At 41.3% G+C, this 70,897-nt stretch overlaps 5 protein-coding genes across 6 annotated transcripts in view; 1 reads left to right on the top strand and 4 right to left on the bottom strand.

The window, feature by feature from the left end:
- Positions 1-8,034: 8,034 nt before the first annotated feature.
- Positions 8,035-12,559, bottom strand: odad1 (outer dynein arm docking complex subunit 1). Its single transcript, XM_070837242.1, has 14 exons — positions 12,493-12,559; positions 12,277-12,376; positions 11,995-12,184; positions 11,757-11,882; positions 11,474-11,587; positions 11,244-11,311; positions 10,984-11,171; positions 9,898-10,032; positions 9,594-9,676; positions 9,243-9,411; positions 8,605-8,768; positions 8,409-8,512; positions 8,208-8,298; positions 8,035-8,094 (listed from the first exon to the last, which is right to left on the bottom strand). Exons 1-14 carry the CDS (start codon positions 12,557-12,559, stop codon positions 8,035-8,037), a joined length of 1,659 nt encoding a protein of 552 aa, XP_070693343.1.
- A 1,623-nt stretch (positions 12,560-14,182) lies between these two features.
- On the bottom strand, positions 14,183-18,463 carry tas1r3 (taste receptor, type 1, member 3). Its single transcript, XM_070847350.1, has 8 exons — positions 18,261-18,463; positions 17,831-18,131; positions 17,047-17,403; positions 16,541-16,957; positions 16,251-16,457; positions 16,005-16,125; positions 15,186-15,556; positions 14,183-15,101 (listed from the first exon to the last, which is right to left on the bottom strand). The coding sequence occupies exons 1-8, from the start codon at positions 18,461-18,463 to the stop codon at positions 14,511-14,513; spliced, it is 2,568 nt and encodes an 855-aa protein (XP_070703451.1). The 3' UTR covers positions 14,183-14,510.
- A 28,074-nt stretch (positions 18,464-46,537) lies between these two features.
- On the top strand, positions 46,538-52,878 carry errfi1a (ERBB receptor feedback inhibitor 1a). 2 transcript variants are annotated; one of them, XM_070850950.1, is made up of 4 exons: positions 46,538-46,693; positions 49,187-49,392; positions 49,553-49,641; positions 49,910-52,878. In XM_070850950.1, the coding sequence occupies exons 2-4, from the start codon at positions 49,241-49,243 to the stop codon at positions 50,983-50,985; spliced, it is 1,317 nt and encodes a 438-aa protein (XP_070707051.1). In that variant the 5' UTR covers positions 46,538-46,693; positions 49,187-49,240; the 3' UTR covers positions 50,986-52,878. The 2 variants fall into 2 exon arrangements, with proteins under 2 accessions (XP_070707051.1, XP_070707059.1); XM_070850958.1 differs by lacking the exon at positions 46,538-46,693 and having other exon boundaries at positions 49,382-49,473.
- A 3,347-nt stretch (positions 52,879-56,225) lies between these two features.
- On the bottom strand, positions 56,226-58,517 carry LOC139216399 (uncharacterized). Its single transcript, XM_070847499.1, has 8 exons — positions 58,233-58,517; positions 57,910-58,034; positions 57,706-57,770; positions 57,406-57,608; positions 57,111-57,276; positions 56,832-56,996; positions 56,629-56,699; positions 56,226-56,307 (listed from the first exon to the last, which is right to left on the bottom strand). Exons 1-8 carry the CDS (start codon positions 58,480-58,482, stop codon positions 56,279-56,281), a joined length of 1,074 nt encoding a protein of 357 aa, XP_070703600.1. The 5' UTR covers positions 58,483-58,517; the 3' UTR covers positions 56,226-56,278.
- Positions 58,518-70,314: 11,797 nt separating this feature from the next.
- mrps16 (mitochondrial ribosomal protein S16) overlaps positions 70,315-70,897 on the bottom strand; it is a 2,790-nt gene continuing 2,207 nt past the window's right edge. Inside the window, exon 4 of the mRNA XM_070846959.1 lies at positions 70,315-70,720. Coding sequence (XP_070703060.1) covers positions 70,584-70,720 — 137 coding nt within the window. The 3' untranslated portion in view covers positions 70,315-70,583. The remainder of the gene's footprint in view (positions 70,721-70,897) is intronic.

The following is a 70,897-nucleotide window of genomic DNA, read 5'->3' on the forward strand; positions in this document are numbered from 1 at the left end:
TGAGATAGCTGGTTACTTCTAGATTTATTTTCTCGCTCATCTATGGATGTTTTTCTCTTAAACTAGGCCTGTTGTTCTACCAGGAAATATTACCCGTTGTAACTATGCCAAGAATTCATTGAAATATTGACGATAAGCTTCTAATACATCATGTGAAAGAGAAAAAAAGTCCTCATGAACAGCGAGTAAAAGATAATAACACGGAATTAGTCTTAGATCGTGTGACTGAGAATTAATACACAAGGCAGCAATGAAAGACGTCATGTCACTGCATTTGAAGACAAACGCTCATCTTGGAATTGGAATTGTTATCCTCTTATTTGAGACATCCACAGTGAAATGGCCTCAGTGCGCGCAGAAACTCCAGCAGATCCATGGGAGGACCCGGGCAGCAGACTCAAAACCAGCAGAAGGCATTACTCACTCTTTTGCTAGGGCTGGAAAATGGGAGCAATCAGAGAGAGAGGGAGTGTTTGTGAGATCATTTCCTGTCTTTTTTTTTTCCTTATTTGCCTACTTCAACATGTTTCCATGTGCCACCAATCTGTTACAAAGAAAAAAAAAATCTACCATGGCCAGCCTGTTCATTCTGCAGGTACAGAAATGAACCAAACTGTTGCAGTCAAGGAAAAATTGAAAAAAGCCGCAGTTTATGTAGTGATTTTTATAAATCTCTTATTTGCCAACAAATGGAGTGTTTGCCACACTTTCCACAAGTAAGAACTGGAAAATAAATTATGCGAGCCAAAGTTATGGGACCGCAGAAAGCAATACTGTATAAAAGAAAAGCCTCTTTGTGTTCACAGTGACACATGCTTCAAAGTAAATGAAATATTTTGCTTCAGCTCCCATAGCCTGGGGAGACATTTCTTTGAATGTTTAACTGTTGTCCGCCGCGCTAACAGGTCAGAGGATATTAGATGGGAAGTACAGCACCTTAATTTCACCTTAATTTCTTGAGGGCAAAGGACTGACCTGGCTTGTGGAATGTCAGCGCTCGGGGGAGTGGAGCAAAGCGGGGCCCATCAAAGAGCAGAGGTCAGGATTAGTCGGGGGAAGGGTCTCGATAATTGGAGGAATCAGTGGGGGCAAACTGAGCTCTTTTGTTTTGAACTGCAGTGTCCTGCATGGTCTGGCTGGCTTTCTTTAGTTTTCAGGCAAGTCCTGCAGAGCAGAGGGACAATATAAAGCTGACTTCTCACTGGGACTCTTCTGTTGAATGCACAGAAAGAAAAGAGGCGTGCTTATATTATTGATCTATAATTAACACAATTAAGTACAGTCGTTATTGACAAAAATGAAAACACATACTCTGGAAGTGCTGCCACAGACTTCTCCAAGATCATATTGTATTTTCCAATAAAAACTACAGGGATGTTCCTAAAGTCACAGTACATGTATAATAACTATGATGAAAACAAATTAAGTTTACATTCCAGGGGTCATTGAAGTTTCCACTTAAATATAAATAAATTGCAATGCATCGTTGTGGCATACATTGTTAACATATCAAGAGCAATACAGATGTAAATAAAAATCTAATTTATCAATGTAATGTTATTTATTGATCAGTTGCTTCTAAACTTTTAGGTCCCTGCAGCAGAAAATATAGGATTCAGCCACAGACTGTATACAGTATACATTTACACGGTCTAAAGATTCAACAGGTAAACAAAAGGAAAAAAAATGAGTGTAATAGTTTGCAATAAGAACAGTTGCAATACACCAAATGTGTGTGAATGGAACATTCAGCACAGTATGAGTAAGTAACTATTCAACAAAACAGTAAAAGAAAAAACGGAAGTCACGTTGGGAATCTGAAAATCAGTGCATATGCAGCATGAAACAATAATACGGAAAACTGTATCTCAGTTTAAAGAAACTATCAGAAGGTAAAGCAAAGCTCCCCAGAGGCTGGTGCCAAAACATGCTGAAATCCTGTGGCTCTGGATATTGTTTGTCTGTTGTGGTTGACATGTCGCTTCAGTGTTGTGTGCAGTTGTCTGTAGGTGCTTTGAGAATTTAGAAAGTGCCAGAGCGAGTGTTTCCCAATACTGGGAGTCGTTTGCTCTCTGTGCACTCTGGATTTCAAGCAGTTTTTGCCGCTATCTCAAGCTAGTTCAAAATGGGTGTTGGATTTATTCAAGGATGTGCATCACCTCCTACCCCGTTTGTGATAATCTTGGGCGGGATATCAAATAGCAGCCAAGGTCTGGAGAACGTTGTTCTGTTAACACTGAGCTTTCACCTCTGCTGTTTGTGGCTCCATTTCTGATGCAATGAAGCCAACTGATGGGGTGTAAAATACCTATGAGGAGGAGCTCTGTCTCCTAAACTGAGGTTAAGAATCTACTCCATAAAAAGGTGTCTTATCATATACAGATAAGTGGAAATCATATAACCAGTTCAGATAATCCAGACTCTGATTATTAATTAATGTGGGCAAAGTGGATGTGTGTGATGGGTGATCGTAAAATGCATCAGCTGCAGTAATGCAGCTATTGTACTGGACCATGCTGCTTAAGAGTGAGCTGAACCAATTTGACCATCACCTATAAATACAAATATCTAGATAATATTTGTAAATATCAATATCGACCAAAGATTATGATCTGAATACAAGTAGCTGAAATCTTGGAAAACTGCAGTCTCCTCACTGGAAGGGGTGCCTGTAGGGGTGCCTGTAGGGGCCTCCCTGTGAAACACTGGAAAAAGAACCAATAGCGACCCAGGACTTGCCACAGGGACTACAACTCCCAGCTGCCTTTAGAGCACCTGGTGGAGGTGCTGGGGGAACCTACTGGGAAAAGGTCACCTGGGATATTCTACTGAGTGTGTTGCTACGGCGACCCTGGCTCTGAAACGCTGCTGGAAAATGATGACAATAAATACAAGGATGGATGAATGATGATACATGTGTCATGTACTGTATGTACTATCTATCTATCTATCTATCTATCTATCTATCTATCTATCTATCTATCTATCTATCTATCTATCTATCTATCTATATACATATTCCTATATATATATTTATATATATAGCTTTTATTCATTCCAATGGCCTTGTTGTTTTAAGTCCATATAAATACACCAGAAACTTTAGGAACTTTTTTTTTCACGCCTGAAAAAGACTGTCCTATATGTTGGCATATTTTATCATACTGTTGTATGGTGTTGTTAGGGTGTGTAATGGAACAAGCAGAGTGATACATACATGAAAACATAGGAGTCTGATCAGATAGATAAAAGTGGAAAATATTTGCACAATATGTTATGTTATGTTTTGTTATGTTATTATAATAAGAAATAAAACATATTCTTATTAGAATAATTATTACAATAACTATTGTTAGAAATAAAACAGAACAGAACAGAAACCGTAACAAATCAAAAGTAACTAATCAAAAGTTATAAACAGTGAGTTAAAAATGTCCTTTGGGTTTCATGAGAGTAGTGAAAGTTTCCCCCTCTGCACAGCTGAAGTTCACCGTCGGCTGTACTACCTTATTTATTTCACCTCTTAGCTCCACCCCTGCAACTGCCTTGCCAGAAAAAAGTGGAAATTTCCAGTAATTCCTACTGCTTTGCAAGAAATGCTCCTCCTCCTTCTAGTTTCCCGCCTTTTACTCTACCTGCTCTTTCCTACTGCAGACTGGCCTGAAGACCTCATGGCCCTCTGCTGTTGAGCCTGGGGGTTTCCTAGCAGTTTTTACTTTGCACAATGAGAAAATGTTTTATTTCTCACATACCACATCTTACATAACATCTCTTTTATGTGTTTTGGCATCATCATTAGTCTGGAAATGTATGTATTTTGCCACAGAAAATGATCATTGTATTGGAAATGTTAAAGATTAAAGGGTTTCATGTCTATTTTATTTGAATGAGAGCCAGATTAGTTATACTGAAGTTTTTTTAAATCTGTCGTTTGCACTGATCTTTCTGAGAGAGCCGTTTCTTTGTTACTATTTTGAAAGTACATAGTATCTTGTTACCTTCTGAATAAGCATTAAGGGTTAAGCTATGTGTAACTATTACATTAGCTCTTGAATGATGAACAAGGGTTGGTTTGGGATCACAGAACAGATGGTAGATTTGCATTTCTATTTCTCTGGCTGATCTGATATTCTGGCGTCTGGTTTGTTTCGGAGATATCACATGCTCCAAAGCTTGCCTACAACTGACACATCTAAGAATCAAGAAATGTGACAGGAGCTTTTGAGATTACAAAGAAGGCCTAGGTGCGGCTCAGATATGGAAAACAAGACGTTATCTGCTAACGCATTTACAGCTGGAGAAGCACAGGCTATCTCTACGCTATATCTGTGGTTTCATAACTTCCTCTTAATTCAAGACCACAATATAACCGTGTACACATGAGCAGCCCTGATGCTTGATAGAGAATTATTTTAGATAAACTACAAATAAAGCTACAAGACAGCTGAAGTGGAGAAGTTTGAGTGTGTTGATGGCATGAGGCACACTGACCTTAGACCCATTGTGAAGCACCAACAAAGAGCCATCTGCACAGCAACCAAAGCTGAGATGAGGGACTCACACACAGGGGAACCGAGGAGGGGGAGGGACACAGGGACCCGGAGGGTGTAAAAAAAAGAAAACAAATCAGTGATAAAGAAACATTTAATAGGACGTGATCAGCTGGATCATGTCTGAAACATCAAAGCAGTCTGTGCTAATATTTCAGAGTTTCGTGCACAAAGAAAACAAGAGGCTGCACAACATATGAACCCAGTGAGCACGTGGATCCCTCCACTGCTGGTGAAGGGGAAGACAAGGGCTGCTGGCCTAATCACTCAAGAGCACATTTCCTGCCTCCTGCATTACGAAGTCAACTGAAGCTGTTCGAGGCTAATATTTAACCCAAACCTTGATCTCAAACACGATGGGTTTCTCATTCATTCTGCCAGCAGAAACAGACAGCCTTTGTCTCTGCATTGATCTGAATTCTAATAATATCTTTAGTTAGATGGTTAATCATTTGGATGTGAGTGGGTTTTTGTAATGCAACTCAAATTTTGTTTTCCCTTTCACGTGGAATATAGTGCATTTCAAAATGGTGAAAACAAAGACAAAATGGTGTCGGGGACATCTGTAAAAATCACAAATGTTTCACAGGTGAGACATGAGAGTCAGGATTGCTTAGCAACAGCAGTAAAAAAAATTCTTGCAGCTTGTGTGGCAACAGAGAAACTGATGCTGCTGCCACCCAGTGGTGGACTGTTAGTACATGCTGAGGATGAACCGCCACTATAAATGATCAAAGGCTCACTTCTCTAAAGCATGCATGTGCAGTAAGATGAAACGGCCGCAATTACCTGCAAGGTGTCAGCCCCATAACTCAGGAGGGGCTGCACAGAAAAAAAGCGATACCCTCTTTCCTTCCTCATTACTGTTTCGAAAATCTGTTCAATAATTTGATTGGCTGGGAGATGCACCAGCTCTCATGGCAGGCGGTTGCTTAGCAACACTCATGGGAGGGATGTGGGAGGGAGGGAGGGTGTGAGTGTTGGGGGGGGGTGGGGCGACCACGAAGGGGATGGAGCGGTCTGGGTGCAGGCAGACTGACTGGGGAAATACCTGGCAAAAGTCCCAAATAAACAAACAAGAGAGAGAGAGAGAGGATGACAGAGCGGGAGACAGAGGACAGAGGTATTTTCCAGATAACAGTCTTGTGTTGAGATAAAAGGAACATGGCATTTTCTAAGTGCTAACACACTTTGTTCCCAAAGCAGAACAAGACTGGGGACAGGAAGTGGAGAGATTTAGTGAGAACTTTGCCTTCGCTGAGGTGAAAGTTGACACAAACTTTACGGTGCATGATAAACTTACTTCTTTCTTGGGACAGAATGGACTTCAGTATTAGCTTTTGGAACTGAGAGAGGCACTTAACAGGACATGAGCCGTTGCAGTTGATTAGGTTGTTTGATGAGAAACAGCTGAATAGGCACAGACAAGCATGTAGGTCCCAGATGAGAGTGTGGAGAATTGTTACTTGTGCTTACATGTTTTTGCTTGCATGGCTGGATGTGTAGGTGTTTCCAAGAAAGTGTTTGGATTATTACTTTTTAATGCAGTTAAGCAGATAGATCTAATTATAACAATGCCAGTAGCCTGTGGTATATACAAAATTAATGATTAGATATTATGAGGTGCAAAGCAAAGCACAAGGTGCACTAGAAAATGGGGAAACCATTGAGCTAAAGGAATGGAAAAGGTGGAAAATGTGCTTATGTGGAGAGGAGGGGTAAATAAGGAGGGAGGGCTGCTGCTGTTGCTGCTGCTGGTCGGTGTAGCCTGCAGAAGGAGGTGGGTCCTGGAAATGGCTGATACAGACGGCCTCTACAGGCAATGAGGACTCTTTGTCAGGAGTAGGAAATGAGGTTTCTGTTGTGATTAAAAGGAAGGTTTCTATGGCAATGCGGAGAGCCGTGTGCACAGAGAATTTGCTGGGAGTGGAGGGGGCTAAGTGAGAGTAGAATTTCAAAGAAAGCTGCCTCCTCCATCTCATCTCCCACCATCGCCACCCCTCTGCTTTTCCACAGCGCCCTTTTATCTCTGATAATCTGTTTTCATAGCCACACAGTTGAGACTGCAAGGGGGATTATCTTGAGCGAGTCGAGTCACTGGTCGATCACTCATAAATGTTTACAGAGTAGCAGTTTCACTTCCCGGAGTCGCTGCTGTCAAACCTCACTCGAGAAAAAAAAACCTTTAACAGATAAGCTAATTAAAACCTCACAACTCAAGCTAGATAATTAACACCATGACCTAAATCTGTCTCTTTCTTGTTTAGACAGGTACACTTCACTCGAATCGCCCCCTTTCCCTTCACAGTCCATGATAGAAAAAAAGTATAATGGCGTCAGTGTGACCCTAAAAAGCCTAAATATAGTAACACGCTTTGTGAATTGTTTCACTGAGCTGTTAGTAAAAATATGTGTCTTAAAATAAGTTCCCCGTCCTGATGTTCTCTTTTGTACAGAGGAAGTTGCTCTCTGCAGCAGCGAATGGCATCTTTGCCCTGCACAGGCTCGCTCCAGGATGTTTGGATAAGGTGACATTTGAAACTCCAGAGGATCAAAGAGAAGTTTTTTATCCTTGCACATTACAAGCTACACTGACTGAAAAAAGACACAGACGCCCCTGATATGACTGCTGCACAATGAAATAAAATGGTAATCTGCCTGGTATGCCGACACTACAAATAAGTAACTGACTGAGCATAAACATGGACTGATGTTAATGAGTGTCGCGTACATGAACAGAGAACTAATTTAATGGAAAGGTCATAGATGACAGTTTATTCAAATAACACTGATTTTATGACAGAAATCTGAAAAACAAATCAGTGTGGTTCACCAAAATACATCATACATACAAAAGTCATTATTATTCCAGCGACTAAAATGTTCAAAATTAATGTGTACAGTGAGTGCGAAAAGCTCCTCACCTCCTTTTTGGAAACAGAATCAAGGTCTCAGCATGCCAATTACAATTACAAAAGGTTCTGCTGCCCCCAACCTTTTCTTTTGAGCATAGCAGCAAGTATCATGTAATGAAACGCTGCCAGTGAGGGAGGGCTGTACTGAGACCAGACTCTATAGCCAAAGCCAGATGGCAAATCACACATCAAAAGGACAGCTGGTTACCAGAGTCTGAAAAGGCATCTTTATAGCCCAAAACCTAATTAGTTCCAACTAAACAAATCACACTAATAATAATATACGGGCCATGCCAATGATTCTTCCTAAAAAGTGACATACACATAACATAATTAAGCTTTAAATGTTTACGTGTGCAAGCTGCAACATTTCAAAATCAAGCTGGTTCCATCAGCGGTCATGGCCTCCATTGATCTACTTTACGTTAAACAATGAAAGGAGGCCCTTCAGCTGCAGATGATGCTGTGCATGAGAGTCCCATTTGTAATATGCGCTCATTTACTGCACTGATCAGGTCGATGCGTCAGATCAGTTCGTCTTCCAGGGTGCGCCGCTGGCCATCAAACTGCTAGGTGATCTTTGTGGCTTTGGTTGCTGCCTGCTGGACTGAACTCTCTTTCTGCAGAACCTATAAATCATATCCAGAAAAATCAAACAAACAAAGAAATGTGAAAAACCGATCACGACGTAGCCCATAAATAATCACTTATGTGTAGGATTTGCACTTTGTGCTGCACCAACCCCTTTTATTATTCTTTTGCGAAGTTCGTCCTGTGAAAGTGGCTGTTCTTCCTCATCAGTGACAGAAAACTCTTCTGCATTATACGCCACACTGAGGAGTCCAACCAACATAGACACACTCATCAAAATGACACTCCAAGTGTTTAAATGTAGGCATAGATTCACCGATTATAAAAAAAAAATCACGTTTAAAAGGCCGACCTGTTGATTGCAGGTTGGATGCTGACATTCTGCTGAAGCAGCTCTGTATTTTGGCCCAAAAGAAATTTGGCCAGGTCTTTTGGATTGTAGTCCTTTTCCAGATCCTGTCAGAGACACATAACAGTACAGGGCAGGCGTTAAAGAAAGTACTGTGTGTAAGAAAAGCTATGTACAGAACCACATATTGTTAGGTTACTTTAGAATTGAGGAAAGCTTGTATGGTGAGCAGCTCGTTGGTCTTCTGCTCCACCAGACCCAGATAGGACATGATGTTGTTCTCAGTGATCCCTGTAGAGGAGCCCAGTGCATCCTCTATCACTGAGCGGTCACACTCCATTTTAGAGAAGATGCTGTTCACTCCTGTGAGAAATGAGAGTCATGAGTACCAAGAACTGTCTGTGTTTTCTTGTGTGAGATAAATGTCCAGGCAAGGCTGGTGTATACATTGAAGTAAAGCCTGTATTTTACATGGTGTAGTTTCCTGGTTATTTCATGGGACATTTTCTGTAAAAATTAATAATTTAATAATATTAAGAAAAGTTTCCTGAAATAAGTGCTCAAATTAAACCACATGAATATTAATTGATAATTAATTTACCGTTTGACATTGCTCTCCATATGTTTTAAACTGTGTGGTTGCCTGTAATCAAATTGACCAACTAATTGACCGACTAAAAGACTCCAAGTTACACCATCAATTTACTGGAATTAGCCAGTTGGAGTTATGCTAATTGAACACTGTCTTTATTTCCCCTGTAATTACAGCCAATTACATCTTTTTGGGAACCTCCCTAGGAAATGATTACAGACTTGTAAAATAAATGCTTGCCCAACCTGTTTTAATCTTGTCCAGGATTTTGCTAATGACCCTGGCTTGGTTGTCATAATCCTCGACTTGGGCCTCGATTTCCTTTTGTTGCTCAGCAATGTCTCTCATCAAGGAGTGATGATCTTGCTCCTGTTGCAAACCTGCTACTCGAAAATGCTCAATCTCTGTTTGTATCTGCAGATTCACAAGTTTCAGCATAAACAGACAAACACACAGAGCATTGATATGAACTGCTGTCTGAAATTATCTCTATCTACTGTCGCTCTGAGTACAAGTTAATTTTGTGAAATTAAAAATGGAATACATGAATGAGAAGCGAGCACACGAGCACAGTCACACAGAGGAAACACACTCACCTGGCTGATTTGATCCCTCAGTGCCTCGGCCTCATTGTTTTGCTCATTTACAAAGTTGAAGAGTGCAAAGTTGCGGTCTTCAACTACGCAGTGAAATAGTAACACAACAGTGATACATTTAAATCTTTTCAACTGATTCTGGTTATTATCAAAGTTGGAATTATACATTTATTTAGCATTAGCCTTCCTCCAAAGGTACAGACATCTAAACTACATTAAAATGAATTGTGCCACTGTCTATAAATCAAATACCAGAAAAATTCCAGATACAGAAGAACAGTCAATCTGTGTTGGTGAGACTCACCCTGGATGAACCTGGTGACCAGCATGTCCAGGTTGTCCTCTCCTGTCACAGTCTTGATCCTCTCAAACACCTCCACTAGAGCGTCCACCGGCTCTTCCCCTGAATCCACCCTCCGCTGCTCCTTCAGCTCTGACACTGGGACAGACAGGCACCAGTACCATCATATCAGCATCGTCAGTGCTGTATAACAACCACTGTCAGAAATACCGTCATCATTATCACTGATGACAGCTGCTATCAGTGATGCTAACACTGTTTTTTCTTTACTTACATATTCCTCCTTAGTCTGATTGATTATATTTTAAACAAACTTAATACCAAAGCTCTACACATCACAGTCTTCTACTGTAGTAATTTACACAGATTTACACAGAACAATGTGAAAAGGATCCTTTTATTTCCATTACAGTGTTCAAGGACTCGCTGGCAGGACTGACTGCACTCTTGTTGTTTTCTAAGACAATAGGAACGTTAAAACCATTGTCTTTCTTCTTTTTTTGTTTCTTTTTTTTTTCTCTGTAAAATCCCAAATGATAATTACCTTCTATGGTTAATTGTAATGTTCAAATGCCTGTTTTTGCAATTAGCAGGCAGTTATGTTACTGTAATGATGTTATCTTCTCATTCTTTCTGACTGAAAATGAATACATACCAAACAAAGGTATAAATCAAACTATTCGTCCCAGTTTTCATGAATAAAAACTATGTTCCTCTAAATGTTTATACTTAAATGAGATCTGTACTTTTGTTATTGTAAAATGCTCAGTTCAGAGGCAGAACATAGAAAACAGCATAACCTTCTAAAACCATTGTGAATATATAACAGGAGGCTTTTCCATTGTCTAAAAAGCTTTTACAAGGACCTTATATTTGTGCTACATGTAGACCAGATGGGATTCTTTGTGCATATAGGATATAATATAGGAGACTGGGACTGAAGCTGATAATTGCTGGGATTCCCCACTGAATACATCACTGCCAGCGTTATTTCCGTCACTGACAGTGTCACTAACACTTACTCCATTATCATGATTATTAATATGTCAGAACAACAATATTAGCTACAACACAATGGCTTTGTCTTACGCTGTCTGTGTCCCATCTCATGGCCGTCATCCTGCCCGCTCCTCTCGCTGCACTTGGTGGTCATAAACTCTTTCAGGCTACACTCATGTGCAATAACCCTTTCCAGTTCCTTCATCTCAGCGTTATACTGGGCAAGATCCTTCACAGCTTTCTCCCTCATCATGGTCATCTTGGACTGAGCTTCTACCCTGAGGTAGAAAGGGGTTTTTACATGAAACAACAACAAGTTTAATTCATTACACAACTGTCTCAAACCTGACCTGGCATCATAAGCAGCAGTGGACAGGATTACAATTTCCCCGATCTTCTTGTGGACATCCAGCAGTTCCTATAACACACAAGAATCAGTGCAGATATGTGTGTTTTTCTTAGCAACTGAGAGACAGTGTTGAAACTTGAATAACGTTCTAAATAGCAACAAAGCCATAAATAAAAAGCTGAGACTTGTTTGGGGCCTGGCCTCTGAATCATCTATGGTGTGACCTCTGACCTTGCTGAGTCTGATGTGTAGTTGCTGAAAACGGACACGCTCAATGTGAAGAGTCTGTAACTCCTCTCTCAGGTGGCAGTTTTTAGTCAGCTGCTCATTGAAGCGGGTCAAGGCCTGGACAGGACACAGATCACACAGTAAAAAGTATGATATAATAGTGAGAGGATATGCATGGTGAAAATGTGCTCTAAAAACAGCAACTTAAATTATGTAAGATAATTTGCAGAGATCTCTCTGTTTTCTGTTTCTCTGGTATTTTGTAGTAACAAGTTTCACAACTCACTCTGTCCAGTTTGTATTCCAAAGTGCGTATGGCCTTCTGGGTCCGCCATACCTCAGACCTTTGTGTATCACTGGTGCTGACCTCCCCTTTTCTTAGTTCTGACAGCTTTAACTCCATGTTAGTGATCTGCCGACGTCACAGAGACATAACATACACTGTAGTTTGAGACCAAAAATATGACTAAACATGAAAAAAAACTGGAATTAGCTTCATATAGAAGCAAAAGGACTTAATTCACCTCTTTCTCTAGCTCTTTTTGACACTGCTTCTCTTTCTTCAGTTCCTGCTCGAGCGTGTCTCTATGCTCCAGCATAGCACGAAGACTCTGGGTGTCCTCACTGTCCTGCTGTTGGCGGGACAAGCTCTTACAGGCACCAAGGTTTCGATGCAGTTCCTCCTGCTCACTCAGCAGCTTCTCTATCTCCTGCCTTCATCCACATCACATAAAAAGCCAATCAGATGATTAAAAAAAACACATGCACACTGCTGACAATGTGATGTAGGTGTATTGTTTCCTCACTGCTGCTTGCGGATCTGCTCCCGAGCCTGAATGTTGTAGGCTTGTCGATCTCCTTCCATGATCCTGAACTGTCTCTGCAGTTTGGCTATCTCTGATTCTGCTTAAAAACACATCATAGGCACGTTATAGCTGTTTCAACCATGCAACTGGCAGAATAATGGTCCTGAGAGAGCATCAACATCTAATAGTCAATAATAATAACATAACCAACATTACCTGTACCATCAAGATCCATCTCACTGCTGTCTGAACGGGCACTTGTGGCTAATCTTCCTCGAGGCATGGTGACACTGGGCTTTAATAGATACAAATAAAAATGTAGGAGCCATTTATGTTTATTGTCGGCATGTTTTGTTTAAATTTTGTTTAAATATGTGCTGCCTTATCATTTTGGACACTGGGTGGCGGCGCACAGGGTAGTATGTGTAGGGGCAAGGCTGACAGGAAGAGGAGAGCACAGGGAGAAGGAGAGCACACAGACAGACAGACAGAAACAAAGCAACATGGCGTGACTACAGAATTTGAAAACCTGGTATGTTCGTCACTCTGTTCAACTTCTTTAATAAACTAAACCACAACTAAATTTAAAATAATCACTGGAAAATCTATTTTGGGTCTGCGAAAGATCACTCTTGTGTAGTAATGGCAACGGGAAAAGGTCTTCCACTGATGCCGTTGACAGATAATATATAGATTGTAGTAGTGTAAATGTCTGAGTCTTCAAACCACTAAGTCTATTCAAACCTAGATATTTAGTCTATGAGTATATGTGACTAAATTAGTTTAACTTATTTATGCTACATAGTTATATTTATCTTAATTATCTAAGATAAATGACTTTTTGTCTTAATCATGATTTATTAATTATTTATCTTATTTATTGAAGACAAAAAGTCAGCTGTCAAACCCAGCTTAGTCAGCAAGCTGAACATGAGATGAGCCCCAAAGGTTTTACATTGAACAACACACCTTCACTTAACTTTTAGTGTGCTCTGCTTCAGGCTGCTGTATTTACAATATATGTGGGCCATCAAACCTAGATATTAGATTATCTTGATTTAAGTTCATCTAGCAGAAAACTTAAGTCATCATATAAAGGCATCATATTATAGGACAGATCATCACAATTACCCACAGCGCACATAGACACCTAGCCTGGCTAAACCAAACAAAGTAGCCACGGTTCAAGCTAGCTGTAACGGAAGAATAGAAATATTTAGCTTGGTTATAGTTTGGTGACATGTGAAAGGTTTCGAAAAAGTGTCTGCTGTCCAGGACAAATACTACTTTACCTCTCCAGCTCCAGGTTTAAACGGTGAAGTCCCAGTCAGGAGCGGCCTCAGTTGTTAGCAACCGTTGCTATGTGACGAGGCCATTTGTCCCTGAGTGTAGCCTATCAGACAGCAGCAGCATTTATGGTCAGGCAGAGCCAAGGGCTACACCCACGGCTGTGTCTGAATCTGCCAGTAATAAGATATATACATGATAATAATAACATTAAACATTCGTTAGCTCTGTGGCTAAGGGCTGGAGGTCGACAGCTAACTTGGCCGAACGAGATCAACAGCAGGCAAACAAGGTAACTGAGAAAATGAATAAGAGAGAGCACAGTGAACAGCTTACTGTATGGTTACCACACAGTATATGTAGTTAAAATCAGCTCTACCTTTAAGTTAAGACACTAGTATTAATAATCCTACTGTAAATGTTATACCACAGGGGTTCATCTGCCCACATAAAGAGTGATATCACTCTTCAACCTTAAGTGCATTATTAATTTTGAATGCAGAACATTGCTATTGGCACTATTATTATTGTTATTCACCACTGATGGGTTTTTCATGTACAAGCACTGCCTTGTTGAAAAAAAAAAACACCTTATATTCTGTTTTTATTGTCCCTTTATTGTTATCTATGTTGTGTAAATGCTGAATCCATCACAAAATCATCTACAAGAATCACTTATCGTGGTCTCTTTATTATAATGTACAAAATGCTCAAGTTGTAAAATGTACTGTGTCTATACTTTGCACATGAGCAATGCATGTGTCTTATGTATTTCATGATATCAGATTTATATTACACCATAAGTCAACTTTTAATATTCAATACAATAATACACAGTAGCCTACACCGAGGTCCTAAGCTAGTTAATTATATGAAATTCACAAAGCAGGAAATCAAATTTTACAGATTCTTTCTTTGAGATTTTATTCATAAAACTGCACTTGGGTTTATTGCCCCGACTGTGTCTGAGGCTGCGGTTCCTCCTTTGCTGTTGGTGGGATGTCCTCTTGGAATGTACTGAAGTAGTCTGCTGTATTGAGCTCAGGTTTTTTCAATAGTAAGAAGCATTTTGGGAAGTAGTAGGCTACCACAAGTCCCAAGTTGCTTGCCAGGGAGAAAGAAACATGGGCAATAGACCTGAGCTTCTGATCCAAGCCTATGTAGATTGGAATAAAGGTCACCCAAGTCACACAGTAGATCAGGGAAGAAAAGGTGATATCCCTGGCAAGGTTATACTGATGAAGAGGCTTTGCTGCCATGAAGGTGCACATGAACGATATGAGGGCCATTGCACCGTTGAAACACTGCATTAAGGCAAGTCCAGTCAAAGGCAGCACTGGACATGACAGAAATTTCCTCACAAAGTCTATTGTCATTTTTGCCATATATTCAGACAGCGAAGGCCCCTGCTGAAGAAACCAGCCACAGATGCCAGCCTGAACAGCACAGCAGACCAGCACAAACAGCATGGTCCCAGGACCCCTTAGTATGTGCAGGTGAGAGGCGGCTGTCTCTGGGAACTCTGACACGAAGAATATCTGTTTGAAAAGAGGAATTTGAGGGTTTCTGATTATAATGTGCGCTCTATAATACAGTAATGTATTGTACCTGTCTTTCCTCACCTGTAGTGAGATGGACGCGAAAATGGACAGAGCCAGTGTTTGGAAAATGGAGGTGAGGGGCAGCTGAAGACGACACACCACGTCCCCTGGCTGTCCGAGGAAGAGCAGCAGACTGAGGCAAGCTCCCATCAGGCTTAGCAGGGCCACAAAGCCCAGGGCTCCCCCTGAGGCCTTTACCAAGGGGGTTCCCCGGTGTTTCAGGAAAACAACACCCGCTGACCCCTGACATATCAGCAGCAGCACCCCAGCCAGCATCAACTCCAGAGCCTCAGGCGTGTCCCAGGACAAAACGTCAAAGGTTGGGGCTGTGCAATTAGTGCTGCAGATCACAGACCATTTACCCTTAGGGCACTTGGTGCACTGGATGTCCCCTATGAGACAGAAAACGTAATAGGAAACTTGGTTTGACCAACAAGCACACCGTCTAGAAATCCAACCATGACTGTAAATAATGCATGGTTTTATCGTCACCATTAAAGGAATAGGTTGACAGGCTGGGAAATCCACTTCTTTGCTGTTTTGCAGAGAGTTAGGCAAGAAGATGAAAACCACTGTCGTTTCTGTGCATTAAACAGGAGCTATAGCTAGCAGCTGTTTTGCTTAGCTAAGCACAAAAGTCTGGAGTTAGAGGAAAACAGATGCCATACAAAAACCGACAATGTCAAACTGGGCTTTTAGTGAGGGGCTATGTGCAGGGGTATTTCTTGGCCATTTAAGGCTCCTATAGTCTCTGCTGGTTGTCTCTTGGGAAGAAAGTGAATAAGCATATTTCCCTTAATGTTGCACTGCTCCTTGCATTTGATGGGACAACTGAATTACCCTTTTCTGCCTGGTAAGTGCCTGGCTGACAGTCGATACAATCAAAACAGCAGGAGTGGAAGCCTTTCACTCTGTGGACCTGGCCTGTCCTGCAGTCTGCCGAACAGGTCGACTGAGGAACCTGCAAAAAAAGTTCACAGCCAAGACTGTCATGGTAAAAAAAAATGCAACATTTCAGGAACCCAGATTGAATTATGATTAGTTAGTGAGTTTAATCTAATTTATAATAAAAGTTGTTGAAATTACCATTGAGTTTGTAGTGTGCCATTTGAAGAGGGGCTTGTTGATGCGCAGTTTTTCATCAGAAAAGTTTCCAACAACCATAAACTCCAAACCCGAGGCTTTCCACACCCACTCAATCACAGTGTATCCTACATTTGGGTTGCCATTATTGTCAAATTTGAACTCCGTGCCATTTATGTCCACAGATGTGTTCTTTAAAAACCCCAACAGCTGCAAAAGAGGATTTTATTTTATTAATTTCACTATCATCAGTCATCTGCAATCACCTATGTAACAGACACGAAAGAAATCACCTTCCAGGGGTAGATTTTGGTTTCAGAGTTATGCACACAGACAGTTGAATTGCATTCCAGCATGTCATGCAGTGCCTGTGCCACACTGTAGATGGCAGCATACACACTGAATGCTGTGCGCTTCACTGCGGGTTCTTCCACCAGGCTAATATTAGCAGGTGACAAGTTCCAACATTGTGGGCAGGGGTCGTTAGGATTGACAGACGTTGGGGCAGGAGGGGACATATTCACCCTCTCCTCACTCAGTTTGTTGAGGAGCTCCTGTGTGTAGGCAGGGAGCAGATCCAGGGTCTGTGTCTCGTCAGTGAATGCAATGATTGTACCGACTTTTTGGATATTAGGGAGAGAAGTGAGTTGATAATGGATGGCCCAGCTCGTGCTGGCAATCCACACGAGTGTTACATTTCTCCTGATAACCTGGAATAGATTGGATTGGATGATTGATAATTAATTGAATATAACTTGTTAGTGCTGTCCCATATTTGACAATTCTCTGCTTCACTAACCTCTTTAAAAAAGACCTCAGCTGGCCCTGGGAGAGAAAAGACCACTACCACTCCGACATTGGTTGCTTTGATATTGTCGATGATGGTTCCGACCGCTGGTTTGGGATCAGTGTACACTGGGATCAGCCCCTGATAGGCCACACAGATAGCCTCCTTCTCTGCCAATTTGGAGAATTCCTGCACACCATGTTGTCCATACTCCTCCTCACTGCCCACCACCGCCACCCAGTTCCATGCAAACTCCTGCAGCAGAAGCACCATCACCTCCACTTGCCATTTGTCACTGGGCACCGTACGGAAGAATGACGGGTAGAGACGCTTGTCACTGAATTTTTCACTGGTGGCACCAAAGCTAATCTGAAGTGAGAAAAGTCATATTACACCAGTTTTGAGTTTTACCACAATGATGTTATCCAGCCCTGCCCAAATGTTTCATTACAAGACTTCATGCACATTTACTGAGGTTACAGGACAGATCACTTGTTTTCGATGAAATAATAGTGTAAAAAACAAAAAAGCCAAAACAATTATCAGTATATTATTCATACAGCGGTGAATAAATTAATATTCTCTCTTTAATACAGCTTCCTTGAGTTGTCATCTTTTACCAACAATTTAAGTCTCACTTGCCTTAAGAGAGTAAACAACTTGTGGGACACTGCAGAGGCAAATGTTTAGCTTTAATCTTATGATTCCTTTCAACATTAGGAATATTATTAGAGGCAAGGCATTGGAAGAAAATGTATGTATGTGGACATATGACTGGACATATTAATAAGCGAACCTGTGGCATCAGAAAGAATCCCAGGAGTTTTCCTATGACTGACACCATTTCAGAGCTATAAGGACCAATCACGGCTGATATGCTGGTCTCAAAGTTGGTGTAATTACACTCCACAGACAGAGCTTTCTTAGATTTTGCAGTGAGGAAAGAGATGGTAGGCCTCATAACGACTGCAGGATTTCTGCATGTGTCATAGATCTCATAGCCCAACTTGATGCCAGGGAGCAGAGCTTGATTTGCGTTGACCTCATCCACTGCGTACTTCATGGCTAGAACAAGGCCCAGTCCATAATCATTTAAACTGTGGGCCCACAGGCAGAAAAAACAAAGTAGAAGCCTTTTTAGTCAGGTTAAGCTTACATATTGGTGCAGAATTTCAGATAATAGTGTCATTATTTCCCCCAAATCACATTTTTCATTAACCAATTACCTTTCACACCTGATGCTGTTGGGCTCCATCCTCTGGCTGATGTTGCTGGAGAGCTGGTTAATGGGAAAGAGACCTCCAAGCATAATGTCCCCAGACAAATTGAAGAGATTAGTAGAGATGTCTTGGAACCATTCGGGTGAACTCACACTGCAGCTCTGTCCAATCGCCCAGCACAAAACCAGCAGCATGACAGGTGCAGCCATGATGCAGATGAGGCAGCTAGAGAAATGAGAACAGTGAGCATATGTGTCAGTGCAGCAGGAAATATTGTTGTATGCAAACTCACCTGTAAGGTGCGATTCGTCCCTCCCCTCGTCCGCCCCTGACCATATGAAGTGACCGCAAATAGTATGAAACGGCCCATGTAATATAGGCCCACATTTACATTTGTGGTATTAATGGACATCAGCACCGCTTAACTTTTAGAATGAAGTTTTTTTACTATTATTATCAGAAAAAATCAATAGCCATAATATAATTTGCACTGATGTTGTGATTTTGTCTGAACTGGTACAACCTTAATTATGAAGGAACTGTGAATGGTGTCACCTTATTTAAGAGCATTGCATGTCAGAGGGAAAGATTCACTTCACTTTATGTGTGTGTGTGTGTGTGTGTGTGTGTGTGTGTTCATCAGGTGGGGTTCATCTTTCCGGAGCATTTTCCTGGCATTTGCTTGTGGTTTGCTCTTTGATTCTCTTTGGTGGTGTAACTATCTGTCAGGAGATGAGCACAAACAGTAAGCACAGTACACTCCCCTTCTGCCTTCTCACTCTCAGTTGTTATTGCAGCAAAACCTCATATTTATCACTTTGCAAATGTCCGTTTTTGTGGGTGGTTTATCATGTTGTCTTAGGGAAAATTTCTACTACATTATTCTTGTCACGGCAAACAGTTCAGTGTTATGAAAACCAGTAATAGGTATCAACATAGATACTACTGAAATGTCATAATATTGTGTGATGTTAAGATCTGTTTATTAAAAGTTTCAGTTTTCATGTTGTCATGTGTAGCATTCACCTCAGTGTTGGTTTTACATGCACATTTGCATGCTAAACCAACACTGGATGTTTGTTATCCATTCAAGCAAATTGACATATTTCCGCCCAAGATATTTGCATAAACCTTTACATATGCTCTTTCAAATGGTCTTTTTGGTGAAATATTTAACAAGCCTTAATAGTTTTGTTGACAACTGCTGGTAGAAGTCCAGGCAACTTGTTTTCAAAGCTCTCAGTCACTGATCTTTAAAAACTACTTGGCTTCTTTGTTTTAATATTTCATCACGGACGGGTTATCAATCTAACTGGGGTGCTTTAAGAGTCTTTCCATCTGAAGTGCAAGTCTTGATGATGAGAGAAAATTAAAGCATCCACACAAAGCCAACGTGCACTCAACAACTCAACAACTGTTCTCCAACATTAGTTGGTATTCTACCCTGTTACCCTCTGGTGAAATATGAAAAAATTACAAGAAGCTTGAGTTAAAAAAATATTAAAATAAAATGTTCTTTCTCATGAATGGTTCCTTAGATTATAATTGAGTTCCTCTGAATTAATACACTGTTTAATTAGCAGCTTGCTTCACTCAAACTTTATCATTTCTTGCCTGGAGGCAAGTCTTGAGGCATGCGCACTAAACTTGTCTAAAATGTTTTCACTGTAAGCCAATATTACTTTAGTGATCTGTATGTTAAGCAAATATAGAAATTGCCCTTTCAATTGTCTTGTTAATTTAACGCTTCTCAGAGTCTGCGAGTGCACCCGAATACCTTTTATGTATTTTGTCAGGAAAGCCGAACTAATATTTTATAAACACCAAAAATTCTCTGTGTGGGAGATTATTTCAACAACAGTATGAGACTATTTAGATTAAAACATAGTTTTTTTTTCAGTTGTAATCTGGAGGCAGCTTCACCAAAGTAAGACTAGAGAAGGGAAATACTAAGTAAATCACTTCTAGTGCATGTCACTAGAAGGCTGGAGGATACAGGTTAGAAATGTTACAGAGCCATTCAGGGGAACCACTTAATTGCAACACAGACCAAGCGATGGCGGAAATTCATAGTAGAAGTGAAAGGGAAACTGATTCATAGTGATATTCTGTAAGGAAGAGCTGGGTTTTGTCTTTGATGTATTTCATAAAAAGGCCCAAACAGACTGAATGGAGGGAGTGGTTTCTTATTTGCCCCACAAAAGTATTCTTCTGAATCACATGTGAGCACGAGATTTTCATTTGATTAATAGGTCAAGAATTAGTTGCTAAACCGGGCAGAGAAAGCCACAGTGCAAAGGAATTACCAATGTTTACTTGATTTTACAACCACTTAGACTCTTAGTTGTCATTCATTAATCATTTGAGTCCATTTGAAGCATGCTTTGTGTTGTAACCATGCACTGACAAAAAATAGTTGCAATACAATTTTTAATAGTCTTTCGTGCTACACAATTAATTGGTTTTTTTCACTATAAACTGTTCAGTGGTTTGGTTCTTATGATCTTTATTTTTTCCTTACAAAACAAAGTTTTTGCGTCCACTGCTGCAGGGTCTTGTAATTATACTTGTATGTAGCTTTTCTGTACTTACCATTATTTTCATGTTATCTTTTGTGGTGAACAAGCCTGATGTGAGGACATATCAGTTACAGGAAGGGTTTGTTCAAGGACATAAAGGAGGTATTCTGTTGCCTATCTTGTTAGTCATCTTGACGTAAGAAGGCCGATGATGAGTGCTGTTTTTTGGTACATCTTGTCTGCTCGTTGTACCTACAGTTCATTCTTCTACCGCAAGCCTGTATTCAAGCTTTTATCCTACCTATGAATGGTCAGAATCACTGTATTTGCGCAAACATTTAAGAGTTCTTACATGTCTGTGACTGGATCTCGTGTGGGCTCAGTGTTTTTGCCCTGTTCTCGTGTGCAGACGGCGGATAAAGATTAACATCTTGTTTATGTTTGAGCAGCTTTCTTTTCAAGCATAGACTCACCTTTTGCCTTGTTGTGTACTGTGGCTACGGAAAACTTTCATTGATGAAAGCTTGGCCTACGTCACACAAAAACACATTTTCTGTTTTCTTTCTCGGTGTCAAATAACCGCGGCCTGACACACACTTAATACACATGGTGAATCAGTGTCATTGCTGTATTGGATCACTTGATGGTCACAAAATAATTGTTCAGATTTTGTGATATTATGACAAAGGAGGTCGATGAAAATTTGAAATTTTCACAGATTTCGCTGTCAATAGCTGTCACCTTCTAACGAAAAGTAATCCTTATGAAATCTGTTACCAGTGTTTATTGGAGACAGTAGAACCAAAAGTGGCTACAGTAGATACTATTGTCTTTCAGATTTTCCATATTGTAATTTTACTAATATTATTTCTGTTCTTCTGTTCTACAGACAAAGCTATCTGTCTATTACATGTCTGTCATCATATACTGTGCTTCTCTCCGGTGTGGTGGAAGGGCGATTCTTCCTCTGTTGCTCTACCCTCTAAAGATAGTGGGTGTTGTATGTTGAGGAGACTGAAAGGCCCTTTGGGGCAAATTTGTGATTTGTAATTTTGGGCTGTAAAAATGGTCTGATTCATGATGGACAGTTAAAAAGGGGTCAGTAATGATGTGGCAGAATCTCAGATATCATCGTTACCCCACACACCACCCGCCTATGTAGCCTTGAGCGTCTCTCTAACTCAACATCCCCCTTTCTTTTTTTTTTTTCAAACTTGTAGTCGAAGCTGATATCACTTGACCTGAAATCTTGTTAAAGGCTTGGTTTAAAATACATCAGAAAACAGAGTGTTGTGGCAAACTGGTTTTGTCTGACCAATAGTCCATGATAATAATAATAATACACTACAATGTAAGGCCAGGGGGAAGCAGCAAAGCCACATTTAGAATTTGTGGCATTTTATGGTGGAAAAAAGCATTAAACAATTATCAATAATTTATTAATTTTTTGTTGACCAACTAAGTGATTAATGAAGTAATAATCTTGCAGCTATAATCAATCAATCAATCAATATACTTTATTAATCCCCAAGGGGAAATATTAACAAAATTAATTTGATATCAATAGAGGTAAGTTTTATGTTATGTTTTTCCATAATTTTAGTGAACTAACCCTTTAAAAAGTGGTCCACACTCATGCGTTTAGTACCCAGAGTCTGTCAGTACAGTACAGTACAGTTTATGTTCATTTTGTTAAGTCCACCACTTCTTGAGTGTGGACATTTACATGGCTCAGCCACTAGATGTCAGATGTGTGTATTATATTGTCTTTACCAAATCAGCTCTCACAGTCTGCCTTGCCTGAAGGGCTGTTTGAAACATAACACTTAAGTTGAACATACACAAGGGGAACATATGTGTTATGAGGAGCTGGAGGCCTGAGGTGAAAAAACTCAGAACGAGACGTGTTGTGTTGCTGGTGATGGAGCGGAGGTGGAGCTTGCTGCAGCTGTGTGGGCAGCAGGTACATTGTGTAGCAAAGGGCTGTTTGAACAACTGATAACAGAGGGGAGTCAACCTGCGCAAATGCTGAAATGATTTTCAGTCCCAATGTTTTAGTTCAGTCCGAATCGGAAGAAACATGTTTTGTCCTGTAAGCCTGAAACAATTTTCCCATGTTTGTCTGTAGATTTCCATGAGGTTAGCCTTATGACCTGCAAAGGAGGGAACATTGTTGCACAACACCTCTTGGTTTGAAAAAAAATAGACGGTCTTTGCATCAAGGGAACGCCATACATGTGTTTGGAAGTGAAGAAACAGGCACTCTTGCACGCTAGAGCACTTTTTGCCTTCGTAACACTTTGTGTTGATGTACTGTGGCTGGCAAACATAATGTGCCACTAGTGCTCCTTCTGTCAGTCAGTAAACGGCCGTGACTGTTGCAAAACACAATGTGAGCTACATTCCCTCCCAGAGAGAGAGACCCAGGAATACCACCCTCTCTCTCCCTTGCTCCCCCCCCCCCCCCCCCCCCCCCCCCCACACACACACACACACACACACACATACACACACACACACACACACACACACACACACACACACACACACACTCTCTAATCTCCATCGCTGGCCTGAGAAACACTGGGCCCGTTGTTGACATGCTGGCCTCATACCCCACAGGGGCTGACAAATTATTAGCCAGCCTCTCTGTGCAGAGTGAGGACAGCCAGCCAGTGAGTCCGTGCAGCCAGGCATCAGAATACTAAACTGTGCTGCTGGACATGAGACCATCTGTCTTGATCAGCTCTGTGGCAATGATGCTGGAGGAAATGTGGGAACGATGAGATCCTGTTTTGGGACGGCGAGGGCAGCTGGTTGGGGCTGAACCAGCTGTGGTGGTGTAACATCACCTAGTTTACAAAATCATGCAGAAAAGCTTGTGCATGCTCCCAAAGTCTGAACACGTGTATTATGGAGGTGTTTTTACTTCACCTTGAAGGGTTAAATGAAGGATTCATCCTCCCCCCCTTCCAGCAGTAAAACTTGTTCTTCTTCGTGTCTTCAGCCTGTGTGTGTGTGTGTGTGGCTCACAAGTGTGTTGCAACTTGTATTTGTACATACATTCACATGTGCAGGAATGTATAAACAATGGAATACATTATTGTGCATTGTTTTATTGTGCTTTGTGTCAGCTGACTGTGCAGACCTTTTCTTTGTTTCACATACCTGCCTTAAATTTATGTCCATGGCTACAACAACAGTTTACTGTACACAGTAGTAAGAAAACTATGATAAAATTCAACAACAACTAAAATAATTACAAATTCACCATATTCTGTTCAAGGACTGGAACAATAATGTTTGCACTCTAGATTGACTAACCTGCAGGTCAAAGGAAAAAACTTGTTGGTGTTCGCCTCGGAAAGCCATGTACAGTTCAAATCAAGGGCAAGACTGTTTGGCTTCATCTGTGCCAGTCTGCTCTGCTACTTACACAGTAGTGACTGACTGACTCACATCAGCCCATGGGCTCGAAGCAGTTAGAATTTTTATGAGCTTGCTGAATAATCTGAGAAAAGTGTTTCTATCCTTGTGCTGGAGCCTGAACTGTGTTATGAAATGAAAAGGGATTGGCAAACCTGACTGACTTACACAGTTGTCGTGCAAAAAGTAGAGTTCCTATTTTAAGTGTTAGAAATATTACATGATTTATGCTAAAGGTTGGAGGGGGCAGGAGTGAGCGAAAGAATGAACAAGGACCTTGAATTCCTGACATCACTGTAACGATTGATTTGATTATCTTTCGGCCTGTGCAAATGCCCAGTGTTTGGAGGTCCATGGTGTCACAGCTGTGTAAACTCACTGTGGTGACATTATGGACAAATGCCCCAGAGAAAAGCACAGTACGTGGCATACAACCCATGCCAGACCTGCACAAAGCTACTGTTGAACATATGCACTTACTGCACCCTGCAAATATAAAGTAGGATTTATTTTGTCTTCTGATAAGGAACATCATTGTGATCACAGTATACAAACATATTCAGAGATGATGCATGTTCATGTTTTCAGATCAGTGATTAGAAAAAGAAACAAACAAATTAATAGAGCTTGGGAGATGTTACTACTTTCAGTTTTTTTCCTTTAACTTGCCCAGAGAACACCGTGTTGCATCAGCCAGGATGTGTGCAACTGATCAATGCCATTGATCTTCCACTCCGTGGACCTATGGATTTCAAAAGGCACAGGTGTTGACTGTGTGTGTTTATGTGTGCACGGCTGCCTATGTGGCGGTGTCGTGTTACATCCCAGAGCTAAGTGATAGGTCTCATGTGTCATCCTCCGGTCTGTGACTCATCAGACGAGTTATCTGTGATCTCTGAGTTAATCTGCTCTGTTGCTGCAGTTTTTATCTGCTGGAACTGGTAATGTGAGCCAAGAAAAAATGAAACTGAATCTGTACAGTAATTAAAATTCGAAAAGACGATGTGCAATACGGTTGGAGTGCCGCTAAAAATGTTCAAACACACTAAAGCGGCTTTAATTGATAACTGTCCAGCCTGCAGCTTTGCTGTTTTGGTTCACTCTCATCGCTCTCATAGTGATGTTTTTGAAGCTTTAAAACTACCGTCTCAATACTAAACAGCAATCAGGCGGAGTTAGCAACTGGCAGGTGAACATAGTGGAACACTTTGCAGCTAAAGAGCCAGATATAGTCTTCAGGAGTTGGTAGAGACCAAAAACAGAGCAACAACAGAGTGCATGTTGGACTGTAATTCCTTAATTCGACACATTGCTTTAAATGAATGATAATATTTCTTATTTACTGCTGGATGTTTACATAGGTACTTACTAACAAATTTATCATATCAACTTAAAAGGCAATGACTTAATAAGTTGACTTGATAAGTGGCAGTTATCTGCCATAGCAGGTTTAATTTGTATTCAAATATTAAAAGTTTTGTGTATCACAGCTGCACACACACACAAAATTATAATATTGTGTCGCAAACTCCAAAACATTTTTGAAAGAACAACCTAAGTATAGTAAAACAAGTAAGTAAGTATTAATAAGTATTACTGCCATAACATATACAGCACACACATTCAGCCAAACGTAAAATAAAATTCCCCATAGATAAAAGTCCTGTTTCATGTCCTTCAAATCAGTGGCAGCCAAAAGCGTCCCCAGTTCACATGAGTAGCTTCAGGAGACGCTCCAGAGCAGGAGGCCAGATCACTCACAACAATGACACACAGTGTTTTCAGATGATGGACTCTCTTAAAAGTAAAGCCTCTCCTCCATTCAAGCCTCATTTGAAGTGAGGTAGCCTGTTTGTGAGCAGCTGGAAAAACATCCTATGAGTGGGCGGCTGGATCCGAACAGTAACAAACTGTTGTCGCTACGTGGTGAAACACTTGGAAGTTAGAGGATCAGGGAGCAAGCAAGCACTGTGGAATTTTACCAGGTCAACCTTATGTAAGAGACTGAGCTGCCACAGGACAGAGGAGCAGAGCCACACTGACAGGAGGAGATGGTAGAGCAGCCAGATTGACAGGAGAGGTACTAATAGAAGTACTGTAGTCAGGCTACACTGCTGAGTGCAGGAGGGAAATGCTCTTCATGAGGAGAGAAATGAAGGGGGATGAAAGCTTGGGATGTCTGGTGCCTGAAGCTCTGTACTGACTGCATGACTCTGCCTCGCTCAGGGCCTCTAATTCAGTTTCCTCTCTGTCATTGTTGAACCTTTTCACTCTCCGTTTCCATTCAGCACGTGAGTCACACTCCGAGGCTGTCAGTCACCGGATGATTTGATGTGGTTTTATTAAAAGGAGGTGCGTCTTTCCCTCTGACTCAATAATTACTTCCTTCTGAAGACAGACAGAGATCAGCATCTGCTATGAAGAACACAGGAGGAGGAGGAGGAGGAGGAAGGGGTGAGGAGGGGGGGTTGCCTGTTTTTAGAAATCTACCAGCTGCCTCAATCCAACCCTGCGGGCGTCTGTCGTCCGCAGCACAGGTTAGAAGTGGCCCCATGTAGCCACATGCCCAGTCATTTCAGGAAACCTGACTCTGACTCCAGTCATCGTTCTTTTCATGCTCCACGCCACAAGCATGAAGACACATTTTCATATATTTCATCACTGCTAAGAGAGTGAGGCAGGGCGTATACTTACCGTTAAATTTTCTTGGTAAATGACTCCATCGTCATTGTTTGAGATCAGTTTTGCTTTTAGTAAAAAAAAAAAAAACACAATCATCATTAAAATCATACAGTTCGCCTAAGAAGTAAGAGTAGAATCCTACTTATTTTTGCCATGATTTCATTAGTTTTTCAGTAGAAGTGCAAGATGAAATATATACTATGTTACAACTATAGTACTATAAGTACTATAGTTACTATATACTACTACTACTACTACTATATACTATAGTATTATAAGTACAATAGTTGTGAGCAGATATAAGGACAGTTAAGTGATTATTAATAGTATTTGTCAACAATTATTATTTCTCCGATAAAGACATATCTTATTGCTTACATTATTTACATTTAATATTGTGTAATATAGTTTACTATGCTACTATAGTACTTACAAATGCTAAATAGTTAGAAGATGAAGCAAAGACTTGCTGTTGCACGCTTCTCTCCAAATAAACAAAAAAAAAGCTTATTTAGATTTGGACTTTTGCCAGCCGCTCTTTTAGATGTTATGGAAACGCAGCATCTCTTTGTAACATACATGGAAACACTGGCTTCTGGTTATCTGCTCATTAGCAAGCAAAGCCGCAAACCCTGAATATCCTTTAACTAGAGCAGCCATCACATTACTGCTATCACTCCATCACTGGCCCATATTTTCCAGTGACCACTGATGAGTTGCAGATGAAGGCAGTACCTCTGCAGTTTCCAGCTGCTCATTAAGGCTGCTTAACAGTGTATCACTATTTCAATTATTTTTAGTGCTGCTAGCCAAAGGGCAGATGCGTGGGTGAGAAGAAGGAGGGAGAAATAAGAGACAGCGAGAGGGATGAAAAAAGGAAATAGGTAAAATGAGAAAATAGAAAGATTTGTTGTCTCAGGAGGGAGGAAGGAAGTTTTCAGGTGGTACTTTATCAAACCAGACGAGCCTACATCGTTTTCATCGTTTACTCTTTGACTTTCAATTACCTTCTTTGGCCACTGGAACAGTATTTAAGCTGGGGTATATTTAAACCTGCAATAACTGAAAACTAGCTGTTAACAAGAAACTGACGTATTATCACCTCAAAGTCGATGTGATGACATCGTCAGCAAACAGTTGCTCATCACACATTCAGCAGATAAAGAGCAACATTAACACTCATTACTTTTCAGTTCATGCACAAGCTTGAAGATTTGATATCAATATCAGTTCATCTAGACTGTGGGAGGAAAAGTGGAAACCCATATGGACTCATCATGTAAACTCCCCAATCAAACATGATCAGGCCTGAAGAAGGTGACAAAATTGAATGATGTATCCCCCAAAACAGGTCGTCTATACAGGCTGGAGAACTTTTTTCAACCTGTTGATTTGAGTAGCATATGTATTATATTATATGATTATAATTAGAATGATATGAATATATTATCATATGTAATATAGATTTGGCACAACTGTGTTTCAAAGACAAAGTAATAGACATCTGAAGGTGCTGTACTCACACCAGGTATATTGTGTTTTATTTGGATAGATGACACAGTTTGCGCTCTTGAAGCAAGACTTTTGCGTCACTCCGGTGACCTTACAGGAAAATCCACATTGCTTCACTCCCAGCAAGTGACAATACCAGTCATCACCATGATCACACATTGGTAATAGCCCTCATGATGACAGCTAGCAGTGTGATACAGGGCTGGGCTCTGGGTTGGACTGAAGACCCCAGACTCTGTTTAAACCCCCTCAACGTAAACTAGGAAGAATGTCTTGTTAGTGTCCTGAAACTTCAGTGTGTGTTTGTCCGATCTGAACACCCAGACTTAACTCTGCGCCTCTCTGTTATGGCACTTAACACAGCCTTTATCAGTGGTTGTTATCCTTAACCATAGTATGTGCAAATTCTACCTGTTTCTGCTATCAACTTTCCTCCCATGAGAGAGATCAGTCCTACGTAAGCCTGGTCTAAATCTGTCAACGTGTAAACACAGACACCCCAGCTGTGGACCCTCCAACTGTCTCCAGTGCGATGAGTGATAACCTGCACGCCGCGGCTCCTCCTGACTGACAGCAGACTTGCGTGTGAAGATGCAGGCTGCCTCACAACTATAAACTTAAAAAACCTGGGGAAGGGGGTGGCGTTAGAGGCCTGCCTCAAATTGCAAAACACCTGTATCTGACTCACACAGCGTTAATCACACACTTGTACATCACAGCAGACCAACCCTGCACTCTCTCCACAAGGGAACAAGAGAGAACAAGAAACTTATCTAGGTGATCTATATTAGACAATACATTTCTTTTAAAAAATAGCATGTATTTAATCACTCATTATTATCATGATTTGATCTTTATTCACACTGTTACTTAAGTCCTTTTGCATTTACGGTTTGGTTTCAACATGACAATGACCCCATGCTTACTGTAATGTGAGTTCCATTAAGAACTGAAATGTAGTGCAGCAAAGTGTAGTAAAAAAATCATGAGATTAGCAACACAGATATGCAGTTTTTCCAGATAACAAAACTGCTGCTGCTAAGTAGGACTGACTGGATTGATATAGCTTTGGATTAGTCTGTAAGTCTGTAAATGAATCAGGGCAGCATTCAGACATCCATTAGCAGCTGCATGGGATATACTGTACTGACAGTCAAGTCCAGAGAGAGATGCATTAACATCAGTTCACATCAGATGAGCAGTCAGCCTCTCCTGCTGTTGTTGGTCAGTGTGTGAGGGAGAGAGACAGCTATTGCTATTCACCACGTCCGCCCCTTCATGTGGCAGCTTTCTCGTACTGGCCATGAGCAGAGAGTGTGTGTGTGTGATAGAGAGAGAGGTGTAGATGAGTGGACAAGCCAGGAGGCAACAGTGGAAAAAAGAAGGGAAAAGCTTTTCCTAACAATCTCAGACCTCATATGATTACATTTGGATTTGCATTTAGATTGAGGGAGATATAAAAAGAGCGGTCTGCACAGTGGGCATGCATTGTGTATGTGGACACGTGACAGATCTGGTTTGGATTCATGCAAACGGAAAAGTTTTATTACAGTAAACAGGATGGTATAACCCTGGTACATCTGTGCAGTGTACAGTGTATGAGTGAGAGAAAAAGAGTTTAAAGAGGCGATGCGTGTGTGTGTGTGTGTGTGCGGAGGGGTGCATGTGCTGAGGGTAAAGTGGATGGATGACTCCACTGGAATGTGGCGCTGACTCAGTCCGTCTGTCAGCCACGGCCATGTTCGTTCTGTGGACTTATTCACACTCTGCGACCCTTTCAAGGGGGCGGCCTGTTGCCTCATGTTAGATTTCCGGGAGGACTCTTGGAATTTCACAGAACAGAACTCCAGGAAGCTCTGGTCTTCGGCCTTGTTTGGGTTCAGGCCTCACTGTCCTGTTGTAAATAAAACATGCCCAATGCTTTTATTTAACTTATTAGGTTTTTTTCAACTGACCTGTTGAGTAGAATGTGTAGCATAAAAACTGATATCTGTAAGTGATCAAAGAGCTGTGCAATGAGCTTAGCTGGTTTAATTAGTATCACAAACATTATGGGAAAACCGAAGCACAGCTCAGTCAGTTGGTCTGTCGGTACTGGACAGATTACTTTTGAAACAGACATTTTAAACACCCCGAAGAAATATGCGAATTACTTTTATTGTATGTAACCGGTGACTTTTAGTGTAGTGCCACCCACAGGTCAGAACAAAAAAGACAGAATACCATACCATTCCTCTCAGCCTCAGCTCTACTTTAAAATTAATAGTATTCATAGCATACTAATATGCTAATGCTAGCACAGCATAGTACATCGTCACCTTAAATGTTAACGTCTCACCCTGCGACCACAGAAAACATGTTACGTATTTAAATGCTGACTGTATGTTCGTCTGATTTTCATTTTAACAAGCCAAAATGCTAACATGTTAGCAGTTAAAATGTTAACATGCTAATGTTGATTATGAAACATGTAACATGTTTGCATGCTAACATGCTAATATGACATGTTAACCAGTAGATAACATGCATGTTAACTGAAGGGGTGCTCGCATGTCAGTGTTAAGCTAAAAGTATTGACTAAGTCTGAGAATAGAGCTGAGCCTAACGAGTTGAGTCTGAGACCCAATGCGCAATGTTTTCATTTCTTTTTATTTACGTAACAGTAAGGCTCTCCAGGCCGCACTTGACGTTGTTGCCCCAATAGAGGTAAAGATTTAATAGTAAAGATGTCTCTCCAGTTTCCTCCATTTAATAGATTTCTTTTCTTTTGGTGGTTAATAAGCACCACAGCCTCATCGGGCTTCTAGCATGTCCTTAGATATTTTTGAGTAATTCAATGCATTTAAAATTGATGATATAAATAAGTTAGATTTTAATATGTTGAATGATATAAGTAAAAGCACAAAATCACAGCTTCATTAGGTTTAACTTAAAACATCTGCATGTTTTTAACTACAGATTGTTCGTGTAAAATCTGTCATTCATTCAATAACATCCCTCACAGCAGTCTTAGCGTTTGGTCTGTCTGTAGCAATCAGACATGTATCATGCCAGTGATTGACTGGTGTTGTCACGTAATCACAGTTACTGCAGGGAAAAGGCTTTGTCTTTGCCTCCCACGCCCCTCGTCCCACCCTCTCCAGACAGACAGAGACGTGCTGTGTGTGCGTGTTTGTGTGTGATTTGTGTGTTTGCATGTGTCTGCATGCATGTGTGTGTATGTGTCCTCCTCTGTGCCATAAGATGGCCCCTCCCTTTCCAGATGCTGGCCAGGGAAAAAAACACGACCAAAACAGGGTGTCTGTCATTTTGGGATTACCTGGGCCTCCTCTCCCTCACTGGGCTATCAAAACAAACTTGTCAGGTCAGAGGAAAGACTTATACTTATTCTCTGTGTAATAAGTGTTGCTGTTGGAGAAATTTGGTCAGATTTGCATGTAGTTTGACATGAATGGTCTCTGGATAGGGATATAGAGATTCAAAGTTTTAGCAAGTGGTGGAGAGTAACAAAGTACATTAACTCAAGCACTGTACTGAAGTACACATTTGAGATACTTTAGAGTATTGAGTATTTCCTTTTTCTGCTTATTTTTGCTTTCAGTTCAGTCCAATACATTCATCTAACAGCTGTTGTTACTATAGATCAATATTTAACATGCAGAGCATGTGACAAACTTATAAAATGAGATGCATTGCTACAGATTAAACTGCCCACCAGAGTGCAAGGTTGTTGCTTAGCTCCACCTCTACTAGCTACTAACTACTAACTTCTTATGTGTTAATGCATCATTGACAATAATCCAATGACATGAAAAATAAAAATGATAAATCTAACGTGGGGCCATTCCACTACATTATAAGAAGTTTTACCTTTGATTTTGTGGTTATTATGTTTGTACTTTTACTAATGCTAGAGTTATACTTGAATCAAGAAATACTATAGTGCAGTATCACAATTTTTTGTTACTAATATTTACATAAAGGATCTCAATCTGAAGCTGATCACAATTTGAAACTAGTTAACTAAGCTTTAGTTTGCACTCTATGTTAAAAAAAAAAACATGTTTATTTCTTTCTCTCCCTCTTGTGGATCTCTATGACTGCTTTTTTTTTTTAGCTGCCAAACTGTGTTGAATTTCTCACACTATAGTGCTGTACTGGCTCTCTTCACTTCCGCTGGTGTGCTCAAGTGTCAAGTACACAGAGTCTAAATCAACCAGATAGACTTAAAATATGTCTATCCGCAATTGATCCTGACGGATCAGTGTCTACCCCCGAGCAAACAGCAGTTTCTCATAGCACTCACCTCCCAACCAACCACGACTGTTGAAAGTATGTGTGGACACAGCCACATTAATCACACCTCTGTATAACATGCCCTTTTAAAGCTCTATATTTCAAATACACCCTCTCTCTCTGTGTGTATGTGTGTGTGTGTGCACCTCTATCTGTCACCAGCACTGAACTCTCTTGCAAGCCTCTCCTCCAACAGAATGCAGTTTGTGACATGAAAGACAAACAACTCATGCACACACACCACACAAACACACACATGCACACACACGCTTCCACACTACTTGAACCCTGGGGCAGAATGCCAAAGAGCTGGAGGAATGTGACCCGGTGACCTTGGCTTTCAGACTTCCACATGGAGACCGGACACTAGGATGGTGTGCATCGGAAGAGGAGGCCAGAATAGCTCCGGTGTCCGGTAACGGGAGACAGACTCTGTTTGTAAACTGTGGCCATATGACACACTCAGAGCCTGCAGTGCACTTGTATGTATGCACAGACCACAGGTGATGGCAACACATGCACTCATGTCCAGAGGTTAGAAAGCAGGCCATGACGGGAAACATGGAATGAGGGTACTTACTTTGAGTTTGGTGCGTACGTTTTCTTGTGTACAACACTGGGTTAACCTCGCAGCGACACATTTTTCTGCTTTCATAAATCCTGACTTTCCTGTTTGACGTTGCATGTTTTTTTTTTCTTTTTCTTTAAATACATGTTAAGTACAGAGAGAAGCCAAGTTTGACTCAGTTGTACTGTAATCTGCAAAGTCTGTCAGTATAAAACAAGTTTTACAGTATTCCAAAAACTGAAAAAGAAAATCCTACATGTTTGTGGAAACAGCAATGCACATGTGTGCACATTCAGATCACAAAATGCAATTTTGCATATTTTTCTGCACACATTTGCTTGCATGACCTGACACACAACGATCTCAGAGGCAAATGGTTGCACAATATGCTGACCTGTTTTTTCTTCCTTCAGTGAGCACATGCAGTGGGGATCCAAGTCATGCATCAAAGATGGCGAAGATAAAGTGTACCACAGCTGCTAGAAATATATGTGACACTTTTTATAAACTACATACTGGTGGGTGTATTGTCAGAGGACCAGAGTAAGTGGGAGCATTGCTTTCTGTTGATATAAAAAGTAGGTAGCCATATCGTAGCTTTGGTTATAAGCTTTTACCTGTTCCACAATTGGCCCATTGAACTTCATTCATTTGATCGAAAAAAACCCTTTTCTTTTACTTTAGAAAAGTGAGGAGACGCTCTGTTTGTAAAAACACAGAAAACACTGAACTATATGGACAGAGACATTCAGTGTAAATCTTTTTTTTTTTTGGCAGGCCAGGGGTAAACCCCACCCTCTGTGCTCGGCGAGAGGACAGAGATACATGTGACAGATCAGGTCCAACCAGTCACAGATGACAAACCTTCAGTGTTGCCCCACCATTATCTGACGAACATTTGAGCCCTCTGCAATAGTCCTCTTTCAAAAAGTTTGATTTCTTGATAAGTTCAAACTTCCTGCATTATTTTAAATTCAAGTTAGTTTGTTCTGCATAGATTATTCATTATTAAATGTGTGAAGCTGTTTGAGAGACTAATAGGAGTAATTTTAATGTCATTTCATACTTTATATTCATGTTCGCTTTGTCAGCACAGTAGTCTTTTTTCACGGCAGACATTTTGACTTGTCATAGCAGCAAAAGCACAGATGTTACTGCTAACATTAACAATGGCTCTGTCCCAGTAAGTCATGACACTGAACCAGCATGGACAATGCCAGTACCCTGAAACTAAAACAACTAAACAACTAAATGGAATCCCTCATTCATTTGATTATTTACACGTGTGCTTTTCCTACTGTGACAAGTCAAAATGTCCTCCGTGAAAAAGGCCTGTAGCATTAAGTTTTCCTTACTTTCTAAGGTGTGACAGTATTAGGTTCATCTGCTTCCCCACACTACACTTACTCATAAAGCACCTGACTATTCTGACTCAGGAGACACTCAGCGCTGAAGCCTCAGGACGCTGTCTGCAGACCTTTGTGTGCACTGTGTCATGTTTGCACCCTATCAGCCTTTTGAGCACACAGGTGCAGATCCTACCTGAGACAGACGGCCTGGTGCCAGTGGGCTGTAAAGCAATCCGATGGCCGTAATATATTCCTCTGCCTATCAAATAGCTAACGGAGCAGGAAAGGAACAGCCTGTTGATCCAGAAACAAACAGCATACTGCCCCCACCTCTCCCTATCTGACCTAGGATGATCTGTTTTGGTCTCTCTCCATCACTGTCATTCCAGAAACAGACTCCCTGTGCCGCATACAGACACCCCAGCCTTCCTCCACACTGGGTAGAGTTACCAATCACTTCACTCAGCACTAAAAGTGACCACCTAATTTTGAACTTAACTAATGGAAAGCTTGCATTTAAGACAAAGCTTTGTGAAAAGCGGCACTATACATCTATATCAGCAGCTGACACTGATCTTAACAAAGAAGACTGTATGATTAATGGTACCAAGAGCAAACAAACCCAGTATAATCTATTTGCAGGTATTGATTTCCATTACAGTAGACTACAGCATGTCTGATCCATTTCTATTCACATACATTTAGTGGAAGCAAAGCGAATTAAGCTGTGCCCGGCGCTACCCCCACGCCATCTATTCAGGTCAACTATTGAGAGATGCCACTATCACTAGGGCAACAAGTAAAACAAACAATGTGTGGGTTTTGTATGTGTATGAAACACTAGACTCAAATCAGTCAGCCACACAAAATGCAGTTAGTGGGAACAGAAGGAGGTCGGCGCCCAGTTCAAGCTGTACTTTCAACCACGTCCTGCCTTTATGAGACAGTGTGGGTGGTGGGAGTTTAAAAGCTGTCAGACTTTTTTTAATCCATGTTTACCACAGTGGGTAAACTCTGTAAACACGAGGGTTTGCCACAACATTATTCCAACAAGCCAACATGCTTGGATCCAGGTCTCACTGAGGTATTTCCAATGAGGAGCTAATCTAACTCCAGGATGAGCTGGCTCCCAACTGTTTAACTTTTCCCAGGCTTTTGGTAACATTGTGGCATGAAACTATGACAGGTCATGATAACTTTGGGATGCTTATTCAGTAATCTGTTGAAGCAGGACAGACTTTGAAACTTTTTGCACAGGTTTTTAAATTCAAAACAGCAGGACTACTAAATCTCCAGTGCAGCACAGTTCATTTGCCTCCAGTTTTCTGCATCTGGTCCAGCTGACTAATACTAGAGCTGGTATCTGCTCTTAATTCAGTGTAGTGATGACAAACACAACAGTTGAGTAACATGTCATACCAAGCCTGCACTCCAGGAAAGTTTTTTAATTGTGTGTCACTGTGTGGCTTCCGTAGACAAAGATGATTTCAACATATCCAATCAGGAAACACCCTTTAAGCCCTGGGAGAGCTGAGAATAACAGATTTATACACACCACATGTGTGTTGTGCCCCAGAGTGCACGATAACCATTCAACCTGTCGTAATCACAGGCTCTTATCTTAGTGTCCATAGGAGGGAGGGTTTTATCACCTTGGCTATACAAGCCAGAGTGTACGCAAAGTGACCAGGTACACAGTGAGATGAAAACAGGAAAGAGAGGCCAGGTGGTTAAGGTAACAAAACATCAGGTGTTACATATGATCATGGCTGCTCACTCTCTGGAGGGAGGTTGCGCCATAGCTCCATTTCCTAAAGCTCTCTCAGATGTCTAACTTTGGCATGTGAGCAAACATGATACCCCTTTTGAGAAGAAAGTTTGTCTAATGTTTTTATGACCATCAGGCAGAAATGAATAATCTTGTTATGCAACATGGGTACAACTGATTAGAGAGTGCAGAAAAAGAGTAATAACAAGGACACAATTGATGAAACAGTGTGCTGTCAGCAGCGTGTATAACTACTGTCCAAACACAGTGCAAAATATTCTCTGTAACTGGAGTAACTTAGAGAGTTATACTTCTGTTCACATAAAGGATAGTCTTTTAAACATGGAAAATGAAACTATCGGACAAAGCAATCACAAAGTCTTGCAAGAGCTCAGATATTCACTGCTGAAGCATGCTACACACCCTCACTGTTGTAGAAGTGACACTCACAAAAGCATGCATGACTGCAAGCTCTGCGAGAGTGCTCTCTGCAGGGTCGTATGTCATGATTTAGATAATTGTGTGTCTACTCTAATCAGTTGCCAGTCGCTGTGGCTCCAGTCGTGAAAGCTGTTGTCAGTGACTTGGACACTGAACTCTGCTGTGGCTCAGGGGGCAGGCAGCACATCCTGGAGAGGAGACCCAGTGTAATGTCCCTGTCCCACAGCCCTGTGCCAACTAAACCGCATGAGTCAAGTCTTTGTGGTAAGTGTGGGTGGCTTCTCTCCTCTGACTACTCCCTGACCCATCTTTCTCAAACTCCCTCACACTCTTCCTCTGCAACTCCCTCTTTCCATGTGAATCATCAAGCCAATTTAATTGATGAATATTTGTCCCCTGAAATTCCTCTTCACTTCCGGGTCATGATTTGATTGAAGGGGTAGATAGCACCAATACTATACTGACTTGGGAACAACATGACACAGCCCTGTTTGTTGAGCTATAGCCGTGTCACATGAGAGATCTGCATTACGTCACGTGGACATGTGCCTATGCAAACACCAAAGACCAGTAGACAGCAGGGAGTGGTGTCTCTGTTCTTGTACAAGTAAGGCGTTTGGTGCAGGCCAGCATGTCCATCAGACTTGCGTCTTTCCCATTAGAAAATCAATTCCTCCTCTTTGTGTCTGCTGTTGTTCTGAGTAACAGGCAACCAGGGAGTAGGAAAACACATCTACGGTCGTGTCTGCTTCTCCTCACACAGAGTGCCAACAGCATGCTGACATACTCCCATGAAGTTCTGCCTGTGCTGTCCAAGCTCTGCTCTTCATCCAGTGCTGACGTTATTTGTCGTACTCTTACGCTCGCAATGACACAAGCACAGGTGCATGTGGACGTACTGTACATGCATGTGAACGCTTATAAACACAAACTCAACACATTCCAGTTTCGAAGATGCTTTATCTACTTCCTATTGGCTCAGCTTCCCAGGGCAGGGAAAAGCCAGAGGAAGCAGAGCTGTTGTTGTCTCTCTCGGCAGGGTGCTTCCTGTCCTGATAAAGGGCCAAGGAGAGATATCCCTGAAAGGAGCTGTTGGAACGGGGGAGGGAAGAGCTGGGTGTTTTGGACCCCTTTCAATCACTTACAATCTTATCTGGCCTGAGGTTGGTATGCATCCACTAGTTGGTCACAGTTTGGGAGAATGTGTCAGAGCCTCCCTGTTTCCCCTCTTCATATACAAATAATTTTGCAGAGCTGCAGTTCATTACTAGACTTGAACGCAAAAACACCTTTACATCCTGAATTTTATCATGTTTTCTCACCATGCAGAGAATGAGCACTCATTTCGATCTTTGTTTGTGTTTTAATCTGCGGAGATTTAGACTGAAAGATTTCATAGGGATTTGTTTGGTGTTTGCAGCATTCCAGACTCAGCACTTTAATAAGCATGAACTTAATTAGTGGGTCCTGGTGGGAACGCTTTGCGAGCTCACTTCAAAAAAGATTGCAGCTATGCAGAATAAATAAGCTCAAAGCACTCACTGAACAGTTGCATTTTGTTATCTTCATATAAACTTTCTTTATGCATAACAGCTATCTGTTCATTTTCTGTATCCCCTTTCTGTCTGTCATGGTCATGCAGGAGCGGCTGCTTTTGCCGTGCTTCATTGAGGCCAACCTGAGAGACTCCACCATCTTGTTCTCTTGTTGACTTCTGCTGCATTTTAAGATGCTTGCTTTCAGTTTGAACTCTAATCTGACTAAACATTCAAAGACAGGCTACCTCCCCGTCTGTCTGGTCTCAATCTGAGGGAAAATGCAATCATGTGTGTGTGTATGTCATGTGGCTAAAGTAAACATTAGGCTCCTCTTCCTCCAGTCTCCTCATTCTGTTAGCAGATAAGAGTTACGGAAATGGACATGATTAACTAATGAAGTGAGGAGCAGATGCATCGAGGCTATCATTGGTAGGCAGGAAAGCCGAGCTTATCCTTGTCAAGGAAATAGGACTGGTTATTAGATGGCCGGCTATTGTCGCCCACAAATGAAGGACACAGATACAGATGTCTAAGACGTCACAGACACACATGCTCATGGAAAATTACCCACACTTTAATCTGAAGCTTTGTGCTCGAGTGTATTCTGTGCAGAGTTATTCCAGGGTATTATGGGAGCATTTTAATTAGGCAAGGCTAATTATCAGGCTGTAGTAAGTCAGAGGGAGACATGCTTAAGGGCTTAAATGTCTTAAGTCTAGAATGTTTGATCTCCCTGAAAACTAAACGTGGAAACTTTACATGATCTGAGGATGTTTTCACAATACTTGCTAAACCTGATGTACGCAACACTATGCTATTTTCTTCATTTTGTTAAAACTAGAGACTAGAGAAACTGTTAAAATCTTTATTCTTTTGAGAATGTCCTCTGAAGACAGACACTGTCAGGGCCCGGTTCAGGTCATGAGAGATAACATACAATGCTCTTTAACACAAGCAGAGTGTCACAACGTGTCTTAATCACTTCGACATGAGCCCCTATTTAAAGCCAGTCCTTCAACAAAGGCAGTCTGAGGTCAGAGGGACACGTATGGGAGTGTGATATCTCCAGGCGAAGTGTAAAACGACACTGTTTTCCCGTGTAGTGGATATCTCAAAATGTTTTTCAGTAGCGGTGATTCGGGGATGACTCCAGATGACAGAATAATTGTGTCAGATTTACAGTAAATACAGTTTAGAGGGAGATTTGGAGTAGAGGGTGTTTAGTATAGACCACTGCTCTAAAAGAGTTGTTGGGAGTGTGGAAAAAATCTTAAAATGAAAATGTTTGACTGAAGCACGTGTACGTCTGTCTCTCTGTCTGTCTATATGTGTACACTCAACTACGCGCAGGCATCTACATGTGCACACATTTTTTCACAAGTCAATACGAGTTTATATGCACGTCTGTAAGTCTGTTGTTTGTTTGTTTTTTTACTCGGCAAGGAAGTAACAAGCACATTATGCCCTGTGAGCTCGGTGCACACCTCCCACATGCCTTAAGGCTCCAGAGGCCCTTGCAGTGTTTGGTCTGGGGCGGCTCCCTGGCTGATTTACTTCCTGCCAGGGACCACAGCAGTGTGTGGAGGACAGCAGGAAGGCGTAAAGACGGCGAGGATAAACTGAGAATTTTTTTTAGTTTACAAGGCACAGCAGCCGTTGATTCTCTGTGTCATCGCCTCTTCAAACAGAAGCTGTCCGTGTTAGTGAGCCCACTGTTTTAGAAACTGTTCGGTCACTGGGTGTTCAGTAGACCTACCAGACTAAGCATGACCTATATTTGACAAGCTAAAACAAAATTACAGTTTCACAGAAGTACACACATCGAGAACCATCAGCTTCATTTGTTACATGATTTAAGAGCACAGCAGTGATAACCCATTATTTTTCTGTAGAGCTGAGAATAACCTGCTGGCTCCAAGATAATTACAGTCCTTATTTAAACTTGACTTTGAATGTTCTTTCCACCCAGAGCTAAGTTTATAAAGCAGAGAGGGTGGCTGCTGTGAAGCCTTGATTTTGCCTTTTGTTTAGTTTTGGCAATAACATGGTGTACATTAACACTTTCAACATTTTTTTAGGGGCAACTACAGTAAATATGCTAAAAAAAAGGTCTTCCCTCACTTAGTGTTTTGATGATGGTGGTGGAGAGCGCAGTTTAATATAATGTTGATGGTGAAGCCATGGTGTGACATCTTTCATAATGTCATCAAATCCTTCAGTGACTTTCTCCTGCCCTGTACAGAGGCATCTACATTTATTATGTTCCTCCGCTGATTTATTACCCTGTATGTGTGCCTTACAGTTATGACATTTGTACCCAACTACACACCCAGCCAATAAACATGCATTTTAACACTTATATATACTTATATGTTTTTTTCTTTCAATGTTCTTTTGTTATCCTCCGTATTTCTTTTTTCTAATTCCTATTTTGTACTCCTGTTTTGATTATTTGTATTTTTTGCTCACTAGTTAGCACTAGTTTAGCACAGAATGGAGAGTTTGCCAACCAGCATTTCATTACATAAATAAAAATAAGACCATTAAAACCCTTACATTCCTTGAATTTATTTAGGCTTTTCCTTTAAGTTGTATTGTACATTATCATCATGCAACAGTGAAAATTCTGAAAAGGAATATTTCTGTATAATATGCATGTATAAGTCTAAGGTACCTTTAATAAACGCACTAATGAAGCTGTGTCTGTACACAATTCAATGTTCTCCAATATAATACCATGGATTAGTGTGACTTTACATTAACTCTTTGGAAAAGGCACAAATGATGTTGTGGTACGGAGTAGATTGCAGTTTAGTTACTTATCTGGTAGTTTTCAGCATGTAGCCCCAAGACTATTATAGTCCTCGAACTCTTAAGATTTAGTTTAGGACAGGACTGTATTTCCACCCATGTATGGCTCTCTCCCCGGAGGGCCACATTTTGCCCCAAACATATGCGTCTGCACAGCCACGCTGCTCGTAGGGGATGGAAAATAAGAGCTGGGCCTCATCTGCATTCTCGTGAACCCATTGGCTTTCCCATTAAGAGGCTTGTGTGAGCAGTCATCCAGAGCACTTCTGTTGTGAAGAATTAATGTGGCTGCTGCCCAGCACCAGATCAGGTAGTCTGGCTGATTTCATCAGGGGCCCTAAATCCATGTGTGAACTGAAACAAAAGGCACTCTGACAAAGCACATACTCTGCTCTGAATGACTCAGTCCCTGTCATTAGGCCCTGCCACATGCTCTCACTCATATACATTCACACACACAAATGGGGAAACAGGACTCAGCTCACCAACTTTAGCTCATCTGTGGACTGCATCCTTCATTACACATGTGTTTTTCTATCCTCTTCGTGTACCCAGAGAGCGGTGCTTTCTTAACCCTGTGGCTACTGATTTATACCTTAGGTGCCCCACTTTGATGGCAAGCCTGCTGATCTCCTTGGTGGACATCTGAAATCTTTATCAGCAGAGCTGGGGGCCGTGGGTCGTGCTATGTGCTGTGCAGGAAACCAGGGGAAGAGTGAACTCCCCCAGAAATCAGTTGTTACTTAAGATTAATGGATTGCCACATTAAGTGAAGCCTAAACCTTCTTCCCTACAGGCTGACATCAGGAACACCGGAAACCTGGGATACTCATCGGCCGACTGCCAGAAACTCCTGTTTTGGCTGTTTGAAATGTAATACAGGTATTAGCTCACATGGCAGGAGCCTCGTAATGTATTTCTTCATGAGACCCTTTAGGATTCAATAATGCAGCCAGAACACAAAATGGAAATGTAGGCAAAAGATAGCTGATGTTCTGTACACTGAACATTAGTTGTGAGGCCGGAAACAAGGCACATTAGGAGCTGGTTTCCATCTGTGTCAGTCAATCCTGTGGAGCTCCGCTGGTGCAGCTTGTGAGCAGAGTTGGCTCTGAACCAGCGGCTGGAGAAAGTCGACCCAGCGTGACGTTCTCCATCACACCACAGCTGTCGATTTCACAGCTTCTCCCCAAACACCACACACAAATGAGAGTGTTTGTGTGGGTGCCTGTGTATGGGATTATGTGTGACTGTGAGTGTAATCTACAGTATGCTCCCATTCTTTTTTCTTCTTCCCAAAGTCCAAAAAAGAATAAGTGCAACAGTATTTTAGCCACATTAATAACCAGCCATCATAATTACTAACACGACACATTGATTCAGTCTCAGTCATAGGATGAGCTTGCCAATAACTCCCCCAGTCTATGTCTAAAGTGATCCTCGTGTCGTGGAGACTAAACACACCCTGTCATCATCAGGGAGGCGGATTGGCTCGCTCCACCTATTACTAACAGCAGGCTGTGGCTGCACTTAAACCACTCAACATAACAATGTCGAGGAGTGATGCAATGATGACTCCTTATTGCTGCTTTTGATTATGCTGCACTCCAAAATAGAAAATACCTGTTTGTGAGGTAACTTACCCTCCATTTCCCAGAAGTCTTTGTACCAATACAGGAAGTGATTAATAACTGAAGCAGCCACAGGACTCTCAGGAGTTTGGTATGGTTAACAAGTAGAAGTGCTTTAATATGGTCGTATTTACATTGTAGTGAGAGATGACAGCCCGTTGCCGGGGGATTTGTGTTTTGTTTCCACTGCAGAAGCCAAGTGTGTGTGGGTCTGCCAGACGAAACCACGATCCAGCAGTAATACACGGCGATGTGTCAGCCAGGGCCTCAACCGTGGTGCACACAGCTGTAACGACTGGACGCACAACTCATCTGCAGTGTGAACTATGGGGGCAGGACACAAGCATGTCAAAATGAAAAGTGTAATCTTTCTTTTGGCTACTGTTGTATTTCTCTGTGGATAATTAGAATTGACAGTCATTGGGCTCAAAATTATGAGTTAAATATTCAGCATTGTTTAACAATCAACAAATTAATTAAAACAAGTCAGGTCAAACAGTTCATCCCAATTACAAAATATATATATTTTCTTAATTCTGAGCCAAAAAGATAGTTTTAACTTTACTTGCCAAAGTTTTGAGATAACATTTCAACCACAATCCAAGTAGCATGCAGGTGAACGTGATTTTGAGAGTTAAAAACAAAATTGGAATAGTTTGACATTTTAGGGAATGCCACTCCTATGTTTGTATGATTAAATAAGAAGCTACAGCTATTAGCCAGTTAGCTTAGCTTAGCATAAAGACTGGAAACGGGGAAACTGCTGGCCTGGCTCTGTCCAAAGGTAAGAAATCCACCTACCAACGCCTTTAAAGCTCACAAACTACAATGTTATATCTTGTTTGTTTGAACATAGTACCACCACAATGTGTTTCCTCTGCCTCTGGTCTTTGTGCTAAGCTAAGCTAACAGGCTACTGGTGATAGCTTCATTTTCACAATACAGACAAAAGAGTTGGAAACATAGAAATATTATAATACAACAATGTTTTGAGCTTGAAGGTTCATTCTTGCCATTGGAAAACGAAGTCCACCTGGTTGTTTTTTTTTCAGGAAGCTACATCTTATGGTTTTCTGGTGTTTAATGGAAGAACACAGAGACCATCCTTAAACATCTTGACACCGTATCCAGCCACCTGCTATGACCCACTAAAACAGTTCTATGATAATATGTACAATGATATAATGGTGTCTGCTGGTGATATGGCTAAAAACTCTGGAAAAAACAAGAAAGTGGAAATTGTGATGGGAATTTATTGTATACGATTCTTGTATATTCGTCTTAAATTTGAGAATGCTTTATCTGTGTGTAAAGTTTATTATAAAAACTCTTTCCAAAAACAACACCCCCACTTCTTTTTATTGCAGTTACTTTCATTCCCAGTGAGAACTGCAGAGTGATCTGCAGATACAATAAAAAGAAAAAATGTCTGTTTGCATATGCCAGAAATATCGCTTTTTGTATTCTGTGTGAACTCACTCTATAAATTGATTCTTAAAGGTGTCAACAGCGGTCTTAAGGAAGGAGGTTGCAGACTTTTCTGGCCACAAAATGCTTATAGTCACCTTTCAGTTTTCCAGTTTTGGTTTAAACTACGTCACCTTACTACACCACTGAACCTTTTGCTACCGTGTTTATATCAGTGTGAACTTTGGACGCAGGCTAAATATGCACGTAATGTAAGCAGGGTTAATCAATGCTGTAGCCTCCATAGTGAATAAATCATTTACACTGATGACACGGGGGTTATTTTGCCTCATTTCCGACTAAACAATCTTCCTGTTGGTGAGAGATTCATCATAATGAGCTGAAAGAGTGAAGTGTCATTTGACATGATTGAGTTGGAGTGTTAGCCACAAAGGGAAATTCCTTTCTGCTCCAAGCGCAGCTGAAAGGAAAATGAGTCGAAGGTGTCATTTTTTGGGGGGGTTGATCCTGGATGTGGTGAATAAAGCTGAGCATGAGTCATGAAGCAGAAACAAAGAAAAGGAAGAGTCATTTTTCCTGAGAAGGAAATCCATTTCTTTGACACAAGCTCCTTCATCTGCCACCTCAAACTCTCATCAGGGCTGCCTCTGGCTTTGGGTGTTTATTTCCCTCCCTGCCGAACTTTATAAGGGACTTCCTGTGAGTGATGACATCACAGCGTAGCTCTCCAAAGGGGAGGGTGGTTGGATGGGGGTGGCGGGGGATGGAGTGGGAGGAGTGGGAGGAGTGGGAGGACGTGAAGCCTATTTATCCCACTGAATGTGTCTGGAACATGGAAAGAGTTTTGATAAAAGATTTTCAGATGTAAAGCAGGAATACACATGAACACATGCTTTATTAAAATGTCTCTTACTCGTGCAAATGTACCTTTCTCATTACAAGTAAGTCATAGCAAACTTGCAAATCATTTTTAATAATTTTTAATCAAAGCTCTGATGCTGAGGTCATTCATGTTAGCACACAAACTGTAAATCAAAACATTCAATCCCTTCATCTGCTGGTTACAACTGGCCCTGTGGAATCCCAAAAATGTGCCTGAAATTATAAAAGTGGATTAGCGAGAGCCTGGTCCATGCAGGGGCCAACTATGTAATGATAAGCCTTTTGGGTCCAGGGGATCCCGTGCCCGAGCTGTAAAGGATTTACGAACTCAGGCACAAGAACACTCTGTTCTCTCTCCACACGCACACCTCTGCTTTCTGCCACTATTGATTCAACATGTGAGTTGTTTGTAGCCATTGTATCGCTGTGTTTGGTTAGTGTGCATGTCAGTGTTGGGTTTGTTTAGCCCAGGTCGGTTAGGCGATACCACTCAAGACCTAAGTAGGCTAAGTGACTGGAAATGGAGGGTGTGAGGGGTTGCAAGTCCCACATTATTCATATATCACCCTGAAGTGAAACAACTGTACATTAATCGTGTAGCCTAGGCCGCCTGTGTTAGATTGAACATTATGTGAGGTAAGCAAAGAACAGGTCCAGCTAAAAGAAAATGCAAAAAATGGGTGATCTGATCATCAAACAGCTAAACAATCTGGGCTACACTCAGCTGGCAGCAGAACACTGCGTAGATAAGAGTGTTTCTGGCTGTGTGTCTTTGCCTGCTGTCTGTGTTATCTACCCTGGAGCCATCCCCATTACTGCCTCTGTCTCCCTGCAGATCTGTGCAGCGTGTACGCTTGTTGTTTGAGGAACCACACGGGAGACACTCGAGTATAAAATGGGTGACAAAATGGAAGGTTTTTGAAGGCTGAACTCGCAGGATGATGACTGCTCTTCTGAGAGTACACAGTAATGAATAAGCATCACTGCTCCACATCAACCAATCAGCTTGAGCTGTGTTTTAAATTATTTACTGGGCAGCTGCATGTCTAATTGTTGAGGTGTTTACTGTACACTGCACTGGCCCCCAGCCCACTGAAACAGTTCATATCAGCTGACTGCATCCTTGTGTCCACACCTGCTCCGTCCTCTGAGCTTATAAGCAGAGACAAACGAAGCACCGCAGACTTTGATCACACTAAGTAAACTTATGCTTAAATTAGCACTGTGTGTATGTACCTTCAAGGGTGATCCTGCCATCCACATGCAGTCAGCCCTGTCCTGCTGCACGTACACTGCAGAGACGGACTTGGTGCAAATGAGGACTGCGCCTTTAAGGGCAAGTGTTGCAGGCGGAGCCAGAGCCTCTCCAGTGTGGTGGAGCTTATAAAACATTGCTCCTTACAACACTGGACTTATCTCAAAGTGTCACAATATAGCCGGAGCGTCACCAATGCTCTGGCGTCCTGTTCCTGATGCAATAGAAATCAGAGGATCACAGACTCAAAACCACAAAGAAACCGAGGAGCTATATTTGACCAAAGAGGAGTGTAAGAGACAGTCGACAGAGGAGAGCTGCGAAGTTATTTAGGTGAGTTGAGAAAGTGATTTAAAATGTTCAGTGACAGAGTCCATGTCTCGCTTGTCTATTGTTTTGTATGCTGGTGCCAGCAATATAGACACCACTAATTGATGCAACTCAGGCTCTAATTGCGATCACCTCTATGCTGTTTGTCTTGTTTTTGCATTTTCTGACGGACACAGCGAGACGTTTAGAGGAGCAACTTGACTTTAAAGGATTTAAAGTTCTAACAGAAATAAACCTGAAGCTGCTAACACGTGAATCAACTTTCCCTAACTGTAATTTCACGATAAATATAAAATGTGAAGGCTTTTTGACCTCATTTGCAAACCTGTAATCTGGCCTGATTCTTTTTTTTCTTTTTTTTTAATTTGCCTATAATATCTGCTCGTATCTTTTCGCATTAAACAGAAGGGGAATAATTCGCTCTGTGTCATCATTACCTGGCCTTGCCAAATAGCTGACTTGTGTATTGTGGTGTGAGTCACCTGCCTGCTAGAGGGCTTTTAACCATTATTATCTCAATCCGGTAAAGTGAGGAGGTGTGCGCGCTGTTTGCTTGCCGCACAGGTAGAGCGGGTATGGTTGCTCGGAAACCGCTGCAGGGGTGTCATGAGCGGGGTGTGAACTCCTTCTTTCAAGGTCTGCGTGTGACTACTGCAATGCTGAATCAAAGGCAAGCCATCTGCTGATGCTTTAGTCACTGCTAACCTCCAATCAGACCTCCTCCTTTGCAGCACCCATGGGCTCTGTGGCACCTTCACACTCACACTGAGCCTGTCCACCTGTTGTGCACACTGGCCTGACCTTAAAAAAGAAAAGACTCCCATTCTTTGGTCAAATTATCTGAAGTAAGTGAGTTGAAGAATTCCCCCTGAAGAGGGTTAATGCTCTGCATGACTGCACATCATTTGTTTAATCCTGTTGCCTGTAAATGCTCCTATGGTTAACTGCCAGGATGAACTGTCTTTGCACCTGTTGCAAGAGGAAGCGCAAGACCCAGGGGGTTCATTATCGAGGATCATGTTGCTTCCCATCCCCGCCGAACCGAATCGACAGCCCTGGGCAGGGGGATTGCACGCCTTGTTGGGCAGTTTGGCTCAGGCTGATGCCCACGGGCTTCCTGTTGTTTTAGAGCTTTGTTTCTCACCAGCTGTCAGGGCAGCACACAAATATGGCTCACAGGAGACCAGGAACGAGGGGGCAGTGTTCCCCTCAGTCATCACTCCAACATTATAAGGGGGACAGCGTGTCTCTGGGTGTGCACGCACCTCATTTGTGGTCTCCAGAGGAGATGACCACAGGGGCACCTGTTCCTGAATGCTGAAAATAGGATTATTGGTAAAGACTTCTGTTAGGGCACTGAAGTCATTAGGAGATTTGTGCAACAATGCATGGCTGGTGTGACGGCTAACTCAGACATGGTTTGTAACAAAGGCATTTATAGATGCACTAAATATAACTTTCGGTGATTTTATAGTCATTTCACCACAGATTGCGACATACTGAACAGGTTAATCCAGTGCGAGGCAAAAAAAATCACATCAGATTTTGCTCCCAGTGAATCACTGACTCCAGAAATATTGATAAGCTGCAGGGTGTCCTCCGCTCTAAATATTGTATATATTGTTTACTCAGCCCTGACACATACTTGAAATGACACCAACATTCAGTGTCAATTGACTTAAGGAGTTCTTGCAACATCAGGTATATCTCTGGAAACAGGAGCAGCCCTTTCCTCCGCTGTTCAGGACAAGCAAGATTGCAGCACTGGAGCACAGCACAGTCAAAGTTTAAAATAAACTGTGAACTTACTAAGACTGGAGGCACAGTCTGTAGAAATAGAAGTCTGTATGTTGGTTAATGAGTTCAGACTGAACCCGAGGCTTATATAGACTCTGGCCATAGGTGAAGAGTAAAGATGAGTCAGAACTGAAGCACTCATTGCTCTCACTGTTTCCACTTTTATAAAACGTAACTTTCTAATTAGGTAGGACAAGATTGTACTTATGTTTTATTTGATATCATAGAAACAATGTGTCTACATCCTGTGTGCATCAGGCCAGTTGCTGGATTATGTAGAACATACAAATCAATCTGTGCATTATAGCAACATTTTTAGATCTTTTGTTGGTGACTTTGTTATTTTGGTCTAATGACTGCTTTTGTGCTTTCTTTGTAAAATGTTCTGTTGCTAATGTGTTGGGAGTCAAGTGTCCAAAAAGCTTTTGTCATTCCTCATTCACAGGAGATTGTTGTTCGTCTTCTTAGAGGGAAAAAAAAAAGAAAAATCACATACATGAGGCCATAACTACATATTTGGCTTGGTGGGCAACAGAAAGGGGAAGATTTTCTTTCTCTCTTGGCTTCACTAGAGGATGTTGGCTCTGCTTTCAGAGAGTATTTTTCAATGTGCTACCACATATTCTGTTTCTCTTCATCTGCTTTTGCTTTCAACCTTCTTTCACTGTCATTCATGGCTGTGTCTTGGCTGTGTTACAGGTACACCAGAAGCAGGAGCAGCCAGCCGGGCGAGCTGAGTGTTTCCTGGCTTTGATGCGACCCGAGTGTGCCTGTAGCATGTCCACAGTGGGCCTGACTGCCCAGGAGATCTCTTTTCCCATAGAAAACCCCTTCCTGAGGGGCAGCTACTGTCACAGCATGGCTGGATCCAAACCGTCGTGGAGCTATCGCCATGAGCTGGACAAGTGAGTGTTCAGGTGCCAGGTCTAGCAGTCCATTAGGACGGTTTGCAAATCTGCATTACATGCTGGAGTTTTATGGTTCAGGTCAGTCAGATTTCTTGTAAATTAGGATGAAGTGTGGCTCATTTAAAGTGGCACTAATCAATGTTTTTGTTTTGAACAGCTTCTACTTCAGTATGGACACAGCACACACAAATCACAGCTCTCGTGCCCAGCAAAAGGGGCCACCTCCACCGTCACCAAGTTATGAAAGTAAGTGCACCATCTGTCAACTGCACAGTGCTGGCCCTCTAAAATACACAAATGCTACATTTGGTGTGTTGTGCTGTTTGAATTGTCTGCTACATACTGGATATAGTAAGTGGTTTTCCAGAAATATAGAGAAAGCTAGTACTTCATCCTTTTTGACAGGATACAATAAAATAGCAGAAGTAAATTGTGACTGTCATTAACCAACTTTGAATAATTTAATACTGTGCCATTAATTTGATGGTTATTTTTTATGTTTGCTGTCTGACAGGACATAAACACAGTCCCAGCTCACAGAGACTGCCCCCAAAGAAATCCCGGCCCTCTCATCTCTCCCTGTCCTGCAGTGCTGAACCATCCACCCCAAGTCCTGCTGATGACGACCAGGTGGTCCCCTCATTCCAGAGGCTCTCTGTGTATGAGTGCAGCAGTCCACCACAGACGCCAGGCAGATGCTCCAAGCCTCTGCCCCCCATCCCTCTACAAACTGACATTTCCCCTGAGCAGGCTATGGACAATGAGGTAGAATTTTTCACGAGTTCGGATGACAGTTGCTGCCTGGTCTCCGATCAGTGTTCCAAATCATCTCCTTTTCGATATGGAGTCCCCAGTCGAAGGAGCTTCAGGGACTGTGGGCAGATTAACTATGCTTACTATGATGGTCCGTTAGGACCGCAAAGCCCGAGACAGTCCCAACAGCAGCATCAGGCACATCCTCCACAGGAAGTGCGGGAACAGTACAAGCAGCAGCAACAGGAACCACCTGAGCCAGTGGTCTGTCAGAGACAGCAGGACAAAACACAGAGGAGGCTGCGGCGCTCACACTCTGGCCCAGCTGGATCCTTTAACAAGCCCTCGCTGCTGCGCCTCACGTGTCAGAAACGGCACACCCACAGTATGGATAAGCCCGAGGTGCCACCCCCTATCCCTCCACGAACAATCAAGACAGGAGACTACCGCCGCTGGTCAGCAGAGGTCTCGTCTGGGGCTTACAGCGATGAGGACAAACCACCCAAGGTGCCCCCTAGGGATCCTTTGTCCAGAGGCAGCTCCCGCACCCCCAGCCCCAAGAGCCTCCCAACATACATTAACGGGGTGATGCCCCCAACCCAAAGCTTTGCACCAGATCCTAACTATGTAAGCTGTCGGAGTTTACAGAGACAGAACAGTGGGGGCTCCCCCTGCATCATTCCTGTTATGGAGGGGGGCAAGAAGGCCAGCACCACACATTACTATCTCCTGGACAGCTGGACAGTCATGAACAGCTCTGCAGCTCGCAATACAGATGTAGCAGACTCAGACTGGGAGTGCCACACCAGGAGGAAAGCACATGTGGATTTAGTTTGAAATGTTTTAGTGGAAGTAGCAGAGGACTCTACTGTACATGAGCAAAAACCACTTGATAAAAAAAAAGTGAGACTGGACGCTAACAATCCTCAAACTGCTGCTTTTACTTTTTTTTTTTTTTTACCCGATTATGTATTCTGAACACACAGGGTATGTTCGCACTGTATTCAGTTACTGGTAATGTTGGAATAGCTAACACAACAGAGATACTTTGATGTAAAAACTGTATCTCTCACTATAGATTGTGGGCTAAATTCAACAGTGTAGAGCTTATTTTTGATATGATTTTTATTTCATGACATTCAACATTGTGCTGTTTTTGCTGATGTCGTACAGTCAGAAGGTGCAAGCAGGCTTTGAACCTCATGTGCTCAGTGTTCTCTGTGTCTGGAAGGTTGAGGATGTTTTGTGAGATGCATTGTTGCTGCTTTTGTATCTCACAAGGGACAAAAGGTCAGTAATGTAACCATGCATCACTTAATATATGAAGTCTAAATACAAGGGTTATTAATTTTTAACAAACATGAAGGATGCTAGCACACAAATCTCCATTCTGTTTGCTATTTTATATCAACACTGATATAGTTTCCCTGCCTCTATGAAGTTTCTGTCTCCTCAAGCCACTACATCTGTGTAATTTTGTGTTTCCCACATGGCACATTGTTATGGTACACTTTGTACTAAGAGGTGGGTACATTACTGGTAGCTATACATGTTTCCATTGGAATGTCTAGTGCAGCTTTTATGATGTTGTTGTCTGTTGATGAGTGTGTCTGTATGTATGTGTGTGGACGTGTTTGTGCATGTGAACAGCAGTTGGAAAAGTGTTCTTGTGATACTTTTTATAAAATGACTTTCTACAATTGGTAGAAAACTGTCAACCATACTTGTTACTGTGCTCTGCTTATTTGCAGCACCTGCATTGCTCTCGCGCAGTGTCCAGGCCTGTTTTGTTGCACAGAAATTGGCCTGTTGAACATGAAGTGAATGTATGCTACTCCTACTGAAATTCCATCAAACAGTTGGAGGAGCTTCTTTTTGGTCAAGCTGTGAGACATTGCTTGGAACTAATTTGCCTCAAGTACTACCTCCCTTTGATATTAATCCTGTATTTCACACACCCCCTACTAATAAAGGCAAAATCTGAGATTATAATCTACAAAAGATGAGGTAACCAGCTCCATATGCTCTAATCCAGTTGTGAACCAAGTGTAACACAAAGTCAGTTCCAACCAAATATCCTTTAAATAGAGATTTTACATCACGTCGACGTTGGATCACGGAGATGTGAGGCTAACCTGTTAATACAGACACGTTACGAAGACAGTGCAGGGTTTACCTACCTGACACAGACTTTCCTGTTCTGCTCATACATTCCTGCCTTACATGATTGCAGTGGGTGTGGTCTGAAAGACTTTGGCTGCTGGCAGCCTAGAAAATATATGAATTTTAGTATTGTAGGTTATTCAAGAAGCATCAGGATGATATAGTAAATGTAGCACATGTATTGAAGTAACCCTTGGTATCGAACACGGTGTTCAGTTTGGTAAATATAACTGCTACGGTCTTGCGGACATTGAAAAATACTTTTCTCTCCCTCCTGCTCACAAAACCTTGCCAACATATTGTTGCTTTTGACTTAAATGTCTGAAAAAATGTTTACATCATACACTGATACTATTTAATCTTAAGATATTCATATGTCTTATTAGAAATAATAAAACTGAATGAAGATTAGTTTATCAAGAAATAACTTCTCTGCTGTGGTGAAGACATGCACTGGGAGAGTACAGTATGCTGTGTACAGTATTTAACGATTCCATTTGTTGCTATGAATAGTTGATAAGTATATAGTCTTTAAAAGAAAGCAAAATAAAATGACTTATTTATGAACCTGCTTCATTCTGTTTCTTGAATCTGTCAAGTCTAAACTCTCAACTCAGCTGTTTGGCCTGTTTTATCACCCACACACCCTCATGCTGTGCCTTATTGTGACTGGCCTCTATCCAGAGAAAGAAGAGTGACTTACAATGGTTGACTGACAGGTGTACATTATATTGCTTTCCTCTTCCTGGTTATAACACGTTCTCCTCCAGCATGACTGCTCAGATGCTCTGTTGCAGCCAGCTTTGTGCCCACAGGTTTTTAGGCACTTGACAATGTTGCAAGTGTTTTCCTCTTGACTTGAGTCCATGTGGTTAGGCATGGAGCCGAAACCACAGTAAGCCACACACAGCATTAGAGTTCAAATAATCACTAAATAAGCTGCAAGCTGCAGTTACAATGCCTATCATAACCTCTCAGCAAAGCTTTTCTGTAGGTTTGCTGTGCTGATGATGGCAAATGATTTTGCATTATCCTCTTAATGGAACAGGAGGCAGCAGTTTGAACTATCAGTTTGAACTAAGTCACCTACAGACACTTTCACCTGGTTCACTTTTAGGTGAGCTGCTAGGCGACAGCAAATGTGGTGACTATGGCAACTAAAGCCAGACAGCTCATTTCAAATGCCTGTTGTGGGAAGGAAGATCAAATGCCAGATGAATTAACAAGGTGTGTGATTTGAGATTAGCTTCAGAATTAACAAAAAGCTAAAACACACACACACACACACACACACACGCACACACAGAGGCATTGTTGTACTCCAAGCCAGAATGCAGCCATAAGACTTGCTTAGACTTCACTTTGACCATTTTCATGACTTTTGGCTTGACTTGTGAAACTTCTCTGTGAAATTCAATCATTTTGTGTCCCACACAGTTGCCAGTGTGCCATAATCACACACAAACCTTTTCCTTTCATGGCTGAGCTTTATTCTGTCAGCATTGCGGTTTAACCCTTACTTTGGTTCAATTCAGACACTTAGCATCCGGGACTTAGCCTCCAGTTTTAGCAGCTCAACTATATCAAATATATTTTTGGCCTGAGTTAATTAGATAGAAGTCCTTGGCTGGCACTGCTGATGGATTAACAAGTGGAACAAACTTGTTTTAATGATAAGAACTATTTAAGTAATTATGATTAGTGTCTCAATAATTGCCAAACAGCCTCTTCTGATTAGTCTGCTGTTGTTTGAGTGGAAGAGACCATGTCTGTTTTCTGTGTCTGGCTTCGTGTGAAGTATATTGAAATACTGGATTTGGTTCTAAAGATGTCTTCTCAAAATTTGATAAGCAACAAATTTGAAAGAAAAGGAAATGTATTTTGCTCTGAAAGACTATACTATATATACTATACTATTACTATATATATAGTAACAGTCTTCCAGGTTTAAGGCAATTCACATCTAACGACATCTGCATTTTAATTCTAAACTATATGGTGTTCTAAAAACTCTTTTCTCTTTTTCTCATAAACTTGTGCCCATTTTTAGGCAATGCATTGTGCTTAAGTTAAACTGAAAAGAGTAGTTAACAGTATAATTATATCAAGCCATCGTAGCAGTGCCTAAGAAATAACGAGAATTTGAGCTACACACAATATCGAGACAAAACGTGGAGAAATATATTTATTCTAATATATTTATCATAAATACTGTAAACTATTCTGTCCAAAGTCTCTATTCTGGGTGTAGTTGTTCAAGTTATGCAAGCTGCTGTGTAAACTTTTGGTTATAGCCAGAAAATGTAGGGTTTTTTTCCTGGGTTCCGATTCTTGGTCTTTGTTCCGATAAACAATTCATTTACACAAACAAAACACAGTCCAATAATGCGAATAAGACAAATATTTCAGAATGACATATACCAGGATTAATAATAGTGACCAATTCATAGCTGTTGGAAATCTGCTAATTAATTCCATTGTATGCATTGACTTTTTGTTTTGGTGTAACTTTTCTTATATGGTGTGAGGGGTGGACAGCGTTGTAAATATTTAACTTAGACTGAAGCACTGCTGGTTACATTTTACTCAGGTCAGAGTACTTGTAAAGAAAATATAGTACATCAAGTGAAGGTAAAGAAAATGGTTACAAGTGTGTCTTCTGAGTCAGTCACTAGTTGGATAAAAATAACCATCAGTAATTTAGATGAAAAGACATCAGTGAACTGTGTATTGCTGTTACAGACCAGCAGCAGGGATGTGCAGATCCAGTAGCACATTTCTCCAATGCCATTATCCCAACTAATGAGATAATACATTACTGATACAGCTGTTATTACCTGATACCGGCAGTACACAGTTCCACATCTACAGCAGGACAGGGAAGATCACTACAGATGTTGATTTAATGATGACACATTTCAGAGCACTCTCATTTGCCTAAAAGATCGTAAAATGTGTATTTAACTCCCTCGGCCTCTGAGCCTGTCCATTCATGGTGCAAAGGCAAGACATCATTAAAATTAGTGCCTCTATGCCATCTAGTGACAGGATATTGTACTTACTTTGAAGGACGCCAATAAGCAATCACTACCCTCTTAGGGTAAATTGAGCTTAGGGGCGATACCAACTTGATTAACACCAATGGACACAAATACAGAAACGCCAGATTCTGACTTAAAATAAAAAACAGTCTGACACTGTACACAAGTAGCATAATTCATGGCTACTGTATTTTACTACATATGATTGGACAGATGTTTGTAATTGTGTCCACACAATGGGTTATTTTTCATGTTTCTGCCATCATTTGTGATGTAGATAAATGTTGTTTAAACTTCTACAGCAAATGCACATTGCAGATGTTAAACAATGTATGAGAGGTGATATTCTAACTGCAGGTTTACCCTTGGTTCCTATTGCATCTCGGTCAATTCCCAGCTTTAACTTAGTAAATAAAGATATACAATGCAGCCATATAAAAAAATGCACTCAGTGAGGTAACAGCATGTTCCTGTATGATGAAGACAACAGTGCTGAAATAACCCCTGGGCAAGAGCTTCATGAAGGGACAGAATTAAATGTTTGTATAGTTTTTGTTTTTTTACCTTCAAGGGCAACATTTCATATTGACAACACATTTTTAAAATAACATCTTAGTGTAGCACAATGAAGTCTTCAAATGAGGACAAAATTTAAAGCACCAAAAGCAAATTGCTGTAGTGTGATGTGAATTAGCAAATTACAAAACAATACTGGAGTCAGAGGTTAAACGGTCATTTTTATATGAGGGCAGAAGATGCTGCAGTCAATTACAATGAATATAAATAAAATCATAAATATTACAACAGTTTACCAGTTTATTATTTTATGTGCAATACATAGTTTATAGCTCATACTGATCTGTTACTGTCTTTACTGCTAGTATGATAAACAAAATCTCCTGGTCTCCTTCTCTGAGGATTGATGTTCAAAAACCTCTGGATGTTTTGTTGTGACCTGGAAATACACAAGAAGGTTCACATATTAATATCAGCATTTTATCTGTAATCTTTTATACATTTGTCTGTCCTTGTACTCAATAAGTCTAGGTTATAAGACATTACAGTACGTAATACCAGAATATTAAACAAGAATACCTGCAATCAGGTGTCAGCATTTCATTCATGTGGCCTAACCCCCCCCCCAGTGCCTGAAAATCTCAAGTTGTAATCTCCTGCAAAAAAGAATATGTAATGTTCAAACTACAAATGTTTAAATCATAGCTGTGAAATTATTACTGTAGATCAGTGATTATTAAAAAAAACACCTTAAACAGACCTCTATCAGAGAAGTCAAAGAAATCTTCCTCAAAAGCAGACAGTCTCCTGTTATAGGAGTTACTTCTTTTCCTAAATAGAGAAATAGTTTCAATAATTTTAGATGACAATGTTTGAAATTTTATTACTACAGACAAAAAGAAATTGTTTGATTGATTTGGATATTACTCTATAGGAAGATGCATGTTGGACATCATAACCTACCAAACACCCGTACGTCTCTTTTTGACAATGACAGCAATGACGATGAAAATGAAGATCAGGAATGCTGCTGCCAGGGATCCAAACAGTGCTCCATAGAAACCTGGACCCCAAAGGAAGAGGTCACACTGTGGGCCATGAAACTGCTTCAGACTAGACTCGAAGCACCTGGGGTTAGAGGGCCACAGACGTGACTTACGTAAATAAGATTGATAGCAGGAGCAAAAATATGAAACATATTTACAATTAAAACAATACAATTAAAAAGATGTTCTGGCTTACCTACAAATAGGCCCTTTGTGAATGTTATTGTGACATTCTCCATGTTGATGACAGTAATCAGGGTTGGCTTTGCAAGGTCCAACACACTGCCACTGTTCATCAACAATCTCAGCAGTGTATTTAGCAAACTGAGTGCAGTTAACAAATTGCTCCATATCTGTTATATCTGAAGGAAAAAAAGTGATGTATTTATCCTTTTGTGCAAGTACTATAATACAAATATAGAAATTCTGACAATTTTTGAATTGTTCAAAACAGTTGTTGCATGTTTCACACTGACATAGTGTACACTTACTTTTAATCTCAGGTGGCTGAAAGGTGAGTCCATTTAATTGCACAGGTGCATCATTAAAGGCCTGTGAAATCTTATTGAGGTTACTTGTATCATTCAAGATATCAGTCAACACCCCATCAAGCTGAGTGTTGACAAACTGGATTTGAGTTTCATTGTTTGTATAGATGTACTCTGCCATGCTCTCCGCAACAACACTTCCTTCTCTGCAGTAGCAAAAGCAGAAAGATATTACCAGAAGAAAATAACTTGATTAAAAACTAATTCAAATGATTTTATAAGAAAAGCTTCATGAAAACCTACGACAACTTGATGACTTGTACGTTGTAAAAGCTAAGTGGATCTGCTTCTCTGCATAGGGCTTCGAGCTGAAGCACAGGACAGATGTAATTACAGCATGGTTTTTGTGTTAAATCCACATTTTTAAACATAAACATCAAAAACATGATGAGAGCAAAACAAACGATAAAAAAGGTCTTAAAAAAGACAATGGGAAAAATTATCTACCTGCTGTTCTAACTTGCTGATGAATTCTAATGATTGAGATGAGTTTAAATCCTGGAAAGCCTCCTCAAAATGGACCTGGATTTCCAAAGTAAAATTTGCTTTTCGAGTTGGTATTGCTCCAGTATCTGAAAATAGATTATGACACCTGTATGTTGACATTGTAATAACATTATACATAACAATGTACATTCAACACTGAGGGAAGGAATAAATGCAAAAACAAAAAAACTTTTGAAATTAACATAGTGCTGAGTCCCTATAACATATTCTCTGCAAAAACTGTGTTTAGTTGATAGAAGAACTGTAAAACTGAAAAACTTTACCAATATGAGGGGATGTGTTATTCTCTCCAATGTCACAGAGGTCTCCAAAGACGTGCTCCTGACAGTGGCAGTGACATCTTCCAAGTGTCAAGTTGAATTTACAGGTACCCCTGACACATCCATGACAGTCATTATCTCTACACTGAGGAGTTGTAGGGAGTGCTGTCACAGTGACAGTGGTGTTTGAAACAGTGATAATGGGGAATGTTGAATGGCTGATGGCTGTTGTTTGAGCAGGTGTCACTGTCATGGTAGATGTAGATTGGTGTTCTGTGCGGGTGGACATGATTGCTGTAGATTTTTCCTGGCTTGTTGCAGGATGCTGAGTTGTACTGGAACTTTTCGGTGTTGTTTCAGGTTTGACTTCAGGAGATGTTTCATTGAAAGAAGTCGTACTTAAACCAGATGTGGAGTGTGAAAGTGGTGTAACTTCAGTATTTGTGTGGTGATTGGCAGTGACTGTGGAATGATCACTGTTAGAGGTTCTGGTAACTGGATTTGTGGTAAATGTTGATGGTGGGGCTGTTAAATGTGTAGTTTGTGTGGATCTTAATGTTGTAGCAAACGAAGACTGTGGCTCCGGGGTTTTGGACATTATGGTTGTAGATCTGTCCTGGGTAGTTACTGTAAGTGGAGTTGTCACCATTGTGGCAGATGTAGCTTGCTGCTCTGTGGGAGAAGACATTGTTGTAGATGTTTCTTGGCTGGTTCCTGGAAGCTGAGTTTGGCTGATACTTGTTGGCATTGTTTCGGTGTTGTCTTCAGGGGAAGTTTGCGTGAAATGACTGGTCATCAGAGGAGATGTAGGGTGTGAACTGGCTGTAACTTCTGTGTTTGTGGGGGAGGTGATGGTTGTTGCAGAATAATCATTGTTGGAAGTCCTTGTAACTCCAGCTGTGGTGAATGTCAACGTTGAGGCTGTTAACATAGTTGTTTCTGTGGGTGTCATCAAGGCAGATGTAGCTTGTTGCTCTGTGGGAGCAGACATTGTTGTAGCTGTTTCTTGGCTTGTCATTGGAAGCTGAGTTTGGCTGATACTTGTTGACATTGTTTTGGTGTTTTCTTCAGGGGAAGTTTGAGTGAAATGAGTGGTCATTTGAGGGGATGTAGAGTGTGAACCCCCTGAAACTTCTGTGTTTGAGGGGGAGGTGATGGTTGTTGCAGAATAATCAATGGTGGAAGTCCTTGTAACTCCATCAGTAGTGAGTGTTGAGAATGATGCTGGTGACTCAGTATTTACGGTGGATGTCACCATTGTGGCAGATGTAGTTTGTTGCTCTGTAGGAGTGGACATCCTTGTTGTAGATGTTTCTTGGCTAGTTCCTGGACGCTGAGTTTGGCTGATACTTGTTGGCATTGTTTCGGTGTTGTCTTCAGGGGAAGTTTGAGTGAAATGACTGGTCATTAGAGGAGGTGTAGAGTGTGAACTCGCTGTAACTTCTGTGTTTGAGGGGGAAGTGATGGTTGTTGCAGAATAATCAATGGTGGAAATCCTTGTAACTCCAGCTGTGGTGAATGTCAACGTTGAGGCTGTTAACATACTTGTTTCTGTGGGTGTCATCGAGGCAGATGTAGCTTGTTGCTCTGTGGGAGTGGACATCCTTGTTGTAGATGTTTCTTTGCTAGTTCCTGGAAGCTGAGTTTGGCTGATGCTTGTTGGCATTGTTTCGGTGTTGTCCTGGGGAGAAGTTTGAATGAAATGAGTGGTCATTATTGGGGATGTAGAGTATGAACTCGCTGTAACTTCTGTGTTTGAGGGGGAAATGATGGTTGTTGCAGAATAATCATTGTTGGAAGTCCTTGTACCTCCAGCTGTAGTGAGTGTCAATGTTGAGGCTGTTAACATAGTTGTTTCTGTGGGTGTCATCGTGGCAGATGTAGCTTGTTGCTCTGTGGGAGCAGATATTGTTGTAGATGTTTCTTGGCTGGTTCCTGGAAGCTGAGTTTGGCTGATACCTGTTGGCATTGTATCGGTGTTGTCTTGGGGAGAAGTTTGAGTGAAATGAGTGGTCATTTGAGGGGATGTAGAGTGTGAACCCCCTGAAACTTCTGTGTTTGAGGGGGAGGTGATGGTTGTTGCAGAATAATCAATGGTGGAAGTCCTTGTAACTCCATCAGTAGTGAGTGTTGAGAATGATGCTGGTGACTCAGTATTTATGGTGGATGTCACCATTGTGGCAGATGTAGCTTGTTGCTCTGTAGGAGTGGACATCCTTGTTGTAGATGTTTCTTGGCTGGTTCCTGGAAGCTGAGTTTGGCTGATACTTGTTGGCATTGTTTCGGTGTTGTCTTCAGGGGAAGTTTGAGTGAAATGACTGGTCATTAGAGGAGGTGTAGAGTGTGAACTCACTGTAACTTCTGTGTTTGAGGGGGAAATGATGGTTGTTGCAGAATAATCATTGTTGGAAGTCCTTGTACCTCCAGCTGTAGTGAGTGTCAATGTTGAGGCTGTTAACATAGTTGTTTCTGTGGGTGTCATCGTGGCAGATGTAGCTTGTTGCTCTGTGGGAGCAGATATTGTTGTAGATGTTTCTTGGCTGGTTCCTGGAAGCTGAGTTTGGCTGATACCTGTTGGCATTGTTTCGGTGTTGTCTTGGGGAGAAGTTTGAGTGAAATAAGTGGTCATTAGAGGAGGTGTAGAGTGTGAACTCCCTGTAACTTCTGTGTTTGAGGGGGAGTTGATGGTTGTTGCAGTATAATCATTGTTGGAAGTCCTTGTAACTCCAGCTGTGGTGAATGTCAACGTTGAGGCTGTTAACATAGTTGTTTCTGTGGGTGTCATTGAGGCAGATGTAGCTTGTTGCTCTGTGGGAGCAGACATTGTTGTAGCTGTTTCTTGGCTTGTCATTGGAAGCTGAGTTTGGCTGATACTTGTTGACATTGTTTTGGTGTTTTCTTCAGGGGAAGTTTGAGTGAAATGAGTGGTCATTTGAGGGGATGTAGAGTGTGAACCCCCTGAAACTTCTGTGTTTGAGGGGGAGGTGATGGTTGTTGCAGAATAATCAATGGTGGAAGTCCTTGTAACTCCATCAGTAGTGAGTGTTGAGAATGATGCTGGTGACTCAGTATTTACGGTGGATGTCACCATTGTGGCAGATGTAGCTTGTTGCTCTGTAGGAGTGGACATCCTTGTTGTAGATGTTTCTTGGCTAGTTCCTGGACGCTGAGTTTGGCTGATACTTGTTGGCATTGTTTCGGTGTTGTCTTCAGGGGAAGTTTGAGTGAAATGACTGGTCATTAGAGGAGGTGTAGAGTGTGAACTCGCTGTAACTTCTGTGTTTGAGGGGGAAGTGATGGTTGTTGCAGAATAATCAATGGTGGAAATCCTTGTAACTCCAGCTGTGGTGAATGTCAACGTTGAGGCTGTTAACATACTTGTTTCTGTGGGTGTCATCGAGGCATATGTAGCTTGTTGCTCTGTGGGAGTGGACATCCTTGTTGTAGATGTTTCTTTGCTAGTTCCTGGAAGCTGAGTTTGGCTGATACTTGTTGGCATTGTTTCCGTGTTGTCCTGAGGAGAAGTTTGAGTGAAATGAGTGGTCATTATTGGGGATGTAGAGTATGAACTCGCTGTAACTTCTGTGTTTGAGGGGGAAATGATGGTTGTTGCAGAATAATCATTGTTGGAAGTCCTTGTACCTCCAGCTGTAGTGAGTGTCAACGTTGAGGCTGTTAACATAGTTGTTTCTGTGGGTGTCATCGTGGCAGATGTAGCTTGTTGCTCTGTGGGAGCAGATATTGTTGTAGATGTTTCTTGGCTGGTTCCTGGAAGCTGAGTTTGGCTGATACTTGTTGGCATTGAGTCTGTGTTGTCTTGGGGAGAAGTTTGAGTGAAATGAGTGGTCATTAGAGGAGATGTAGGGTGTGAACTCCCTGTAACTTCTGTGTTTGTGGGGGAAATGATGGTTGTTGCAGAATAATCATTGTTGGAAGTCCTTATAACTCCAGCTGTAGTGAGTGTCAACGTTGAGGCCGTTAACATAGTTGTTTCTGTGGGTGTCATCGTGGCAGATGTAGCTTGTTGCTCTGTGGGAGCAGATATTGTTGTAGATGTTTCTTGGCTGGTTCCTGGAAGCTGAGTTTGGCTGATACTTGTTGGCATTGTTTCGGTGTTGTCTTGGGGAGAAGTTTGAGTGAAATGAGTGGTCATTTGAGGGGATGTAGAGTGTGAACCCCCTGAAACTTCTGTGTTTGAGGGGGAGGTGATGGTTGTTGCAGAATAATCAATGGTGGAAGTCCTTGTAACTCCATCAGTAGTGAGTGTTGAGAATGATGCTGGTGACTCAGTATTTACGGTGGATGTCACCATTGTGGCAGATGTAGCTTGTTGCTCTGTAGGAGTGGACATCCTTGTTGTAGATGTTTCTTGGCTAGTTCCTGGACGCTGAGTTTGGCTGATACTTGTTGGCATTGTTTCGGTGTTGTCTTCAGGGGAAGTTTGAGTGAAATGACTGGTCATTAGAGGAGGTGTAGAGTGTGAACTCCCTGTAACTTCTGTGTTTGTGGGGGAAATGATGGTTGTTGCAGAATAATCATTGTTGGAAGTCCTTATAACTCCAGCTGTAGTGAGTGTCAACGTTGAGGCCGTTAACATAGTTGTTTCTGTGGGTGTCATCGTGGCAGATGTAGCTTGTTGCTCTGTGGGAGCAGATATTGTTGTAGATGTTTCTTGGCTGGTTCCTGGAAGCTGAGTTTGGCTGATACTTGTTTGCATTGTTTCGGTGTTGTCTTGGGGAGAAGTTTGAGTGAAATGAGTGGTCATTTGAGGGGATGTAGAGTGTGAACCCCCTGAAACTTCTGTGTTTGAGGGGGAGGTGATGGTTGTTGCAGAATAATCAATGGTGGAAGTCCTTGTAACTCCATCAGTAGTGAGTGTTGAGAATGATGCTGGTGACTCAGTATTTACGGTGGATGTCACCATTGTGGCAGATGTAGCTTGTTGCTCTGTAGGAGTGGACATCCTTGTTGTAGATGTTTCTTGGCTAGTTCCTGGACGCTGAGTTTGGCTGATACTTGTTGGCATTGTTTCGGTGTTGTCTTCAGGGGAAGTTTGAGTGAAATGACTGGTCATTAGAGGAGGTGTAGAGTGTGAACTCGCTGTGGTGAATGTCAACGTTGAGGCTGTTAACATACTTGTTTCTGTGGGTGTCATCGAGGCAGATGTAGCTTGTTGCTCTGTGGGAGTGGACATCCTTGTTGTAGATGTTTCTTTGCTAGTTCCTGGAAGCTGAGTTTGGCTGATACTTGTTTGCATTGTTTCCGTGTTGTCCTGAGGAGAAGTTTGAGTGAAATGAGTGGTCATTATTGGGGATGTAGAGTATGAACTCGCTGTAACTTCTGTGTTTGAGGGGGAAATGATGGTTGTTGCAGAATAATCATTGTTGGAAGTCCTTGTACCTCCAGCTGTAGTGAGTGTCAACGTTGAGGCTGTTAACATAGTTGTTTCTGTGGGTGTCATCGTGGCAGATGTAGCTTGTTGCTCTGTGGGAGCAGATATTGTTGTAGATGTTTCTTGGCTGGTTCCTGGAAGCTGAGTTTGGCTGATACTTGTTGGCATTGAGTCTGTGTTGTCTTGGGGAGAAGTTTGAGTGAAATGACTGGTCATTAGAGGAGATGTAGGGTGTGAACTCCCTGTAACTTCTGTGTTTGTGGGGGAAATGATGGTTGTTGCAGAATAATCATTGTTGGAAGTCCTTATAACTCCAGCTGTAGTGAGTGTCAACGTTGAGGCCGTTAACATAGTTGTTTCTGTGGGTGTCATCGTGGCAGATGTAGCTTGTTGCTCTGTGGGAGCAGATATTGTTGTAGATGTTTCTTGGCTGGTTCCTGGAAGCTGAGTTTGGCTGATACTTATAGGCATTGTTTCGGTGTTGTCTTGGGGAGAAGTTTGAGTGAAATGAGTGGTCATTTGAGGGGATGTAGAGTGTGAACCCCCTGAAACTTCTGTGTTTGAGGGGGAGGTGATGGTTGTTGCAGAATAATCAATGGTGGAAATCCTTGTAACTCCAGCTGTGGTGAATGTCAACGTTGAGGCTGTTAACATACTTGTTTCTGTGGGTGTCATCGAGGCAGATGTAGCTTGTTGCTCTGTGGGAGTGGACATCCTTGTTGTAGATGTTTCTTTGCTAGTTCCTGGAAGCTGAGTTTGGCTGATACTTGTTTGCATTGTTTCCGTGTTGTCCTGAGGAGAAGTTTGAGTGAAATGAGTGGTCATTATTGGGGATGTAGAGTATGAACTCGCTGTAACTTCTGTGTTTGAGGGGGAAATGATGGTTGTTGCAGAATAATCATTGTTGGAAGTCCTTGTACCTCCAGCTGTAGTGAGTGTCAACGTTGAGGCTGTTAACATAGTTGTTTCTGTGGGTGTCATCGTGGCAGATGTAGCTTGTTGCTCTGTGGGAGCAGATATTGTTGTAGATGTTTCTTGGCTGGTTCCTGGAAGCTGAGTTTGGCTGATACTTGTTGGCATTGAGTCTGTGTTGTCTTGGGGAGAAGTTTGAGTGAAATGAGTGGTCATTAGAGGAGATGTAGGGTGTGAACTCCCTGTAACTTGTGTGTTTGAGGGGGAAATGATGGTTGTTGCAGAATAATCATTGTTGGAAGTCCTTATAACTCCAGCTGTAGTGAGTGTCAACGTTGAGGCCGTTAACATAGTTGTTTCTGTGGGTGTCATCGTGGCAGATGTAGCTTGTTGCTCTGTGGGAGCAGATATTGTTGTAGATGTTTCTTGGCTGGTTCCTGGAAGTTGAGTTTGGCTGATACTTATTGGCATTGTTTCGGTGTTGTCTTGGGGAGAAGTTTGAGTGAAATGAGTGGTCATTTGAGGGGATGTAGACTGTGAACCCCCTGAAACTTCTGTATTTGAGGGGGAAGTGATGGTTGTTGCAGAAAAATCAATGGTGGAAGTCCTTGTAACACCATCTGTAGTGAGTGTTGAGGATGATGCTGGTGACTCAGTATTTACAGTGGATGTCACCATTGTGGCAGATGTAGCTTGTTGCTCTGTGGGAGCAGATATTGTTGTAGATGTTTCTTGGCTGGTTCCTGGAAGCTGAGTTTGGCTGATACTTGTTGGCATTGTTTCCGTGTTGTCTTGGGGAGAAGTTTGAGTGAAATGAGTGGTTATTAGAGGGGATGTAGAGTGTGAACTCCCTGTAACTTCTGTGTTTGAGGGTGGGTTGATGGTTGTTGCACTATAATTAATGGTGGAACTCCTTGTAACTCCAGCTGTAGTGAGTGTTGAGGATGATGCTGGTGACCCAGTATTTACAGTGGATGTCACCATTGTGGCAGATGTAGCTTGTTGCTCTGTGGAAGTGGACATCCTTGTTGTAGATGTTTCTTTGCTAGTTCCTGGAAGTTCAGTTTGGCTGATACTTGTTTGCCTTGAATCTGTGTTGTCCTGGGGAGAAGTTTGAGTGAAATAAGTGGTCATTAGAGGAGATGTAGGGTGTGAACTGACTGTAACTTGTGTGTTTGAGGGGGAAATGATGGTTGTTGCAGAATAATCATTGTTGGAAGTCCTTGTAACTCCAGCTGTGGTGAATGTCAACGTTGAGGCTGTTAACATAGTTGTTTCTGTGGGTGTCATCGTGGCAGATGTAGCTTGTTGCTCTGTGGGAGCAGACATCGTTGTAGATGTTTCTTGGCTTGTCACTGGAAGTTCAGTTTGGCTGATACTTGTTGGCCTTGAGTCTGTGTTGTCTTGGGGAGAAGTTTGAGTGAAATGAGTGGTCATTAGAGGGGATGTAGAGTGTGAACTCCCTGAAACTTCTGTGTTTGAGGGGGAAATTATGGTTGTTGCAGTATCATCAATGGTGGAAGTCCTTGAAACTCTATCTGTAGTGAGTGTTGAAGATGATACTGGTGACTCATTATTTATGGTGGATGTCACCATTGTGGCAGATGTAGCTTGTTGCTCTGTGGGAGCAGACATCGTTGTAGATGTTTCTTGGCTAGTTCCTGGAAGCTGAGTTTGGCTGATACTTGTTGGCATTGTTTTGGTGTTGTCTTGGGGAGAAGTTTGAGTGAAATGAGTGGTCATTAGAGGAGATGTAGGGTGTGAACTGGCTGTAACTTCTGTGTTTGAGGGGGAAGTGATGGTTGTTGCAGAATAATCAGTGTTGGAAGTCCTTATAACTCCATCTGTAGTGAGTGTCAACGTTGAGGCTTTTAACATAGTTGTTTCTGTGGGTGTCATCATGGCAGATGTAGCTTGTTGCTCTGTGGGAGCAGATATCGTTGTAGATGTTTCTTGGCTTGTCACTGGAAGCTGAGTTTGGCTGATACTTGTTTGCCTTGAGTCTGTGTTGTCTTGGGGAGAAGTTTGAGTGAAATGAGTGGTCATTAGAGGGGATGTAGAGTGTGAACTTCCTGTAACTTCTGTGTTTAAGGGGGAAATGATGGTTGTTGCAGAATAATCAATGGTGGAAGTCCTTGTAACCCCATCTGTAGCGAGTGTTGAGAATGATGCTGGTGACTCATTATTTACGGTGGATGTCACCATTGTGGCAGATGTAGCTTGTTGCTCTGTGGGAGAAGACATCGTTGTAGATGTTTCTTGGCTAGTTCCTGGAAGCTGAGTTTGGCTGATACTTGTTGGCATTGTTTCAGTATTTATGGTGGATGACACCATTGTGGCAGATGTAGTTTGTTGCTCAGTTTTAACTGAGTATGTGGAAGCCAAAATTGTGCGGTTGGTATGAGTCCCAGTAGACCTGCTGTTAATGATGAATTGTGTTGATTTTAGCAATTTAGTCATATGATTTTGGTTTGTGTCATTAAATACTGATCTCATTTTAAAATCCTCTGACATGTAATTGAATGTCATGTTTGTATTTGATATATTCAGTGGTGTCCTCCATGCCTCGTCGGGCTGGTCTTGTTTTGCTTCTTGGATTCCTGTTAAACAAGACAATATTTGTGCATGATAAATGTATTTTTCTGTGGAGATTAACAGTGCTATATATTGTATATCTCTGGCACACATCTAATGTCTGTATCATGTTTGTATTCTCACACCACTCAGTTTATTCAATTATTAACTGAACCTTCCATTCTACAGTCAGTATTGGTTATTTCCAGTTTATGGAATTTAGGTTACACCCATGAAAAAAATTACATGTCCAAGAACTTAGTTGTAAAGATTTACTTTGCAACATTATGCAGCAGATAAGAAATTATTTTGGGGATGATACAGGTTTTTCAATAAGCTTACTTATATGTATCCAACATTACTCCAGGTGACTAATAACTAAGAAGTAACTAACGAAAATAGCATCCGCATTTCTGTGAAGATAAATTTTCTAGAAATAACTTATAAGTTGAGTACAAGTAACATTTAAGTATTTAAGTATTGAGGTTTGGTGTTCAAATTAACAGGAAGGAGCAGTCATTCTATGTACATTATGCACTAATTTTAGTTATTCTTGAAGGTTTGACAGGACTAAAATGACAAAATTCAATGGCAATTTACAATATATACTGTCTAATGAAATGACTGTTTAGAATGGTACATTCAAAACAATTCCTAAGTAACCTGGATGAGTGTAGCTCACCTGGTTGTGCAAAACAGAAATCCAGAAATCACAGACCTACCTCTTTTTTTTGTAAAGAACACACAGAATACAGTCAGCAAGATGAACACAAAGGTAAGGATAATAAGAATGGTGGAAAGCCTCCTCCAATTCCAGGATCCCAAATAAATCCGCTTTTTCATTTTCCAGTGTATTCAGGTAATCATCCAAAAGATGTAAAGCTGTAATATTTCAACTGCTGCAAGGTCTTTCACTTCACGAACATGTATACAGTACAATGAAGCAGAATAATATAGGTGTTCTGTAATTTTCTGTCTTGGAGTAAACTTCTAATAATCTCCGTCAATTATCGGCTGTGCAAGTGTGATCCCGTTGGCAGTTGTAGGCCATATAAACATTTGTCAGTCAGTATCACATCTACTTTATGTCATCAATGATCAACTAGTACACTGAGGTTGTTACTTATGTAGTGCCCTCCCTACGCAAACTTTCTATGTGGTGAGGAATTGGACTGCAATGATTTTGTGAATTTCCCTCACAACCTGTACATGCTTGTTTACAAAGCGGCACAATGACGTTGAAGAGGACAAGGTTTAAGGCATGAGTGTGTGAAAAGTGGGGTGTTGGTGGGTGTGATCCTTAAGAGTCATTATTATCATCAATTGTCAGTGACATCATTGGTATTTTAATATACCTGTTGTGTAATTGCTTGCATTTTTTATACACTTTTCATCAAGTGCTGGCAAAGAGTCATTTTAATATACTATTGTAATTATATTACATATTTATGCAGTCTTTTCAGAGTAATGTTTTTTTTAGCATTAAATAAATTTTTTGGCACAAAAAAATTTATTAGGCCTCAGCGTGCTTGTGTATATGATATATACAGTATGTTTAGTGTCTTACAGCATCTATCTTGAAGTATCTTGAATACTGTACTGAAACTACACCTGTACATTAGCAGAATGGTGTTCTGCACCTTTGTTACAGATTTTGTGTAAAATCAATAACCAATTAATGATTCATCTTATAAATCAAACTACAAAAATACCCATAACATACACATTTATTGAATTAAGTTATATTTCAATAAATCTGGCAAATAAGATGTATTTGTTGTGTTGTTGACATGTATTTCAATCTGATATTTACAGGTTGTGGCACTGGACATGATGATGGTCGCATGACTCTAACTAAAGGTACATTACATTGAGTAACACATTTACAATGTAGTCATTTGAATTGAATGCTATAAATAGACTGTTAAACATGAGTCCATAATAAGCAGCCTCAATAGCAGCAGGAATTCATGAACTGTGACGAGGTTAAACACAAATATTTCTCTTGATCTTGAAGGAACAAGAGGTTTGGTAAAGCTCTCCACACCTGTTTGCTTATTAGAAAATCATTTCTGAAATGCCACAAAAAAAACCAACTAAATTACTGCGTCATGCTAGATTTACAGCCTTGTGTCAACATGTTAAAGCAGACTTAATTTGACAGTCCTAAAGGCAATGAAAAAATATCAACAGCAGGACTATTTTAAGTTTTGCCTTTGTTTCTGTTGGACTTATAGGTGACATATGTCACCTGGGTGTTGCCAAGTGTGTCTTGGCTTAAATTAGTTTTTTTTAATCACTACACGATTGATCCAAACCACAAGCATGCAACAATAAAGCATGTGGCATACCAGACAGCATCACTTTCTCATGGACAGCTGGACACACATGAACAGGTCTGTAGAAGTCACAGACTCGGACTGGGCATGCCACACAAGAAGGGAAACATGGATTATTTTTTTGTACAATATAAGATGTTGATGATGAAGACATTTGCTGCTTTAGTTTGTTACCTACAGAACTTTGTGTGATCTGATTGCATTTTGAGGAGATTACTGCTGCTTTTTCCATTGTAATCACATAAAATTTACTTTGAAACTGACGATTTTCTGTGTGTATGATTTATTATCTTTTGCTGGTCATTAATACAAGTTAGAGCTTACAGAGTTTGGTCTTTACATGTTGTCTATGAGGAAAAAAAGTGAATTGACTGTTTCCTTTGTTACTGCATCATAATTCGAAAAACATTACTTTTACTGTATGTGAAAAATATTAACCTTACTGTACGTGACTACTGTCAGTGAACAGTAAGTTTCCAGTTTACAAAGGTTTCCATAACACACCGTTCAGAATAAGTGAGGGTGGAGAATTTGCTTTTGAGCCAAAAGGAACTAAGAGCTGTAAATCTTGCCAATAATCTTGTCAACAAACCCACCCACTTCTCAATTCTTTTCTTGTCTTGTGTTTGAATTATGGACATTCAGCACTGACTCATATGTGCACATTGAGATAGAGGCAGGATAAAAAAAGAGAGAAGACTGGCAAAAGAAGAATGAATCACAGAGAAGTTAATGAGTCAGGTTCAAGGGAAATGAAAAAACTAATTTCTTGACATTCCTGGAGCGGATCATAAAGGCCTTGAAAAAGTTAGAAAGAGGGCAACAGAAAAAAGTACAATAATATTGAAATACTTTATTTAGGTCAAATAAAACAGGAAATTCAAACAACCGCCTGTAATGGCACTCCACTCTCACAAACATAACCTGAAGATATTGATTGATTTTTTTCAACAATCAGTTTTAATTGTTCATAGCTGCTATTAAAGCAACTAGAACTATAATATGCCAAATCTAAAGTTGCTACAAGCAGTCCACCCAAGTGTCACAAGTTGGGAAACAAATGGATCAGTTCTGTCTCCAAATAACTGTGACATCCTTTTGTACTGGACAGTCACACACAGACTCCAGCTTCAAATCTCACACTTCAACCTCCTTTTGTCCCTCCACTACACCATCCTCTGTTCCTGTTGTTGTTTTTGTCAGCTCAGACTGGGCCCTTCTGCGCTCTGCCTCTGTCAAGGTCATGGGATGGAGAGGGAAAAATCCTGCCAACCCTGCGGAAATAGAAAGGGGAGAGGGGAAAACCACATCTTTCACTGCAAATGTTTCAAACAAACTATGGCAGAGGCATTGCAGAGAGTAACGAAAATATTTTTGAATTTAAAGAGCTGACAAATTATTGTTTTAAAATAATTGTTCACTGTCGACAATTCTTGGAGAACCAACCACTT

This window comes from Pempheris klunzingeri, chromosome 2, assembly GCF_042242105.1.
Source record: "Pempheris klunzingeri isolate RE-2024b chromosome 2, fPemKlu1.hap1, whole genome shotgun sequence".
Taxonomy (NCBI): Eukaryota; Metazoa; Chordata; class Actinopteri; order Acropomatiformes; family Pempheridae; genus Pempheris; species Pempheris klunzingeri.

Excerpts from the sequence above, each read along its gene's own strand:
- tas1r3 (XM_070847350.1), bottom strand. The coding sequence starts at position 18,463 with ATGGCTGCACCTGTCATGCTGCTGGTTTTGTGCTGGGCGATTGGACAG. Across the intron at positions 16,126-16,250 it reads GGCACACTACAAACTCAATG|GTTCCTCAGTCGACCTGTTC; the intron begins GTAATTTCAACA and ends CTTTTTTTGCAG. Across the intron at positions 15,102-15,185 it reads TCGCGTCCATCTCACTACAG|ATATTCTTCGTGTCAGAGTT; the intron begins GTGAGGAAAGAC and ends CTTTTCAAACAG.
- LOC139216399 (XM_070847499.1), bottom strand. The coding sequence starts at position 58,482 with ATGACAGTGACACCTGCTCAAACAACAGCCATCAGCCATTCAACATTC. Across the intron at positions 56,997-57,110 it reads CACAAAGGGCCTATTTGTAG|GTGCTTCGAGTCTAGTCTGA; the intron begins GTAAGCCAGAAC and ends CTCTAACCCCAG. Across the intron at positions 56,308-56,628 it reads CTTTGACTTCTCTGATAGAG|GTCACAACAAAACATCCAGA; the intron begins GTCTGTTTAAGG and ends GTGTATTTCCAG.
- errfi1a (XM_070850950.1), top strand. The coding sequence starts at position 49,241 with ATGCGACCCGAGTGTGCCTGTAGCATGTCCACAGTGGGCCTGACTGCC. Across the intron at positions 49,393-49,552 it reads TATCGCCATGAGCTGGACAA|CTTCTACTTCAGTATGGACA; the intron begins GTGAGTGTTCAG and ends TGTTTTGAACAG. Across the intron at positions 49,642-49,909 it reads ACCGTCACCAAGTTATGAAA|GACATAAACACAGTCCCAGC; the intron begins GTAAGTGCACCA and ends GCTGTCTGACAG.
- odad1 (XM_070837242.1), bottom strand. The coding sequence starts at position 12,559 with ATGCCTCGAGGAAGATTAGCCACAAGTGCCCGTTCAGACAGCAGTGAG. Across the intron at positions 11,588-11,756 it reads TGGAATACAAACTGGACAGA|GCCTTGACCCGCTTCAATGA; the intron begins GTGAGTTGTGAA and ends TGTCCTGTCCAG. Across the intron at positions 8,095-8,207 it reads GCAAAAGAATAATAAAAGGG|GTTCTGCAGAAAGAGAGTTC; the intron begins GTTGGTGCAGCA and ends TATGATTTATAG.